Source organism: Tenrec ecaudatus, chromosome 4 (genome assembly GCF_050624435.1).
Source record: "Tenrec ecaudatus isolate mTenEca1 chromosome 4, mTenEca1.hap1, whole genome shotgun sequence".
NCBI classification, from domain to species: domain Eukaryota; kingdom Metazoa; phylum Chordata; class Mammalia; order Afrosoricida; family Tenrecidae; genus Tenrec; species Tenrec ecaudatus.
The window spans coordinates 43,681,804-43,753,892 of record NC_134533.1 but is presented as its reverse complement, the minus strand read 5'-3'; the positions used below and the strand labels follow the sequence as shown (position 1 = coordinate 43,753,892).

The 72,089-nt window shown below is 44.4% G+C and overlaps 1 protein-coding gene across 3 annotated transcripts; it reads right to left on the bottom strand.

Annotated features, from left to right (window-relative positions):
- Positions 1-14,288: 14,288 nt before the first annotated feature.
- BDNF (brain derived neurotrophic factor) lies at positions 14,289-56,163 on the bottom strand. Of its 3 annotated transcripts, none has more exons than XM_075545961.1 (2): positions 55,814-56,163; positions 14,289-17,376 (listed from the first exon to the last, which is right to left on the bottom strand). In XM_075545961.1, the coding sequence occupies exon 2, from the start codon at positions 17,353-17,355 to the stop codon at positions 16,609-16,611; it is 747 nt and encodes a 248-aa protein (XP_075402076.1). In that variant the 5' UTR covers positions 17,356-17,376; positions 55,814-56,163; the 3' UTR covers positions 14,289-16,608. The 3 variants fall into 3 exon arrangements, with proteins under 3 accessions (XP_075402076.1, XP_075402078.1, XP_075402077.1); XM_075545963.1 differs by lacking the exon at positions 55,814-56,163 and adding an exon at positions 54,776-55,061; XM_075545962.1 differs by lacking the exon at positions 55,814-56,163 and adding an exon at positions 54,475-54,625.
- Between the last annotated feature and the right edge of the window lie 15,926 nt (positions 56,164-72,089).

Sequence of the window (72,089 nt, the reverse complement as noted above, 5' to 3'; positions counted from 1 at the left end):
CACAATGGATGGATGGATGGATGGATTGTGGGAAGAATTGTATGAGCCCCCAATAAAATGATTTTTTTAAAAGTGAGGTGGTGGAATATAACCTGTTAATCAGGTCACAGTCTGAAAAGTGCTTCCTGGTGGGTGTGGCCTTCTCATGAAGTGATCCTGGGAAACCTCCCCCGCTTTACCTTCACTTTCCTAAATTTTGGTTCCTGTTGGCCACCCTGAGAGTTTCCGGAGCCCTGCCATTTTTCCACCAACCTGGGATCCATGTGTCTTTGCACCCACCGGCCTGTGATATTTCTGCATTCTACATCTTTCATGAGGCTGTGTGAATATGAAGAGGGACTTATGGACTTCAGCTTGGCTGGGATGTGTTCTTGCTATATAACCACTTCTTGATATAAAGATTTTTCTTATACATACATGAGTGTTACTGGATTTGTTTCTCGATTCAACCTGGCCTAAAACGCCCTCTGAACTTCATATTTTGGTAAGTTCTGCTCTTTTGAACTTACATGGTTGACTCTTCTAACACAGAGTGAGTTCAGTTCCACACTTACAGAGTAAACAAGGACCATGGTCTCAGTGGCCCCACGCATCTCTATCTAACCACTAAGCCTGGTCTCTTTTATGATTTTTGAGTTCTGTTCCACCTTTTCATCCCACTCTATCTAGGACCTTCTAATATGATCTTTTTCAGAGCAATTGGTAGTGGTAGGTGGTCACTGTCTACTTCTGGTCTCAGAGGTATGGAGACTGGTGCTTCATGATCTATTCATCCATTGGACCTAATTTTTTTCCATATGTATTTCAATGTTCATTACTTTTTTTCTTCATATTGGAGGAGACCAGTAGTTACACAATAGATGGCTGCTCATGAGCTTTGAAGACCCTAGTCACGACTCATCAAAGTACAATGTAGAACATTGTCTTTGTGAACCATGTGATGCCAGTTGATGGGGTGTCCCCTTAGACCATGGTCCTGAGCCCCCAACAAATTCATTCTCTAAAAACATTTAGTTGTGTCCAAGAAGCATTCATAACTTTGCCCCGGCATACCCCATTACATTCATAGATAGATTTGCATCACAGTAAATATACAAACACAAATACCCTCTGTCAAATCATTGTCTCTAGCCCACTATCCTTATCCCTATCTATCTATCTATCTATCTATCTATCTATCTATCTATCTATCTATCTATCATCTCTCTACCTGTGTGCGTATATTCCCACTCTCCTTCCCACACCTGTTCAGTCTGCAGGTCTATCCAAGCATAGGCTTACAGATCACCTTGGGTTCAGGAATGGGTACAGAACAGTATTTCCCTCTATTGCCGTTAACTCTTGAAAACCTCTCAGCACTTTTCTCTAACTCACTTTTTTGCCAACCTCCTTTGTATTGTATATTGCTTTCCCTGCACTCAAGTTACCTCTTGTTACCTCTTGTTACCTTTTGCCTACCTCTTGTCTACCTCTTGTTACCTCTTGTCTACCTCTTGTTACCTCTTGTCTACCTCTTGTCTACCTCTTGTTACCTCTTGTCTACCTCTTGTCTACCTCTTGTCTACCTCTTGTCACCTCTTGTTACCTCTTGTCTACCTCTTGTCTACCTCTTGTCTACCTCTTGTCTACCTCTTGTTACCTCTTGTCTACCTCTTGTCTACCTCTTGTTACCTCTTGTTACCTCTTGTCTACCTCTTGTCTACCTCGTTACCTCTTGTTACCTCTTGTTACCTCTTGTTACCTCTTGTCTACCTCTTGTCTACCTCTTGTTACCTCTTGTCTACCTCTTGTTACCTCTTGTTACCTCTTGTCTACCTCTTGTCTACCTCTTGTCTACCTCTTGTCTACCTCTTGTTACCTCTTGTCTACCTCTTGTCTACCTCTTGTCTACCTCTTGTTACCTCTTGTCTACCTCTTGTCTACCTCTTGTTACCTCGTTACCTCTTGTTACCTCTTGTTACCTCTTGTTACCTCTTGTCTACCTCTTGTTACCTCTTGTCTACCTCTTGTTACCTCTTGTCTACCTCTTGTTACCTCTTGTCTACCTCTTGTTACCTCTTGTTACCTCTTGTCTACCTCTTGTCTACCTCGTTACCTCTTGTTACCTCTTGTTACCTCTTGTTACCTCTTGTCTACCTCTTGTCTACCTCTTGTCTACCTCTTGTCTACCTCTTGTCTACCTCTTGTCTACCTCTTGTCTACCTCTTGTCTACCTCTTGTCTACCTCTTGTCTACCTCTTGTTACCTCTTGTTACCTCTTGTCTACCTCTTGTTACCTCGTTACCTCTTGTTACCTCTTGTTACCTCTTGTTACCTCTTGTCTACCTCTTGTCTACCTCTTGTTACCTCTTGTCTACCTCTTTTTACCTCTTGTCTACCTCTTGTTACCTCTTGTCTACCTCTTGTTACCTCTTGTCTACCTCTTGTTACCTCTTGTCTACCTCTTGTTACCTCTTGTCTACCTCTTGTTACCTCTTGTTACCTCTTGTCTACCTCTTGTCTACCTCTTGTTACCTCTTGTCTACCTCTTGTCTACCTCTTGTCTACCTCTTGTCTACCTCTTGTTACCTCTTGTCTACCTCTTGTCTACCTCTTGTCTACCTCGTTACCTCTTGTCTACCTCTTGTTACCTCGTTACCTCTTGTTACCTCTTGTTACCTCTTGTTACCTCTTGTCTACCTCTTGTCTACCTCTTGTTACCTCTTGTCTACCTCTTGTTACCTCTTGTTACCTCTTGTCTACCTCTTGTCTACCTCTTGTCTACCTCTTGTCTACCTCTTGTCTACCTCTTGTCACCTCTTGTCACCTCTTGTCACCTCTTGTTACCTCCAGCTCCTGAGATTCTTTTCCTCCCCTCTCCTCTCACTCCTAGTACATATTTTAGAAGTTCCTTCCAGTATGAAAATCTTTTCTTGACTTTTTATAACAGTGGCCATTTACAAGAGTTGCCCTTGTGGGATTGATTAATTTAGCTCAGCCCACTGTCCTCCAGGTTCATCCATGTTATGAGGTGTTTGCAGACTCACCGTTACTCTTCAACATTGAGTGGTAGTCACGTGTGTGTGTGTGTGTGTGTGTGTGTGCGCGCACACACCAGCGTTTGTTTATCCATTCTTGCACTCAGGGACATTTAGGTTGTTTCCATTTGTGCAGTTTGTATAATGTTACAAAGTGTTTTCAAGTTCCTGATTTCCATTGACCCTTCAGGGAAAATACGCTGCTATCTCGGGAGAGATTGGAAGAGAGCACTCTATTCAAAGTGGAACAACCTCTAGCAGATTGCTGGGATAGTCCAGGAGAGACCTAGTAGGAACCTGAGCAGAGTGGAGGAAATGGGAGGTAAAAATGGAAGGGACAAATTGGGGGGGGGGGGGCAGGTGTTAGCCCACACAAACCAAGATAAAAATGAAAACAAAGAGAAGGTCTGACACCCGCACTTTGGTCTCCTTGACATTGCTTCCATTGCCTCTAGGGGCATGTCCTGGATAAAGGTGAAACCGGATGCTCCCTGGTCGTTTCAGATGTCACCACCCCTGACTTTCCATTGGATAAGGGAAGCCAAAAATAGCTCTGGTCCCACAGGCTGGTGAGTACTGGGACTCAGATTCCTGTTCTGAAAATATGGGGAAGACGCCAGGCACTTGCCCACTTACCAGCTGACCCAAAGCATTAGCACCCTGGTGCCTGCTGACGCACAGCATCTGCCAAATTCGATTAGCCCCATGGCCTGGCTAAGCAGGGCGTGTCCTGGATTGCTGCTAACAGAAGCCCTCCAGGAAGGAGTTTGGGATGGGAAAAAAGGGTTTTTTTCTTACTGAATGTCCATCAGGCCTGGCTACTCTGTACTTTGAAGTGGGGGTGGGGAAGCAATAAGCATATCAGAAGGAAGAAGCAGAAGCAAAAGCCAAGTATTGATCGGCCAGTCACTTCAGAAAACAGAAAGGAAGGAAGGAAGGCAGAAGGAAGAAAGACCCTGCCCAACCATCAGCACAGACTGGTTGTTTCCCTTCTGCTTGTTTGAACGGCAGGACAGTAAGTCAAGCATTGCCGCAGACATGACTTGTGGGAGCAGGTCGCTGGCTCAGGGCAGGCCGTCGGAGGCGGGCGGGTGACGACCTGCCTGCTTTCTCACCCATAGAGCCCTGTGCCCCCCCCCCCTTCTGTCCTGGTTGCCTAGTGCTGTAATAACAGAAACACCACAGGTGGGCGATTTTAAGGGAGAAAGATGTATTCTCCGACGGTTCTGGAGGCCAAAGCCCAAGTCAGGTCTGGCGCTGGGAAACCCGGGATAAGCGTCACGTGGGATCGCTCTTCCCTGTGTATGGCGCCGTGTGTGGTTTCTGCTCTCCTTGAAACTCAGAAGTGACGAGATTTAGGAGCCCCTGCTCTAGTAATGAGACGAGGCTATGGGTGAGCCTGCGAACCCCCACGTCAGCAGTTTGAATCCACCCGCTGCTCCACAGGAGGAAGAGGAGGCATCCTACTGCTACGCAGCTTTCCCGTCCCAGAAAGCCACAGGGCCACTTCCACCCTGTGAGCCGACAGGGTCATTGTGCGTTGGAATCAACTCCAGGCAGTGAGCTTCACTCTTGTGTTTTCTTTTCACTTTGGTATGAAGGAGCCCTGGCGGAGTAGTGGACTCTGGACTGAGCTGCTAAATGCGAAGTCAGAGGTTCAAACCCACCAACCACTCTGAGGGAGGAAGAGGAACCCCCTGCTCCCATCAAGATTGACAGCCTCAGATCGACTCTGCCCTTGCCTCTATGGCTCTAAGTGACTCTGGCGTGACCTCATAAATGTAACAAAAGAAAGACACTATTTCTAGACAGTCACATCTACAGGTCCCAAGGCCAGGACTTATTGACTCCGAATAGCAGTTGTACCCTGACAGCAAAAGGGAATCTGGGAAAGGCCTTAGTAAATGCCGCTGTGTGCGCCCTCTTCCTGGACACGTGGACTGAGCTCATGTGGAGTGGAACGTGCGGACAGATGATTGTTAAAAGTTCCTTGTGCGATTCCAATGTATAGACCACGACTGACAGTTACTGGGCTGGTGGGTAAGATTGAGCATTTGGGGATTAAAATAACAAAACCCCAAAACAACGCACTACCATTGAGTCAAGTCTGACTCAACACTCAGACCCTATCAGACAGTGTGGGACTGCTCCTTGGTGTTTCCAAGTCTGCTTATAATCTTTGCAGGAGCCAATGGCCTCCTCTATTCCTAAGGAGTGGCTGGCTGGGGAGGGCTCGGTTGGCCCTTGGCCCTTGCGGTTAGCAGTTCGATCCCTAGCCCACTACGCGACCAGGGTTCCTTACTTCCGCGTTACGCAACTTCAACTGACGTCCCGATGATCTAGGTGACCCCAGGCAAGTGACTTAAGCTTCTGCGTTGTCAGTTTCCCTGTCTTCAAAATCCAACTTACCTCCTAGTTGACACGCAGTGTTGATAGCATGTAAACCACTAGTGTGCGGTACAAACTGCTGCTGGTGGTGGTAGGTACCATTGAGTCAGGTGGAACCCAGCGTGACCCTCTGCACAACAAAACAACCACTGTCTGGACCTGCGCCCTCCTTACAATTGAATTCCCCTATGCCTGAGTCCACAGTGGCGGCCACTGTCAGTCCATCTTGTAGAGGGTCTTCCTCTCCTTCGTTGTCCCTCTACTTTACAAAGCACGGTGTCCTTCTCCAGGGCCAGGTCCGTAGAGAATAGGTCTGTGATCTCATTGCCTATTGTCAGATTCTTCTCCTTATGTTTAACCATTTCCTAGAATAATAACCCATGGATAGGTAGCACTCTCCAGGTGCGTGCCTGGACATAGTCTTCACTCGTTGCCACCCAGCCTCTTCTTGAACTTTCTGGCACATCTTGTCCTCGGTACCTTGACTCTGCTGTTCAGCTATTATCTATTCTTAGGACCTGCTTATCAGAAACTGCAGGAGCAGGATGACAAGCTCATCCTTTGGGCCAGACGGTGACAACAGAGTGCTGAGACTGAAAGAGCTCAGCTAGGTGTTGCAGGAGGTCGCACCAGGCACGGGAGAGTTGCAAGGAGATCCTTCAAGGCTTACCCTGGTGCACTGCCGTGGAGACAACAGTGCCTGGGAAACCCTCCCTCTTCCCTCCTACCCACCCCAAGCACAAAATACCTTTGACCCCATTGGCCTCGGCATCCTAGGTCTTGCAAATGGTTCCAAGACGCCCTGTCTACGCAAACCTGACAACTCCCAGCAGCCTTTTGCCTCTGGTAAGAAGCTCAAGGGGCGACACCTGCCATATTTCCAGGTATTGGAAACAGCTGGTGCAAAGCTCTGTAAAGCGCCTCAAGATTGGGCAGCACAGAACAGGGGTATTGCCCATTTTTGGAGTGGCTTCCATGCGTTGTGAGCCTCTTTGCATGTTAGCGCTTACAAGAGCCAGGCCAGTATTCTCTTGAAAAGCTGAAACTTACAGCTCCACTGGTACGTTTCTTCTTTGATGGACTCTCTGATCCTCTTAGGTACATTTTCTTTTCCTTTTGCCTCTGCATTTTTCTAAAGCCCTTCACACTGTTTCCTGAAGGAAGTGAAGGCTTCATGGATTCCCTTCCTAGCTCTGTTACTTCCGACAGAGAATGTGACCCCTGGCAACCTAATGGAATTCTCTGTGCCTGTTTCCTCATCAATAAAGTGGAAGAATTGTAGTGCCCCCCTACTGCTGGGGTTGTTGTGAGGATTAGGGAGTCATTATGCATGAAGTGCCTTGAACTGAGTCTGTTATAGTAAGTGCTAACCATCAGTCATGTTGTGTAATGGCTTGGAGGGGACATGGGGCAGGATGGTGAAGTAGGATTTTACTGATTTTCCATCGCTATTTTTAGGAATGTGACTGAAGCGCATTGTTCCCCTGTCCGACGACGTGAATTCATCCATTTCACCCTGGCCTTAGTCATTGCCATTCCTCTGTGATGGACACTTAGGGATAATGGGCTTTATTTCGAATGTGCAGCCGAGAAAAGCTCATCCTTCACCATTTGCCTAAGTGGGTGTGCTGGCCACAGCTTAACTACCAAGGAGCACCGTCGGAGGAGCAACAAGCGTTGCCTCTCAGTGTCTTCTCGAAGGGACGTAGTCCTGGAGGTTAATGACACCCAGAGCAAGTGGGGGCCCTCGGGGAGGCCTGGGTATCAGAGAAGAGCCCTGTCTAGCTCGCTGCACACTGAGAGCCCACATTATCAGTGGTTAACAGAGTAGCTCTTAAGAGTATGGAAGCAAAACAAAGTGTGTATGACTTTTTTAATGGAAAACGAATTTGCTCTGCAACCTTTCACCCAAATTAGTATATATAAATATTTATAAACATAGAAAGGTTGTGAATGTTTTCATGGTTGTCCGTGGAGCCATTTCTTTTCCCGGCACTGTCTGTGCATTCATGTACTCGATTCACTCAGAGTTCTATGATGTAGGTGACACCAATCCTTTGCAGATAATGAAGCTCAAGCACAAGGATTTTAAGTAACTTGCCCAAGGTCATTCAGCTAGTATTTAACAGAGATGGAATTCACATGAACTCTGGACCTATGCCCTTAACTACGATACAATACAATCATCGGAGAAGTTGTATCCCAGGAGAAACAGAGCACTGGAGGTACTAAGTGGGGAAGTTGGGCATGAATTGAAAGCAGAAATGGATTGAACTAGAAAGAACAAAGCTTTTCGAGATCCAGACCCTGAACTCTGGACCAAGGATAAGCCACCAGTGAGTAGTTGGATCAAGAATTGGTCAATCTGGCCGGGCCAGCAAGATTTGTCTCCTAAACTGGGTGCCCCCAGGTCACCCAGAATAACTTGCTCCGCTATAGTAAGTCTAGGTTTACTGTGCTGAAGAAATTTGCTGTGGGGCGTGTGGTTGTCATGATTTATCATGAGGTGCACCTGATTCCAGGTCATTGTCCAAAGAAAGAGAATAGATCCAGAGCACTCAGAAGTCTCAGTGAATCCAGTGAGAGCTTCACATCCTTAAAAGTTATAAAATCAAAAGAAACTAAGATGCAAGTCCCTTATGTCTCTCCAGAATTCTATAAACTATCATTTGATAGGATGCAAACCTAGCACCTTAAAACACGGGCTCCTGTCTCTGAGTCATTGAAACACACTGACTTCTTTGTCGGGTACCATGTAATATAGGATTGAATGAATAAAGCATGGGTAAATGCCCATGTTTCTATGGCTTTGAAAATATGTTCAGAGCCAGGGGAACGTGTGCACTTTTGGGAGTATTTGGGCACCTTCCCCAAGAATAAAACACTCAGAACTTTCTAATAACTGGTTTCCATCTAATAACTGGTAACAGTCGGTCCTTACTGCCATCAAGGCGAGTCCGAGTCACAGCAACCCGACGGGACAGAGTAGAAACACCACTACGGTTTCTAGACCGGTTAACTCTTTTTTTTTCTTTTTTTTTCGGTTAACTCTTTACAGCAGTAGAAACCCTCCTTTCTCCCATTGGGTGGATGTTGGTTTTGAACTGCTGATCTTGCAGTGAGCAGCCCGATGTGTAACCGCTATGTGACCAGGGCCCCTACTTATAGATAAAAGAAAAATCTTCCTTGGGGCATATCCCCCACTCCCCAGCCCTTATTATGACCCAAGGTTGGTCCTGATTTCATTCTTGTGCCAAGTGCCAAATAGTGAGGGCATGAATGCAAAAGAGAAGCAGGAGACGGACAGGGAGGGACACAGAATATTCCCCAGCCTTGGTGTGCGTCAGAAGCTCGCCAATCTCAATCTGCAGATGATGAAATGGAAAGAACCCAACCATAGAATTTTAAGGCTGGCATTGATTTCAAAGACCATCTAGTTTAGCTTCTTTTAAGGACAGATGAGGCAGGGGGGCCTGGTATCTGAGGGATCAGAAATGGATTGGCTCTTGTTAAGGACTGAACTTCCAGGACTCCTAAATACCTTGAAAGCAGGCTTATGAAAAGCCCCATGTCCATGGTGCCTAATACAGGGGCTACATTGGGACACATTCCTCCTCCCAAACAGAATATCTTCAAATAGAATTTGAAGTGCCCAACATGTGCGGGGATGTGCGCAGACAGACACATACATACACACAGAGATGGAGGTGGCAAGGAAAATCGCTTATTCTCATGTCTCCGCTCCCAGAAACCAGCTCCTGTCTGTAATCAGGAAGAGGTTTGCCACGAGGACTGGAGAAGCCCTTTGTATTTACAACCTTGTCCGGTGGAGGGGTGAGTCTAGGACTCCTCAGCTGGATGTTAATAGCTGATTAATTCAGGAAGCTTATTTAATTTGTGACCAATATAGCTCTATTTCACAGAAAGAGGGCTAATGTTGGCAGGTGCAGAACCCAGCTCCCCAGATGGAACAATCTTTTCCTTATTAATTTGCTGCATGTTGCTTCTCATTTCTCACAGCCACTCCAAATGTGTTACAAATGACTACATGTTCTGTGTCTTGAATCCACTATGGCTGGGGTTTTGAAAAGAACAAAAAATGAGAAGGTGGACCATACACCGCAGTGAGCTGTCCCAGGTCTCAGCTTGCTTTGAGATCTCAATGCACACGAAGCAGTGCTCCACCTGAGAGCACCCCTGGGCTCACCTTTTTAGAAAATGGAGATTTAGATGATTTCAGTGATGTCTTCAGGGTCATGGAAAGATGTCGTGTCATGGCTGGGATTAAAACTCAAAACTTACACCTTCGTGGGGCTTCATGGAAGGCTGATTGCTTAGTCCTCTTTGGCGATTCTGACACCTGAGAAGCGACTATCCAAACTGCTGCTGCCCACCCTGAGGGAGGTCCAGGTTGGTCTGCCGGGAGCTCCCCTAGCATGGTGGGCAGCGCGTGGGGCTACTAACCACAAGGTCACCAAGGCTCCACGGGAGAACGATGAGGCTTTCTGCTTCCACACAGAGTTCTCCTCTTGGAAACTTCCAGAAGCAGCTCCACACTGTTCCATGGGGTCCCTGGGTCAGAGGTGACTCAATAGCAGTGCCTTTGAGGTTTTTAAGGGTCAAGTCCCTGATCTTTCCATTCCTTTCAGGAACTTTAATACCACTGCTGCTTTTCAGGGACCACCCTTTGAGGACCACTTAGTGTCCAGGAGGAGGAGAGAATACTGGTATTCTTTCCAAAGAAACACAAGAGACCGTCTGCTTTCATAAAGATCTACAGCCTGGGAAACAGTCTACAAGTTCGCTGAGGTGGAATGGGCTCTACAGCAGCAGGGTTTTGTTTGTGCGAGATTTTGTTAAGGATCCTTTGGGGGGAAATCTCTGCCATGTAGAGTTGGTTTTATTTCTTAGTTTTAATTTTTTCCAAAGTCCCGTTTAGGAATTATTTCTTAAATGGTGGGACCCAATAGAAGACAGAGCCTGACCCAATAAATGTGAATCTGTATGCACTGCAGGACTGGCTCTGGATCCCTGCCTGCTCCCACTACAACGGGCCATACCTATTTCCCCTGGGGGCAGCCGTTCTGGTTTCTAAGGAGCCACGTGGAACAGGGAGCCCACAGAGGCAGCACACTTTCGGTTCTAACTGGAGAACGGACACCTCAAGCTCAGCATTTCAACCAATGCGTTTTGGTCTTTTACACGCTTAAGTCTTACCTTGTCATTAACTACATCTCCACTTTAAATATGTACTGAATATTACAGAGGTCCTGTTTGTTTCAAATACTTGGGGCGGGGTATCAGGGGAGGGGATCCCTGGTGGTGCTGCGCTGCTAACCAACCATAAGGTTGGTGGTTCACATCACCCCTTCCTGGAAGAAAGCCAAGGCAGCCTGCTCCCTTGGAGATGGTCTCAGAACCCTAAGGAACAGTTCCGCGCTGACCTATAGCTCTCGGTGAGCTGGAATGAACTCCATGCCAGTGTGTTTGTATGGACTCCGTGCCAATGATGTTTGTGTGGACTCCGTGCCAGTGTGTGCTTGTGTGGACTCCGTGCCAGTGTGTGGTTGCGTGGACTCCGTGCCAGTGTGTTCTTGTGTGGACTCCATGCCAGTGTGTGGTTGCGTGGACTCCGTGCCAGTGATGTTTGTGTGGACTCCATGCCAGTGTGTGTTTGTGTGGACTCCGTGCCAGTGTGTGTTTGTGTGGACTCCATGCCAGTGATGTTTGTGTGGACTCCGTGCCAGTGTGTTTGTGTGGACTCCGTGCCAGTGTGTGTTTGTGTGGACTCCATGCCAGTGTGTGTTTGTGTGGACTCCATGCCAGTGTGTGGTTGCGTGGACTCCGTGCCAGTGATGTTTGTGTGGACTCCGTGCCAGTGTGTTTGTGTGGACTCCGTGCCAGTGTGTGTTTGTGTGGACTTCATGCCAGTGTGTGGTTGTGTGGACTCCGTGCCAGTGATGTTTGTGTGGACTCCGTGCCAGTGTGTGTTTGTGTGTGGGGTGAAATGTATTTCACAGGATTCCACACTAGTGGTACTACCAAGCACATAGAATTTTGTTACTCATGGAAACAATGCCAGGCTGGGAACTCTGATTTGGTGGGGATTTTTGTATTTTAGTTTGTATTGCCTATTTAGAGAATATGAGATAGAGGTCTATGGGAATCGTAGAGCGTGCACCACATAAGTGGCTTTTCTTCTTAAGAAATAGCATGTGTGACGTCACAGTATTTTTTGGTTAACATTTAAACACACTCTTCAATTTGCTGCATCTAGCCACTTATCAAAAAGCAAGAAGGTGGCCATTTTCTTTCTACAAATAATTTAAACTAGTGGTCAGCATTGAGGAACTAGATGGAGACACTCTAAAGAGTGGGAATAGAGGGGCACTGGGCATTTGTTAATTAGCTGGAATGTATGTCAAATGCTTGCTGACTAGGCATGGCTGTACCTACTCTAGTCTCTGATTTGGGCTCTTTGGTAAATTCACAGAACCACCCACCAATTTGCTCAATGTGACCATTAAGTCATGTCCTATACTTCCCCACCGCCACCCCCAATATCCCCCACCACCCAACCTTAAAAACAACTATTTCAACAGCTAAAAGAATGGCCCAGGTTCTACTAAGCATTGAATCTGCATGTCAAGCTTTCAAGGTTGGATCTGACCCACAGTGGGTTTGCAGGCTTTTGGACGTTACCTCATTTATGTACATGTGTTCTTTCTTGTCCTAAGGTTACCTTTCTTTCTTTGATAATGACCCATGAGCATAAGCAGTCATTTGTACTTCAACTCACAGAGCAGGCGTGGTGCTGTTAGAACCGGGTGGAGGGAAGGATTTTACCTGGTGCTTAGGCCCCAACACTGGTGGTTGAGCTGAGGCAAAGGCTCACAAGCCGAAGCCTTTGGTGCACGCATCCTATCCAGAGACCAGCAAGCTCGTAAGTGAATGAGTGAAAATTCAACACTAACTCATTTTAAGATTTAGTTCAAATTCTCACAACTGTTAGGGTTTGGATATTAATGGCCAACGTATCAATATGTTGAAAGCAAACCTCTGGGTGGTGTTCACTCATCACAATGATCAAACAAGCTTAAGTACAAATGCGTATGGTCCAAACTGGGCATTCCTGTGGACTGCAAGTTGGTTCATTTAGTGGATACCTCTGTGCCTGTTTGCTCATTACTTCTGAGGAAAAATTCAAGCTAGGCTTAACAAACTCCTTTAAGGAGTTTGCAAGTCACGTTTCATTTGCGCTCCTCTTTATCTTTTCAACAGTATTTAGCCTTCCTCACGTATGAAATTGGTTAAACTTGAAGTTTATGGCTAGGCTCCGGAGTGGCAGGCAAGGATTTCTCTTAGAGCACTTTGCAAGTCCATAGAATCGAGCAACTCATCTCCTTCGATATGGCCTTCCATATGTACAACACAAGTCAATGTTTGTTATGACTTTCTTGATCCTTATTTATAAGACAATACAAGAGGGAACCATGTGTGTGTGTTTGAAATCAAAACGATACACCGCACAGATAGAGTTCACCACGTTCTGGGACTCATTGTCAGGGTTCAAATGGGGAGCCTGAAGAGTAGGAACAGATGCTTCTTGCGCTTAATGGTCCTTTCTCTCGTTTAAAATCTTTCCATTTATTTCCCTAAGATTTAGTGATAAGTTTAAACACTGTAACTAAATTACCCAGCGGCTTGGCAGCCATCACAGAGGCAAATCTTTTTAGAAATCCTAGCAATCTGTTAGATCGTGGATGCTGTGATATAGAATCTGCATGCTCCATGTAAAAACACGACCTCCGTGCAACGGATACAAATCCATCATGCACATGGCACCATTTCCAAATGGAGGGCACATGACTTTCGGATTTCGACATTTCCTTCAGTCACCGACTTCCTAAATCTGGGACGACTTATTCTCATTAGCCCTAAGCAAACCTGCTTTCCTTTGATTTTTAGCTGTTATTTTACCATCAAAGAGAGCCAGCCAGGACTGAGTCTATGGATCCCGATGTTGCTAGGATATGTGGATTGGTATCTGATGAAAATATTTAACTGTACAGGAGAAAACTTTCAAGTGTCCCGGAAAATAGACTCCCGTCTTCCACTGTGGAAGACAGGCCCAATCCTGGGGCTTCTCACAGACAGCAGGATTGGCCTCCCCGTGCTTGGAAACAAGCATCCTCTGCGGAGGGCTGTTTAGTTGTGAAAACTAGCCAGGTTGGTCTTAAAACAAGGAACACACGTATTTATAGTAAAACACGTTTTCATGTTTGTTTTACAGTGAAGAGAAAAAAACCCACAACCCCCAGATTTTTATGTACTTTGAAAATATATTTAAAAACATTAAAAATTCTATATTTAAAACATATATTATATGTTAATTAGTACACTTAAATAGAACTTGTATTTACAATAGGCTTCTGATGCGGTTACGTTTTAATGCCAATTTTTTTCAATAACATAATTATATAAATATACTAAAATACAATAAATATTTTTTGTTTGTTTTACATGGTGAATAATATCTTTACCATAGAGAGAGAACAAGGCCACAAACATTTACTTACATTTTCAATGGGAATCACCATAAAAAAGCAACAGGCCTGCTGCCATGCATGAAACACTTCTGCCACAAAGGGACCACAGCAAGACTTCAAAAACAAAAACCAAACAGCGGAACAGAACAACAACAACAAAACAGAAACAAACAGCAACAGAGGGAAATTTCAACACCATAAATATTAGGTCAACATAAGCCACCAAGCATGTGACCGTGATATCCTTTATCTGAGAAGCGTGCCGCACAATTGCTGGATGTCGCCTATGGAACCACCTAACAGATCTGACCCATGTCATCATTTGAAGAGTTGATGGGGACTCTTTCCACCCCCTAGGGATGGGAAGGGGTGGGGCCGGGTGGGGGGACATGTGTAAAATATGTGTACCTCAAAAGGAAGCTGAAAGAAGTTAGCAAACAGCAGATAGTCTTCCAAGCATTCGTTGCATGTTAAACATAATTACAAAGAGTATTTTCAAACGGCATAAAATAAACCTAAACGATTTCGTCCTGAAGATCACTCACTCCTTCTTTTAATGAGACGGACTCGAGTGACAGTGGAAAGGGCAGGCTGAGTTCTACAGAAGGCCTGAACAGGACAAAGAGCTTGCCGGTGTCAACTTCCTCCCCTGGATCCCGGGGGTCATTCTCTTGTTTAGCCCTCACACTGCTAAGATACAGCAGCGAGTTTAGGATTTTCTTCTATTTGTGATCCTGAGCCTGGTCTGACCACTAACATTTTCAAGGCTGGCAACTGGGTTTCGCATGAATTTTCGGTGAGGCCCATTTTGCCCCCAGGACCACGGAGACTCTTCCAGGCTCCCGACTTGACATCTAGGTCAAGATGTGAAAGGGTGGAGGTGGCTGGAGCCTCCACTGCGGAGTAAACTTTGCCAATTCTGCCCCGGCCTCTTCCACTGAGCAGGGCACCTTTGAACCTTGGTGTTCTGGACACCCAGACACCTTCTTAGAGTGTTTCTGGACCAGATTTTCTATGGGTGGGGCTTTCCGCACGAAGCCTTTGTCTATCCCCTTCCCCTCTACCTAATTCTGAAAAGATAAAACCCTGGTTTCCTCAAGTCTAGTTTCAGCAGAAGCGTTCATGTAGCAAACATCTATCTCCGTGCATCTATCTGAGGATCAGAATGCACATTTTGGCTCCTCACCTGCTCTCAGCGAATCCAGCTTTATTCAAAAGAAACTAATCACTGGGAGGTGGGGCGGAGAGTGTCCGCCCGCTTTCACATGGTCCTCCTGGGAGAAGCTCTCGAGCAGAGTTAGGTAAAATAGGCACTTAAAGTGTGAGGGCCAAGCAACTCCGTGTGTCATTCCAGAGGCCTCCCCTTTGGAATGTCTCAAGTATCCTCCCCTACCCTGACCTAGACCTCAGGATGGCCACGCAGAAATTCCTCCCGCACCACCCGGAAACGCTCCGTCTGCGCCACCTGGCCTCTACATCACTGGTCCGTGGCATTTCACTGGCAATGTGGCTTCCTGCTCTGATCCAGGTGTCTGTGGGACCACACAGAACTCCACCTTTTGCTTGCAAGACACTCTTAAGTCTTACCACAGCTGACCTGAAAGTCTACCCACCCTCAAAGCACAAGCAAATTCTCCTTGGGGTTAGTCGTGTTTGCTTTTCTCGTTACTGCCCAAAGAGAAGAAGAAAAGTCACTGTTGCCCATTCTTATGTCAGTGCCACCAGGTGACAAAATTTGTTCATTCAGAGCATCGGTCAGATATTTCTCAGTGTGCAGCTGATCGTTTTCCTTAAGAGAAACCAGTAGCACAAAGGGGATCCGGAGGGAGAGGGAGAGAAAGAACGTGCTCTAAGGACCTCTTTCCGACAGAGGCAGCTTCCCCGCCCAAAGCAGGGCCTGGGAAGTGCACCCTGAGCGCTGTGTTCCTCTGCCTCAATTTCCATTCACTTCTCAGTTATCTGATTGATACTGCGACCTTCTTTACCACCTAAAAGTGAATCTTTGACCCGCTAGAACACAGCCGGAACAAATTCTTTTCCCATCTCGACTCCCTGCGGAAACTGGAAACTAAAAGTCAAAACCAAACAAAACTAAACAAACAAAAGAACACAAAACGAACAAAACTACTGCCCCTCCCATCCCCCCATCCAGTAAAGCGAGGACAACAGCACCAGGACATTGTTTTAATTCCAACGCGATCAGAAGTGAAAAGCAGTGAAACAGAGTGCTAACAAGAACGAAGGTACCTACTGTCTAAAATGTAAACGGAATGTTTTGGTTCAAATTTTTGTTGTTTTTGTTTTTTGTCTGTTTTCTTAAAGAGGACAGTTTATTATCAATTCACCATTAAAGTAGCATGCAATTTATTATTATTTTTTTAAACTTTTTACGTTTTCAATTCTTGGCAACGGCAACAAACCACAACATTATCGAGGAATGTAATGCAGACTTTTAAGTTGTGCGCAAATGACTGTTTCCCTTCTGGTCATGGGCAGGTCCAATAAATAGAGTGTAGAACCACTGTACTGTATAAACTTCATTTATACATGCAGTTCATAAAATTATTTTTTTCTTAACTGAATAATTTACCCTGTTAAGTATATATACAAATAGATAATTTTTGTCTCAATATAATCTATACAACATAAATCCACTATCTGCCCCTTTTAATGGTCAATGTACATACACAGGAAGTGTCTATCCTTATGAACCGCCAGCCAATTCTCTTCTTGCTATCCATGGTAAGGGCCCGCACGTACGACTGGGTAGTGCGGCACTGCGAATTCCAGTGCCTCTTGTCGATGCCCCGGCAGCCCTCCTTTGTGTAACCCAGGGGGTTGCACTTGGTCTCGTAGAAGTACTGCTTCAGTTGGCCTTTCGAGACAGGAACTTTTTCCAGGACCGTGACTGTCCCGCCCGACATGTCCACTGCAGTCTTTTTATCGGCCGCGGTTACCCACTCACTAATACTGTCACACACGCTCAGCTCCCCGCGGCGGGCAGGGTCAGAGTGGCGCCGGACCCTCATCGACATGTTTGCGGCATCCAGGTAATTTTTGTATTCCTCCAGCAGGAAGAGCAGAGGGGGCTCCAAAGGCACTTGACTACTGAGCATCACCCTGGACGTGTACATGTCCGCGTCCTTCGCGTTTTCTTCATTGGGCCGAGCTTTCTGGTCCTCATCCAGCAGCTCCTCGATCACATGTTCGAAAGTGTCAGCCAAGGAAGGCAGGCCTCTGGAGGCGGCCTTCGGCCCATTCATGCTCTCCAGAGTCCCATGGGTCCGCACACCTGGGTAGGAGGCCATGCTGCCGTGTCCTCGGATGTTTGCTTCTTTCATGGGGGCAGCCTTCATGCAACCGAAGTATGAAATAACCATAGTAAGGAAAAGGATGGTCATCACTCTTCTCACCTGGTGGAACTGGGAGGAGAAAGCAGAAACAGGACACAACACTGGTTAGAGCTGGCTCTCACCGGGGGCAACGGGGCCCATCTGATTGTAATCCCAGGCCATCGTGCAGGGTCAAGGTTCTTTATGTATTGGCGATAAACTCCAGGGGCACCAGACACAGCTTAATGTCAGCAGGGAGTAACATGTGCTCTCATATAAGCCAGAGGCGCGCAAGATTTTCCCTACGACCTAGCATAGAAACTTGAGATCAAATGGCTGGTGAGAAAATGTGGCTTCAACGTCTCCTTCCTCCCACTTCAGCAGCTTAGTAGGTTTAATTTTTAATGATCTCTGCTCATGCTGTCACTGGAAACACAAAATCCGAAATGTTACTAAGCAACAACCGCAAGCGTCATAGTAAAAAAAAAATTTTTTTTTTTCTGGTTAGCAACACAGTCCTCCTACAGAACGCGTGACAGGAACAGCAGTGGCCTGAGGGGTCTGAGCGGTCTTCTCGCCTTGTGCTGTGTCCAGGCATGAACAGCACAGCAGGAGAGGCGGCAGGGAGCTTTACCTTGACAGGTGGGGTGGGGTTTGGTGCCCTCCCATGGAGCAAAGCCCATTGCTGGATTCCCGAAGCCAGTCTGTTTTAAAGATAAGGGAACAAAGGGCTCTCTGAAGGACTTACCTTGTCAAGAAGAAAGTTGCTATTAGCACTCGAGCCCTGCCCCCTTCTGGGTCTAAATGCTCTTTCTACTACACCTGGGTGGTCGTCACTGAAAGCGTTTTGCTTGTTTCCAAACAGAAATCATTTTCCACATTGATTTTAATGATGTGTCTGTGCCTGGGGCCGATGTCATGAAAACAATGTGTCTGCTTAAGAAACTGGGGGAGTCAGCATTCAAAAAGCATCGAAGTCAATTTCCAATGCCTCCCATATGTAGACTTCACACTGTATCTCCTCTAACTCTCAGAGGCCCTCACCCCTTGGCTTTTCTGGTTACTAATCAGACCCCTCAAAAGGACGCTCGGCTTCTTTTCATATTGGAAAAAAAGGTCGTGTGTGTGTGTGTGCGCGCGCGCGCGCGAGCAGGCGCCAGCCTCCGTGTGTGTGTGTGTGTGTGTGTGTGTGTGTGTGTGAGAGAGAGAGGGGGGGGGGGGGGAGAGAGTTTTGTATTCATCATGCCTCTTAAAAGCTGAGTGGCATTTTACACATTTTGGAAAAGGCAGCTTCTTCCTGTGCTTTTGAAGTTTCCTGGGAAGTCCCTTAACAGCATACCACACAAAATTAATCTTTTCCTGTTTGCCAGAGGGCTGCTCTACTCGTTATTTGGCTCTATACCTGCAAGAGTGTTCTAGGAAGCCAATTAGACTCGAATAAGCAGCATGAAAATATACCTATCGACGAGCTCAAGGTTACCATCAGATGGCGGAGGACTTGAGACTCACTTTACCCGCAGCCTCCCCCCACCCCCCAGGAGTAAAGAGAGGTGTACTTGATCCCCCCTTCTCTGCTCTGGAGTTGAGACTTTCATAAAGATAGATACCCATGTGCCCTGGTTATTGTCTTCTGAAAATCGTTAGGAAAAAAGCACTGTGGTTCTATCAGTACATGAAAAAGCTACCTACCTCCAGTCAACAGGTCTTATTGCAGAAATGGCCCAAACTGCACGTTTTTCAGGCTTTCTTAAAAGAGATCTCCCACTATGAGATTTTATCACCAGCCCTCAAGACAAGAAACGCTCCTTGCGGATTCTCACTCACTGCCCATTTAGCAAACCCACTGAGAAGTGCCTGATTGCACAACGGTCTGAGATTGGAAAGGGTAAGTGGGTTTGCATAACCATCAGGATCCATTCTGCGAATACTTGGACATTTGTGAATGCCATGGACCCTCAGGAAGGCTTCCCTTCCGGGCAGGCAGTAGTTCTACTCCTGAATGAAATTCCTTTCGCCTAATAATGCTCCCAGTACAAATTAAGGCAACCCCAGGGGTTCCTGGAATTTAGGTCAATGTTAGATCAAAGAATGCAAATTTAGAATACTTTGCTCTAGCCATCTATATCATAATCATGACCTATGTGCTGGGATCAGCTAACTTTTACTACCATATTTTATCCATTTAAATATCATTTTCATGAAACACACCATTTTATCTACCACGAAGAGTAGAGGAAGTCAATTATTCTTTTCTTTTTTAGAACTTTTGTTTTATACTGACTAAAAGAGCTCTTTTAAATTTTGGCACATTTTACCAGATATAAGTCTTCTGCATATACAAAAAAGAAAAATAACCAAGATGAATTGATTAAAACAATGACAACCATGTTGTGACTGCTGCCTCAGCAGCAAGAAGGCTGAGCTGACATTACTTGTAAGTCACATCCCAATTTCAGGGATCTTAAAGCATGTGTGGATGGGTGTGTATGTGGGGGGTGGTGAATCTTGGAATCAGGGAAATATAATAAATTGAATAACTACACACTGCTGCGAGTATGATATGGCGCTCTCTTAGAACACTGAGTAGAAGATTCCAGTATCACTACTATAGTGTTGAGTCTTTTGAGGATACCTTTTTCTACATTAAAGTCATCCTGACTTTACTTGGTGTCGTTCATCCTTTTATTAATCATATATTGATTAGGAAAGTGGAGAAGACCAGTATCATTTTATCCTCAGTTCTATAAGCCAGGGGAATAAATAGCAGCTCAATCAATACTCCTTGGCTTTCAGCGTGAAGCCCAAGCCCAATTAATAATGTTTGGTTAAAATTCAACTGTACTCTGAGTAGCACTTCTTCAACACTGCCGATCAATTATACAGCCTTGAAGCCTAATGGCTCTACACCAAACTTAAAGATTGTTTTGCCAGAACAAGGCTTCCTTCTGATATTTGTTTGTGCCGGTGGTTCTTAATGTTCAGGGAAACGCAAATCACTAGGTAGAAATCTTGGACTCAAGGTTGGGACCCCTTTTTCTTCTGGCCTTCAAATCTACTTGGTCAATAAGTCCCTCTGGATGTTTCCTTCAAAATATGCCCTCTCCCTCAGCTTTCTCTCCGGTGTGGTGCCACCTGGGTTCCGCCTTCACCGTCTCATATTTTGCGATCATAGTATCGCCTGAGGTACTGGACGTCCTTTCTGCTCCATTCAGTCTCCATTCACGTTTTTCACGCTCTTGAACCAAAACTTGAAATGGCTTTGTTGTACTAAAGGAACAGATCGAGTCTTTTTAACCTTAACTCTCTCTAAAATCTAGTCTCACCCTAGGTAGCTAACTTTATCATCTTACTCAATGCTCTATCACCTCTGCTCTGGTCAGGCCGGATTCCTAGAGCCCCATAGAAGTAATTGCCTGGAAGTGACAAGTTCCATTCCTACGGCAGACTCCTTTCTCTCTCCTATCTGGTAAGTCTTACTTATCCTTAGTGCCACACTGAAGCATCAAATTATACGTGCCACCTTCTCTAATTACTTCAGCCTCCAGAGCAGTCCCCTCTTCTAAGATTACACGCTGCACCTCATTCAGTGTCATGCTCATTCATTTCCGTTCCTACTCACTCACCGGTGAGTACGGTTAATGGGATTTGCTAATTAATGGCCAGACGGTAAGATTTTTGAGAGAACGGGTCAGGTCTGACTCCTCATCAGAGATAAGAAAGGATAATAGTATCCCTTGACATCTAATCGATTCCAATTCACAGCAATCCCATAATGGTAATATTTTATAAGCACACACTGATGGTCTTTTTTAACTATGGGAGAAAGAGTTCTGAATAGTTCACCTTTTTAAGGTAAGTTTTTTATGTGCTAAACACCAGTGAAACTGTAGGCATCCTATGAGGAAATCGTGAAAGGGGAAATCGTGAAATAAGGGTTCAGTAAAATTCTCCAGCATAAGGACACTGGTGAGCATGGCACAGGAGTGGGCGGTGGTCCTGTGCTGCATCAAGTAGCGATGCAGCAGAACCGACGTGATGGAACCTAACAACGACTGCAATTCTGACGTCTCAGCCCTTCAAAGGAGACTTTACGTATACTGTTAGTGTCTCTCTCTGTGTGCATATGTACACGCTTATCTGTAACACATGTATCAGTGCTCTATAACTCTCCCCAAAGCTGACACAAACAAACTCCTCCACATCTATCCAATGCGAGGAGGTTTTCTTAGCCCCAGTCTCAGAACAAATACAATTTGGTAAAAGTTTAGTTTAAATATGAAAAATCTCTAAACTTCCCACAAATCTCAAAATTCAACCAGATGACCACCCATGCCAGCATAGTCTCTTGATTTAATAACTTGAATTTGCAAAAAAGCTTATGATATGCGTACGTCTTATATCATTTGGTTATCACAAGAGCTCAGGGAAAATATTATAAGACAAGGCAATTATGGCTCAGACAGAATAAGTAATCCGTCCACTGTCTCCAACAGGCCACTTATCTTCATGCTTCCACCATCAGGACAGGTCCTGGTTTTAGACTATTAATGTAGGAAACAAAGGCCTTGGACCATGTGGTCTAAGAAACAGGTTATAAAATATAGATGCCATGGACTGCAGTTGTATTTCTTAAACCCAACTTTCTAAAGGCATCACCTTTCAGATACTACTTGTTAGTATGACTCGTAACTGCTAAGACCCTTCAACTCCATGGCGTAGTTATTTCTATGAATAGAATTTCCTTTAGTCTTCCTGTAAGAGAAAGTTTGGGAAAACAATATTAAGGATGTTGAAACCACGTTCCCATATTGAGAGCTAAGAAGAGAAACCGAACGACAGTACAGATGCCGCAGACATCTGATTTGAGATAAAGAAATAGAAAACTTTGCTTCCAGTCCCTTTGAGCCTCATTTTTTAAGAGATGGATGAGTGCTATCAATGAAAACAACACAGAAATAAATGGCTATGGGTTGTAGGTAGTCTTATAACCAACAAGGATAATGGCAGTGATGAAAATATTGCCAATTAATATTCTATTCCTAGAATACAAGATGTAAACCTATTGAGAGATCACCTCCGTGAGACCTAGCAAATATTACAAAAACTTGTAGTTTCAATCTAACATCTCTAATCCATACATTAGTCTTACTTTACCTAGTCATTCACCAAACATGGTTTCTACCGTCAAGTCTTACAGTCTAAGAGGGGGGTAAGACATATAGGTAGCAACTAAATTAGAAAGGTAGGAAAAGGCCCATGAGGGTAATCAATCACATTCTATAGAAGAGAAGGATGTGTTCAGTTAGGGAAATCATGTAATGCTTTGGGGGAAAGGTTGCCAAGCTTGGAAAAGAGCTGAACATATGCCGAAAAGACCCCGGTGAAAGGATGGCAGCTTGATTCAAGGAGCTGAGGTAGGAAGGCGCGGTGTAAGGTTTGGGAGAGAAGCGTTCTGGGGTAGGTCCAGTGACAGTGAGATGGAAAGATGACCGGATTACAGAGAGCTCTGAGGGTGATGCTAGCGAGTTTGGACTTGCCTCAGAGGCAGGAAGGAGCCAAGGGGAGCCAAGGGCATTTCTTCCGGAAGACCAGCTACTGCAGTGTGTGGAGGACTTGAAAACTAATGGCTTGGATGAGACAAATGAATTCATTGATATTCTTTTCAGTGGTGATTTACCTTTTAAAAGAAATATTACATATCACTTTACTGGTAAACTAAAGGCCTAGATATATCTTTTAGTATTTATTTTAAGTTTCAAAAAACTTGTGTATATATTTTAAGCTGAAGTGAATCGCAAACAGAAAAGGAGTTAGGGCGAAGTGCACCATGGGTGAATGGTGACCACCAGTGCCTTCTGGGGAGAAAGAGGACAATGAGAGGTGGAGGAAGGGCGGGGCTACAAACTCTCATTCCAATGCCACTCAACTTTGACTCCACTGTTCAGCACTCTTAATTCAAAGATCTCAGAACACTTTGCAAATATTAAATAATAAGGGTCCTGGGAAGTGCAGGTAATTATGATGATTCCCATTTTGTACAGGAAGAAAGAGGACCAGAGTTTTTATTTTGTTTTGTTTTTTAATTTTTTCCCAGAGTTTTTAATCAACTCATTCACTCACTGTTCTTCCCCTGATAGAACAAGGCCAGAGCCCCGGATTCCAAAGGGAAACTAGGCTTAAACTACTATTTTCTTCCATTCCTCTGCATTATTTTGACATCCTTTCTCGGTATTCATATGTTGCTTAACCAATAAACCTGCTTACAATAAATAAACAACTAAGGAAAAACAAGAAAAAAATGCACATTCCTCAAATGAGTTGGTATTTCAGATCCATAAAAACTATGGGAAGAAATATGAGTTTTACAGATGCTCACCTTACCTTGATACCCACTCAATTGAAACTAATAAATATTTTAGCAAACGATATCTGATAGTGCAATGACTTCAAGACTTAGAAGGATGTAGCTTTTAAAACATAATTTTTAACTGTATGTAGGAGTTGCATGGTAGTTACATAATTGTCAGCTTGAGAGAATTAAGAGTGAAGGGGTGGAGTCTAGCCTGTCAATCAGGTCATAACCAATGAGGCCTCTGGGTGGGCATGGCCTTCTCCTGAGGATCCTGGGAACTCCTGTAGTCCACCTTGGAAGTGAAAGACTCTCTCTCTCTGCTCACTCCCTGAGAAACACTGCAGCTAAGACACAGGCAATAACCCTTGAGTCTCAGAGCTGCAGAAGCCGCATGGAGACGCCTGCCAACGCTGAGATGTTTACACCACCACTGGATCCACAAGACTTCCCACCCACTGGCCTGCGATCTTTCTGCATGTGTTCTGTCAGTCTGAAGAGGACTTTATAGATCGGACCAGACATATGGGATAATATTGAAAATTATCAGACTTATGGACTCGATCTGGACTGGGCTGGGATGCTTTATCAATATTCAACTGCTCTTGTATCTGAAGTTCCTTCTTACATATATATCAGTGTCCATGGATTTGTCTACCCAGACTAACACAAGTTGCAAGAGGACAAGCCAGAAAGTAGTGCTGCAATATTAAAAAAACACTATTAAACCAAACTATCAAAATATGAAGCTATTGTTTTACAGCACATCCTGTATCTAGGTCTCTAAACTTCTGAAGGCTGTGTTGCCATCTCTTGGACCCATGAAGAATTTTGGGCTCTTCGATTTTCACTGTGTTAAAATGGCAGATTTGGCATCTCCGAGGGACTCAAGTCATGTTCCTTTTCAATGCCTGCTCTGCAGAGAAAATGAAGTCAGAAGAGGCACCATCAGGCTGTTGGGTGTATGGATAAGGTTTCCCAATGAAAATATCAGAGGACAGTAACCAGGAATACCGATGTGGTGGGAAAGAATTACTCAGTACAATTTTCCTAGACTTTTTCTCACCGATGTAGAAACTTTACACTTCTTCAGAGTGAGCCCGCATGAGAGTCCTTTCTCTTGCAAGAAATGCTATTAAGATGACACCTTGGGAATAAACAATAAACAAACAGGTGTCTTAACCTTCTGAGCCGACCTCTTTGCCTTAACTTTAACTGATCGAGCAGATCCCACTAGAAGCCCCTGCTTTGATTGAACTTTTTATTAAGGCGCCCTAAGCCTTGTAACACAAGTGTACTCCTGAGAGAACCTGTCTGATTATCTTTGAAGTGGCGGTGGCAGTAGACTGCCCAATGCAATGCCACGTTTGATTCCTTCCCTGGACATTGATTGGGGATCTAAGTAAACCAAAGTCCTCTTTTCTCCATGTACCTTCATGTTGCTTCTGGTCCCTGTTGGAAGACTTCTGTTTCCTTGACGTTGAAATAAAATCCATATGGAAGGCTGCTGTCTTTGATCTTCAGCAGCAAGTGCTTCAAGTCCTCCTCACTTTCAGCAAGCAAGGTTATGTCGTGTGCATATAGTGGGCTGTTAATGAGCCTTCTTTTTTCCTATTCTGAAGCTACATTGTTCCGTTTTTGTTTTTAATTAATCATTTTATGGGGGGGGGCTTTTACAAATCTTAGAACAATCCATCATTCAATATACGAAGCACACTTGTACCTGTGTTGCCATCAACATTTCCAAAACAATTTCTTTCTACTTGAGCCCTTGGTATCAGTTCCTCTCTTTTCCCCCTTCCTCCCCTCCCCTCTCATGAATCCTTGATCAATTATATATTGTTATTTTGTGTCTTACACTGTCCGTTGTCTCTCTTCACCCACCTTTCTGATTTTCATTCCCCTGGGGGAGAGGGAGGTTATATATACAACCTTGTGGTGGGTTCCCCTTTCTCCCCCCGCACTTCCCACCCCCACCTTCATGATATCACTATTCCCACTACTTTTCCTCAGGGTTTTTATCTGTCCTGAATTCCTAGAGCCCGATTTCTTAGATTATTTGCTCCGTATACAGATTGCGTAAATATCGTGTAAAAATATGACTCTGGTGCATCCCTTTCCTGATTTTCAGATCAGGGACCTAGCGTTATACATATATGTAAATGCCATAATAAAAATAGCTATTTCCCAGAATCTTTCATTTGACAAATACATTTGCAGAATGTGTACCTTTACCCAAAAAAAAGCACCGTAAGTTTGGTCCTCTATTTCCCCAGCCTACTCTCCAGCACATTCTAACAAAAATCAAGATTTTCCTAATGATGGAAAACCTACCCCTCCCAAGAGTAAAAGTAGACCATGTAAAGCATGGATCGGGTGGATAGTCTTTCCTGAATTGCCACCTAGAGCAAGTTGTACAATACCCTGCACAAACCAGATTCTCCACAAGCACTCACTGACTCATCGTCCTCTGGGCTGGCGATATTCATATGCGCAGTCTCTTAGGGCTGTGCAATTAATCAAGCATAATTCTTAAAGCAAACTTTAATGAGGATACACACGCATTCCTTGCAAAGGGACTGATCTGCACCAAGAGTATCCCAGGGCCTCGCCAACCCCTAGCACACTCTGCCACCAACCACGGGCGTCAAAGTCCTTCCATCGGTTCTGTCCTACTTAGGACACCTACTGATTGATGTGCCGGAGCCAGCCCCGGCTTCTGGAAAACCAGATCAGCACGCCCCATCCATGCCGTGCCCTCCTCTGCCTCCTCTTTCCAGAGCAGCACCACCCAGCCTGCGCGGAGCTCTAGTCTCTCACGCAGAAGTCCCGCAGCAAGCATCTGCAGGGCACTGGACTACCAAACGAATGTTTTCCAAAAGTGTTTTCTTGTTTTATGTTTTTTTAAATCTTTAAGAACCAAATGGCAGTCAACATTCATTAAAAAGCCTAGCTTTTTAAATTAAGATATTGCTTTCTCTACAACTTCAGGAAGGACTTCTTATTGTGACCTGAAGTTCAGATGAAACAATGCTGTAACTACTGTATTACCCAAACCAATTTATTGATCAAGTTCTCATATGTGACAGACAGTGATGCTTATTAAGGAGATTCCATCTATCTGGTTCCATGAGATTTCAGGGGCCCATCTGTAAGACAGCGCCGTAAATGTAAATCAAGCCAGCTGCCATCAACAACCCTGAAGTTCAAGGTCCAATTACCCTAAAGGTTCCATGAAAGCAGACTGCTGCACCTTCCTGCTGAGGTGGCCTCCAACCGCTGACCTTGCAGTTGGCAGCAGAGTGGAATGGTAAGTAGGGGGATGGAAAGGAACCCTAGTGGTGTCGTGGGTTACCCAATGGGCTGCTACTTATAAGGCCAGCAGTTCAAATCCACCAATTTTTCCAAGGGAGACGGAGGGGGTGGCATGTTTCCATAGAAAGTTACAGTCTCCCAAGCCCTAAGGAGCAGTAGTGTAGTTCTGTTCTGTCCTACGGAGTGGGACTGACTCCACGCTGCTGGGTATGGTTTTAGTTTTTAGAAGGATAGAAAACATATGACATTGTAAAACAGGAATTTAAATTGTATCTAAATATACAGACTCTCAAATTTATAGGGAAAAATCCAAATATAAAATTCATTTTATACATCCTCGTCTCACAAGCAGGAGCCCCGGTAGTGGAGTGGGCTGTGTATTGAGATGTCAATCACAAAGTCAGTGGTTCAAATTTGCCAGCCACTTTTCATGAGAGAGATGAGGTGTCTGCTCCAGTCTAAGGCTGACAGCCTTGGAAACCCACAGGGGCTGTTCGACTCTGTCTTATAGGGCTGCTATGAGTCAGAATTGACTTGATGACAATGGGTTTTGTTTTTTAGCCTGAAACCAGTAGCCCTGAAAGTGCAGTAGTTAAGTACTCAGTCACTAAGCCAAAGGTGGGCAGTTTGAAGCCACCAGCTGCTTCAAAGGAGAAAGGTGGCAGTCTGCGTCTGTCAATATTATAGCCTGAGAAAGTACATCTACTTTTTCCTACAGGCTGACAGGAGTTAGAATCCACTCAATGGCACATGACAACAAACCAAAACGTCAGATCATTTACCTGGGCATTACATTTCACATTGCATATATCAAAGCATTTAAAATATGTTAGGAAACGTACTTCAACAGCAGGAGAACCTTGTGGGGTCTTAACTTAGATTTCTCAGAAAACTTAAGTGTGATACAAGGGCCAGCGACATCAGTGTCACCCGAAAGCCTCTAAGAGATTCAGAATCTCTCATTTCTCCTCCCCAATTCAACATCACCTACTGTTAGAACCTGTAGTTTCACAAGAGCCCTCTGCTTCAAGGTGATTCACAGGTACTACATAAGATCTGTATTCTCTTTGGGTCAACTGGTTTTTCTACTGTTGTTTATGCCGTCACAGGTCGGGTATCTCTAAACATGACTGGCTTAGTGAGAATTTATAGAGAACTGCTGACCTACATCCAGACTTTCACTCAATCAGTAGTTTTTATCTAATGGCTCCCAGACAAGCGCACGCATAATTAGCATCCCTGACCTGTAACAAGCCTATCAGAAGAATGCTGGGAATGATACAACCAGCTACAACAGGTGGGGCATTTCCAGGCACCTTGATATTACTTTCAGCCAAATGTCACTGGTCCTTTCGAGTTCTTTTTGTCCTGAAAGGGTGAAACAGAGACAGTGACTAGGTAGAGGATGGATTTATCCACTCGATTTATTTATTTCTAGACTTTTCCAAAAATTAACACAAAAGGCTATATGAATCATGAAATTAAAACTCAACCAACCAACCAAAGAAAAACAAAAACCCAAGCAGTCAAGGAAGCAACAAAAATATCTGCCCTCCCACAAATAAAATAACAGCAGTAGCCCCTAGCAACAGCAACAACAAAACCTTAAAACACAAGGGTAAGTATCAAGAACCAACCACTGCCTCCGGCCCAGAGCTGCCTCTATTTCAACAAGGTGGTGGGCAGGCAAGGCAACATGACTTATCAGTCAGGTTCCAGCTTTCAGAATCACTTGCTTCAAGACTGAAGAAATCCCAGAATACAATTTTCTGGGATGAACAGCATTATGAGTTGATGGGATAGTTCATAAGCAAAACTAGGTGTGTCCACTGAGCGTCATACGAAGGGCTGCAAAGGCCACTTGTTTCTAAACACCAAGTTCACCAGTAGAGATGCCAATGGTTTGCACTGGGAAGCCTGGTATTATTACTATCAAATCATTTATAAGTGGACGGAGCTCAGGTGACACAACCTTAATTTACCAAGCAGTGTCTCAGATGTTTGGTTCCCCGTTGAGCCCCACACAGAAAAGTACAGACGTTAAACTAGCTAACAGGCTGTCCCAATTAAAAACAAGGCACACCTAATAACGGGGGCTACGGTAAAAGTATAGACGATCACTGTCTTCCATGGTCCTGAGTCCAGGAAGAAGCAGACTGTGCCTAAAATAATAATACAGGATGATGCAACTGTCAATCTTGTCCGTAAGAAGAGGGGATGCGAGAACACCCTCAAACAAGAGGATGGAAGGATTCCCTCTTTTAGGGCGAGAAGTTTGGCACTGCGTGAGGATTGGGAACATTCTAGAAAAGTCACAATTAAAAGAAGAAGAAAGTTAATACTAATGCATGCCCTTTTAGTCCCTTTCTTCAGGATTGGCAACTTTCAATCAACAGGTTGCCTCTAGGGGGTTGTTGGACACTAAGAGCTCATGAAATGCTATGGGAGTTCCTACAGCTGGTGGCCAACGCCCATTAGACACCGAGTTACACACTGTTGCCACACAAACACACCCTTAATGGACCCCAGAGTTGTGGTAAAGGCATGTCCTTCCTGGTTTTTCCAGATGGTGCTCCTGAAATTTTCCACCGTCAATGTACTCCTGTGGTTAATTAGTTATCTGAACAATTTCCATGATAGAAAGAATACCTGCACATAATCAGACCCATCTTTGGGCGAAACAGGCAGTCTTCCGCTTCCTTAATTCAGAAAGGGCTAAAATGAGAATGGGGCGAGCAAGGCTCACCTGATGATGGAGCCTCTCTAGCGCAGACCTTGTCCTCTGAAGAAGAGAAACCATGACATTTTAAAAAGCGAGAGGTGAAAACAGGTGGGGAGAAGAAATTGGAAAGAGGAATTGCCTCAAGACATGTAAGAATACCTTTCCCTTGAAAGGGGCCATCAAGAAATCCTGGAAGAAAGATGAAATTAGCAAGAGAAGGCGACTCGTTCTGTTTCTTTCTCACCTTGATGAGACCATTTTCAGGAAACCAGTTTGTTAAATTCCACTGAAGCGCAAAGGCACACACCACAGCCCTTCTGCTGGGTTGTGGAGTCATACAGAAGCGTGTGGGTAGCTGCCACAACATGTGTGGACATGCAAGCCTTTCTGTAGAGACTCAATGTTCTGAGCGTTAACGAGGATTAATCTTGTGCACACATGGAGAAAACTGGTGGTTCAACACATGCAGTTGTCCTTCGGGTTATTTTTGCATTCAACTCTATAATTTCTTTAATTACTTACGGTGAAGCATAGGAAAGCGCTCATTATTTGTAGCTTAATTCAGGAGGAAAAATAATTGAACGTGTTGCCCTGCCCAATTCCCCACCCCAGGCCCCGACTCTTCCAAGTGTCACTGTTTACCTGAGTATCACAGGCAGCCAGCTGCAGGGCACCCTGCATAATGAGCCTGCATTATGGACGCTGTTCATGAAACTGGCCCTGTGCCAGAGCTACTAAAAAAGACAAGGAAAACATGAACATCTCAGATGACAAAAAGCCCAGGCGGCTGGTCAGAACATATCCATCGCACTGAGGCCACTAGATGGTACCTATGAAGAAACACCCAACTCCATGTTGCCATGATTACCAGACCTGGAGGAACATCCGTTTGGCCCCACTCTTCTTCACTGAGCACCCAATTCCTTCAAAAGACATGTAAACTCAAATATCAATCTCTGGAATTAAGGAATGGGATAAAGCTGTATATCTATGTAACAAAGTCAAATCCAATGCCCTAGAATCAACCTAGATTTATCATGACTACATGGTGTCCCTAGAGGGTGGAGGGGATTGGTCTGCAAGGATTCCAAGGCTGTGAACTTGACAGAAGCAGGTCAGTACCTTTTTCTCCTGTGCAGCAGCTGCTGAGCTTGTGTTATGGGGGCTCCACATTTCGACATTGGAAAACAACCCCCATCACAACCGAAAAACACTGCCACCAGGTTGGTTCCAACTCATAGCAATCCCACAGGAGAAAGTATACCTGCTTCAATGGGTGTCCGAAACTAGAAATCTTGACAGTAGTGGACAGCTTCATCTTTCTCCACAGAGCAGCTGAGAAGGTGAAACCCCAACCTAGGGTTAGCAGCCCAACACTTAATCTCCTCTGCTACTAGGGAGCCTTATAATTCGACCTAGGACCTATGAATACGCACAATGCTGGTGGGAGTGTCGGGGGAAGCCTAGAAAATGCTTGGGGTGGGTAAATGATCAAGATAAGCAATATCAAACCTTTCTTTACATCCAAAAGATGACAAGCATGTATTGGCTATGCAACAGATATTAGAATTATTCACCATTTTCAGTTGAGGACACTGAGCTTCAGAGAAGTTCAGTAACTTCCCTAAGAATAGACACCCAGCATATGGTAGAGACAGAATTTGATCCCCAAAGGCAGAGTCTGGTCTCATAGTCAAGGCTAGTTCACAGTGGCTCTTTCCACATGAGGTCAGGTGTGGAAGTGTGTCTCACATTTCAAGGAGGCCTACTTGGCGGAGACATCTTACAGACCCTCTGCACCAAATTCTTACTTTTTAAGTCAAGCCTCATGTGGTCCTTCCTGATCACCACAGTTGACTTACATACAGGCTCCATGCGCACTCTATAGGACACTAATACTTTTTTTTTTACTACCCTCTTCCTAATACTGGATTGCTCCAACGTACTCGCCATACCACACATGCCTGCTGAATAGGACACGGTGTCAACATGATTTATGAATATAATTTGTGCTGTTAGAATAGTTTTCCCCTCAGAAGATCTCTTAGGGCACCAGAACAGAACCACATGCTTTTCAGGCAAATAACCGCAACAACCTAAAACCTGGGCACCAACTTCACCGGACCAAGAACAATTTCAGTCAGAAGTCAGGTGCTATTGTGTCCTTTCCTCCTTAACTCTTGTGGAATAAAGTCTTTCTTTTGAGCACCCAAACTTCATCTTCTCAAGTCTAGAGACTTAGGTCTCTAGCTGCTCCACTTGTGACTCCTCCCTTTTGTTCTATTATTCGAGAATATAGCTGAGGGGCTGAGAGTGAAAATAAAGTTATGGCAAGGCATTCTTTCCCACAGAATCTCAAATTCATTCCAAAAGAGTAACTCAAACAACCAGCGAAAGCCAAAAACACAGAAGAACGCACAGTCCAGCATCGACAAAGCAGAAAGCCTCTCAACAGATGGTGCCAACAAGGACAACCGAGTCAAAAGAGGCAACAGAACAAACAACATGGAGTGCAGTCTTCACAAGGGTTCTCAGTAACCAAACTGGTACCCAGAGGCCTGCGAGACAAATGGCAATGGCAGAGTGGAAGTGGACCCCGCAGCCCACCACTACGAATGGATGCAAACCTCTGCTGACATCTTGTGTTAGGTCCCAAAGGCACAGGAGCCAACCCCTTGCTTCGGGCAATAGCCACGAGAAGAAATCAGACTTTCAGAGCTGCACGGAGCCTGAGAATGAAACTGGAAATGCCTGTTGTGAAAGCTTCGACACAGATTTTAACAAAAGCAAATGTGTGTGTGTCATGCAACTTTGCGCAGTCCGCCCTATGCCCAGGAATTACCTTTTGTACAGGTTAGGTGTGAGCATCAATGTAATCCCCCAAGTGCAGTGATTTCACTGGAGGGGGAGTGACTTTCCTTTTTAAAGTGATCCCGTCAAACCATGTCATGTAAAAAGAATGTCCATTTGCATCCCATACACCTTCTGGCTGGGCTCCACTGATCGCACTGGAGCTAAAGGGCAGCTTTGTGAAACGGGCCCCCACTGTCTTCGGACACAAATGTAAGATTGAGACTCAGTCTCTCTGACCAGCATGGTAAGGCCTTACAGGAGCAAGACCCAAAATGCATGCAATCCACAACGTGGAGACGTTATCTAGGTCATAAATCATCTGTTTTTACACGATGCCCTATTTGCACAACGCAGGAAACTGCCTGGCAAGCTGAAGGGAGAAGTCGGGCACTATTGCATCATAATTCCATGCTTACATTGTGCTCTGGCAGTTTTCATCTACTTTTAAAAGCACTAATCATTTCATTACAAATCTTGGGGTGGGGTGGCACAAAATCACTGCTTAAAAAAGCATCCCCTTGGGAGCGAGAGTTTTAAACTTGGCAAGACTTCCTCTGTGATTTGGGGCATATCTCTTGAATTCCGTCCTGGAAATAATATTAAAAGCTGGGGAAAGGGTGCTGAAAGGTGGGTACACTGTGCTCTGCATGCAATTGTCTGTCTTCATAAGGCAGGCTGTGGTCTTTAGATCCAGCATTGATAGCATGTGAGTAATGAAAGGATGCTCAACTTTCCGTTGCAGAAATTCCACTCGCTGGATGTCACTGTTTCGTAAAAGCCCATGGCCCCGAGGAGCCATCATTTCTACTGGCACGAAGGTCTCCGCCAGCTCCTAAAACTGTGCAGCACTTCCACGGCAATGCAAGCGAAGAGACTCATCCTTCACTTAGCAGTTCACCTCCCGTTTCTCACCTTTTTATCTCATCCCTTCTTTGGCGAGGCTGTGTCAAACCTTGGGGAGGCTGTGTCAAACCTTGGGGAGGCACTATCAAACACTGCTGGTTGGAATGCCAAAGAGCTCAAGCCCTTTGCAGGGTGACGAGGCAGAACCTATCAAGATTATAAATGCATTTCCCAGCTGGCTCAAACATCCTACTTCTGGGACTAAATGAACAAATATATGTGCATGTGAACAAAATGATATATATGTAAGATGATTAATTGCAACAAGTTATGCCAATCACAAAAAAGACCACTGGAAATAACCCAATTTCCAGCTACAGGGAATTAGATAAACTATAGTACATACTTAGAATAGAATCCTTGTAATGGAAAAATGGTTAGATCCCCATGCACTAAGAGAGAAAGCTTTCTGGAATATATTTTAGTAATGAAAACAAGGGACAGAGCAGAGTATCTTGGGAGGAAATAATGTACAGATTCATATTGACTTGTATTTCTATACCACACACTATAATCGAGTCACAGGCAACTGATGGAGATGGTCATATATCTGTAGATGGTGTGCGTTGGAAGGGGAATTGAGTGGGCAAGAACAGGAAGGGTGAGATTTCTCAGTGCCGACCTTTTAAAATATCATTTTGATTTTTTAACCGGGCAAATAAACAAACTATCAATATACATCGTAAAACTAACTTTAATTTAAAACAAAATTTAACCCAGTGCTGTCTTATGCTACCAACCTTAGTACATCAAGTCAAACATTCTCTTACACTGCTCTGATTCAACAAATAACCCCAGAGATTTACTCCAGTTCTTTTGCTGATTTGCTTCCCAGCGGTGACTACAGTTAAGGAATTTGCGACTACCAACAGCTCAGCTTCCAGGACATTTCCTGGAGGAAACAGCATAAAGTGGGATCACTGGGTATCAAAGATAGCCCCAACTGCTGGGCTGAAGACCCAAATTAAGGCCCTTTGTCTAGCCCTTTCTATTGAGTTGACCATATGAAACAGTTAATACTCAACTTTTTTTTTAAACCTGTAAATTAGATAAATGTAGGGTATACTCAGGGTGAATAAATTCATGGATCCTGCTGCCTCACCGAATTCACTGTGCTAGGGTAAGAATGCCCAGCTGCTTGCCTGCCTGCCTGCCTGAGTGCAGCCATTATGCCAAGGGATGATCGTCAATAGAAAAGGCTTTGTAAACTGTAAAGGGAAAGGCTACCAACCATTGTGGTGAAGTACAACACAGCCCTGGGGAGGACTGTGGCCCAAACACAAGAAGTGAGGGGCCCATTCTGCAAAGTCTGAGCCTTTGACATGTGGGGAAGAAAGAGCATCTCCAAAAGGGCCGACTCTAAACATAAACAGAGCACACGAGCAGGCTCACAAAGACTGGAGGAGAGGACATGTGTTTAAATGACTCCATGAGGTCATCTGCGATGGAACAGTCTACAAAGTCTGTAAAGCGTAGTGGGAAACCATTTGAGAGAAAACTGCAAGGACACCGACTTCGGAGTGCATGACCCCAAGGAAGGCTCCTATTCTTCGTGATCAGGACTCCACTTAGCGACAGGGGCGTGCCACGTACAGGGAGGCATCTCACTGAGCTCCAAAAGTCAATGCAAACTTCAAACACTTCTGAAAACGCTCCCTCTGGACCTTTGCCCCCCAATTTAGAGACCGAATGAAAAGCCACTCTCAAAAAGCAACCCCCCCCCAAAAAAAAGCCCCAAGCAAAGCCTCTCATCTCCACATGTAGAATCATCTGGAAAGCAGATCTCCCGTGATTCGGACGGCCAAAGCTGCGCCGCGACGTTAAACGGATCATGACAACCCAGCAGTCGTTTTCATCACCTTCCTGAAGTGAAACATTCCAAAATGCTCACTGAAGGTGCCCCCACTCTCTCCAGACTCCAGGCTAGCAAATAGCCAGATAACTAGACAGCATGACACACAGAGGGCCATTTGGAGGTCAGAAAAAGCAGTAAGAGACACCCTTACCAGTTTGATTAGGGAAGCTCTGTTAGGTGAGGTCTGTCCCAGTTGGGTCTGAGTGGCGCAATGCATTCTGGAACCACCTTATAAGGAAATGATGAGCCCAGGTGTGGGGACATGCCCAAAAGCTGGGAGGCCACGTGGGATTCCACCTCCTTCCTTCCAGTTGGTTCTCTAGGAAGTTTACCATCCTGTTCTTTTTGACCTAGGGCTCTCTTTTGCACAAAAGGCTTAAGCTGCCTCTGATTGGAAATAAAAATGAACACCTGATGCGCAGGCTCGCAAGTGGCTATGATGTGGAGTAGATTTCAGCGGGGCTTGCAGATGAAGATTGGCTAGGAAGAAAGGCCTGGCAGTCTGCTTCAGAAAACCAGCCATGGAAAACAGGTATCTGATCCACCACTGCGCCTGGGGTCTCCCTGAGCTGGGGGACAATTCTACAGCACATAACAACACGCGTTGACAAATGGTCTATTCATTTATTCACACACCAAAGCTTATAGGGACTCGCAGAGTTCGGATGCACTTTACTATAGGAAAATCCATTTTCGAGGCTGCTTCACCTAAAAGAGGAGTAATTGACTAGTTAACTCATAATGGATTCTTCAAATGACCGAATCCCAGCTTAAGTTGTCACAGATTTTGTAGTACAGCAAGGAAATCGGGGGGCTCTGGAGGTGGCCACCCACTCTGAGTTACCTAGCAATTGTTTTCAAGAGAAGTATTTCAGTGTTGCCCCAAATGGCCAGTTTTGCATGGCTCATCACCAGTCACAGGTTTACAAAGTGAAAAAAAAATGTTTTCAGCGCTCATAGGATAATAAACTGAAATGCACCAGGTGTGTGTCACAGAAAAGATACAAGCTCGTGTTTCCTCAGCAGGGCTCTGGGCACGGTTAAAGCTGAAGGTCATACAGCCCTCATAGGAAGGCAGCTCAGCTGCAGGTCATGTTTATTCCATGAGGACAGAAAAGACTCAGATGTTGTTTCCAGCTGCTTTTCTGCCTGGTTCTCCTTCATAGCTACCAAGGTCACCCATCCTTCCATGGTCGGGTTATTCACGGAAGCCTTTCTGTTGGATGTCAATGTATCAAGCGTGCCGTTTGCGGTGGCCCTGCAGCTCAGACTTCAGGTAACAGTTACCTGTGACCATTTCAGTGAACAGACATTCTGGGAGCACACGTACCTGGAACACCAGGTGAGCTGGAATTTCCGCTTGGAGAACTTTACTATTAGAAGGAAGATGGCTGAGTAAGACACAGATACAGGCAATTTCAGCATAATGTAGTGCATGATGTATCTGAGGCATGGGCAAAGCAGCTGCCGAGTAGAGGAGATGAGAAATGGGAAATAGCTGCAAGGGAAGGTTGTGGGCCCCGGTTTCTACTCAATGTAGATGCTACTTTGTTGAGTATCAGACTGTGTACCTGCCCATTGAGAGTTTAATGGTGCAAGATTCAGGAGCAAATAAGCCGGACAACCAAAGACTTACCCAATCAGAGAGCTTTCCCAAATTGATAAGAGCAAGCCAAAACCTTTTTTTTTTTTAAAAAAAGGGCATATTTAATCACGTAGCAAGTATCCAGAGGCCACCGATGCCCAAGGTACTCAATAGTCAACTATGTCATCTGTGGCCAATCTTGTCTTTTCAAAGGGTTTACAGAAAAATTGGACAGTAAAAGCTAAAATACTTGGGGCTCAGCGGGGAGCAAACAAACACCAAACTTACACCAGCAGCATCTTTTACAAGAGACCTTATTGCCATTCTTTTTAAAAAATAACTATCTACTTCGCCTCCTATTATTACATATCTAGAGAAAAGGATGCCTCATCAATCTACCTCGTTCACTCCAGATTGTGAATTGAGAAGTGAATGGAAATAAGTTAGCGAATGGGGTCAAAACACAGAATCAGCTTTCTACCAGCAAAAGTGTATTAGGTGAACTGGTGGTGGAACCAAAAACCCAGGCCCTATGCCACCCACGCCACTGTTGGCAGAGAAGCAAGAACTGAGAGCAAAAGTTGTCAGGGTCTGCAGGAAGTAAGTCCCTCATTTACCAATTACTGCATAACAGCTGGAATGCCCAAAAAGCCTTCTAAAGTTCGGGTATGGTTGCCCACAAAGACGAGAGAATTCCACACAGTGGTTCATTCTTTGGTTTACAAGCCAGGAGTAACATGTAACATCATGCTTCTCTTTTCCCGTCTAGGGAGCAAATTTCCTCCTGGATCCAGAAGGATTGGGGACCATGGCTTCAGGCACACAGAATATACATAGCTTGTTCAAAATCACAGATCAAATGTATATGCCATCCCTTAGTTCTAGGATCAAACTTATCATCGGGAGCACAGTACCATGTGCTGCTTCATTAAGTTTCTAGCTAGGAAATGTTTCTTTAAAATCAAAAGATTATCTCTAAGTTATTCTAGAATACTGAAATAGACTGAATATAAATCCTGGCAGAGAACTGGTCCCAGAAAGGACACTCAATGATTATTTGTATATTTGACTATGAAATTATATGATATTGACCACAGCACCATAGATGACCAAACGTTCAGCTATGTTAGGTTTATTATAGACAGAGCAATTTCTAAATGAAGTAGAATTGAGCAGAGAGGGTTTTTAAAAAGAAAAAAATCATAAGCAAGTTAGATTGAAAACAAAACAAAACAAAAAATTTAAAAACAAAACACCAGAGTTTTGGTCTTAACAACTTTGCTACAAAGTGAAGCAAATTTAGGCACGAAGTATGCCGATGTGCCTTTATATTGTTTGAGCAGTAAGTTATATAAAGTGTTCTTTGGGGACTGGAAAGAGCTAATAATAACAACAGTCGGTGAAATTCATTAAGCATTTACTACTCCAACACTGTACTAAGTACTTTACAGGTATTAAGACGTTTTTTCCTAACACTACCTTGTTAGGAATTCAAGGCCCAGAGGAGTTAAGTAACTCCCTCAAGGTCACAGATGTAAGGGTTGAAGCTGGAATCAAACTCGATCACAGAGCCCACAAATATTGACCCAGATCTTTTGTTCTCATGTGGAAATTTCATGACAGAGAACTATATTCAGCAGGTTTTATATCTCATTCTTATGTAACAAGGCTAAAAATCCATCCTAACCATGCTCTAGCCCAAGTGTTGGGCAATGAAGTCAATGATAACTCCGTCTAAATTAAATGACAGGCTATCCAATTTATTTGGCTTCGCATTCAACTATTCTCAAACTCTACTACATATCGAACACCTGTGGACATTTCTAAATGTAACATAGGTTTAAACTGTATTCCACACTTGATCTTAGCCAAAAGGCTGAGAGGTGATTACACTGTATTCCAAACCAATACGTTTCATGACTTTCACCAGTAAAACGTAGGAATCTGAATGATAGCAAAACAACTCAATTTTGCCCAAGGGCCTCACAGTGTCCTGGGCTAGGACAAGGCTCCATAACCCCTACTGCTTGGGACAGAAATGGTGAGGTCTCCCTGGAGTTTTACGAGAGCGGCCCTGAAGAACAACCAGAGGCTCTGGAGGACTCTGTCTTATTTTAAGAAAGTCACTGCCGGGGGGGGGGGGGGGGGGGGGGGGGGGGGGTTAAAGCCAGAAAAACAAACTGATAGCCCAGGATGTACATTTATACAATATTTTGTTAATAAGACTTTTCATTACTGATAAGTTACTTATTTACTACTTATTTACTACTATTTATTTTCAGTCACTTCACAGCTAGGATGATTTCTAAAAAGTATCCAGTGAGATCAACCTAACACAGAAGCATCCCCTTGCTCCGATTACCCTTTGTGATTACTCTGAGATGCAGGTGAGGACAATGCACAACCCCAGGGCAAAGCACAGGGATGGGCAGGCGGCATGGCATCTCCACGAGGACGTAAGACGTAAGGTTTTCTCTGATTTGGAACTCTTCCTTGTTCATTTTCAATCGAGAACAAGGATTTCCCAGGTGGATTTCACAGAGTGTAAAAGAGGTCTCTCGTAAGGTGCAAAACTAGGGTTAAGGAGAGCCAGGCTCTGATGCACCCATCACTTGTTCAAGTAGAACCAAACTCACTGCCGTGGAGTGCATTCCAACCCTGCAGGGGAGAGTAGGTTGCAGAGACTATAAACGATTACAGGAGCAGAGCGCCTCCTCTTTGTCCTGCGGAGCAGGTGGTAGGCTCAGACCACTGATCTTGCCATCAGCAGCCCAGCACATCACCCACGGGGCCACTAGAGGTCCTTTCAAGTTGAACGGCACTGCCTAGTTGACGTGTTGCAGTTCTGTGTAAGGCACTGTTAGAAAACAAAGCTGCCCTGCATCTTGCTTGCGTTGACATCCAACTTAGACGTTGGTGGACATACATCTTTGTGTTTGATTTTGCCACAAAGGGCTGGGGATGGATCAGGCCCTGGCACTAATCATTTATTGCTTATGCTGACCAGGAGGAGGGCAGGTGAGCAACATGGCTATAGGCTTGGCTTTAAAAGGAAAATCCGTTACCAAGAAGTTGATTCTGATGTAGGTTTCTCAAGGGCTGATTTTTCAGAAGGGGCTCACCAGGGGCCCTGGTGGCGCCGTGGTTACTGACTGGGCTGCTAACCTCAAGGTCAGCAATTCAAAACCACCAGCCATTCAGTGGGAGAGAAACTGGGCTTTTTATTCTGTGGTCTCAGAAACCCCCAAGGGCAGTTCTATCCTGTTCTCTGAGGGCACTACCAATAGGCACTGATTCCACGGCAGAGTTTGGTGTTTCCATTCCTCCGAGGCACCTATGGGTGCCTTGGGAACACCAATATGTCAATTACCTTGAGCATAATTACCATGTGCTCCACCCAGGATCCCCATGGAAACCAAAGTGGAACCCACACCACTTCTAGAGGAACCCACACCACTTTTTCACAAGAATGACAAAAACATTTCATTCTTTGTTGTACCAGGAGGTGAAACATTTCTGAGCTCATGAAGCCAAATTATGCTCTACTCCTATTGGCATATATATGGGATTCATGACCACTACCTACTTATCCCACATATTTCAGTAAACTTACCCCTGACTTTGAAGTGAGGGGAGAACCATTGGATTTTAAAAGTTTCCTTCAAACTTTTAAAATACACTATTAATCATTTTAAGCATGTTAAAGACTAATGTTTAAAATCAAGGTAGGATTTGCTCATTTTTCATTTTCATTTCCTTACATGGCATAAACAAAAAACCAACTTCTTGTAAATGTAAGCATTTTCACAACTTATGTTTCTTTAGGGGGGAAAAAAACCCACAGAGAATATATAAATACTTGTCAAATGAAAGGCACATTCCTAAATACTAAGGGGCCCAAACATACCCTTGTAAGTCAGAGAAAAAAATTCATCGTGAAAATCAGTGGAAAGGAACAGCATCTTTGGTGCAGAAGCTCTCTTTTCTTATGTGGCTTTTCTTTTCACGGAATATCTTCAAATAGCAAAATGTTTAAGGACACTGTCTATCAAGCATTTTCATCCTCTGCATGAGGACACAAAATGATACTTAAAGATCAGGAGAATAAAAAAAGAAGAGATCAACTTCTTAAAGTAAATAAAGTTAGTTCAAAAATGTTACATCCAATAACTGAACATGCAGCATGAGTAGAAAGTTCTAAAATAACTCAGTTTGTTCAACAAACACTCCCTCCTCTTGCCGCACACACCCCTCCCCCACTCTATACCCCCGGAGAGCATAATTATAGCTACGAAGTAGCAACGAAAATAATTTTATGGTTTGGGGTCACCCCAACATGAAGAACCACTGCCCTACAGGCACTGTAAGTGGTTAACTTTTAGCTTTGCTAACAGACAATATTAAAACTCGAGAGCAATATGACAGATCATAAAGGATAAATATTCATAACTATTATCAGTGTGTTAAGCGTCCTGTGGTCGAAACCTGCATTTTAATGACATCTCCATAATACTTAATCTCCAACTGCTTTACAGAAAAGCAAGAGGAGTCCGACGGTGGGGGTGGGGTGGGAGGGGAGCACTTCTGTCCATGTTGTAGATGTTACAGTAGAGAAGGGAAAGGAATGTCACGGGTGTAGAGAAGCCTGCAGAAACCTTGACAGGGCTAGGGAAGGGGTCATTCCTTTGACAGTTTACATTAAAAACCGAGAAACGTTGGAAAACTACTATTGGAAGATTTCATTTTTTTTCCAGAGAGAGAAGGTATTTGTTGAGGAGTGTGCTCAATTCAGCTGTCAAACTCTCTCTTTCAAAAAAAACGTAATGTCAAGAGTTAATTTCTTAAAAACCATGTGCATCGGAATCTGATCCGGATTCCCCCCTCCCCCCACCAGATGTTCTATTCTGTCTGACCCAAAGGAAAATTGCTATTTTTGAAAATCCATGGGGGAAAGTGTAGCACTTTGCAAAGAAATGGGCAAGATGTCTGGGGTTTGCTTCAAGCTGCTGCATATATTTCAGGTAGAAGATTCAAAGGCAAAAATATATGGTTGTCGTCATCAGAATAATATGTGAACTAAAAATAAGAAGCATGCTTATGGTATAATCAATACAACAGAAAAGTACAAACGTACTTTAGAGGTATACCTAAGTCCAAACGCCCATTTAAATATACAGCTTTCCTAAAAGGGTTTCAGCCTCTGCTTAAACATCTATAAGAAATTGACTATATTCCAAAGAAGTCTCTCTTTTTGGGGAGTAGGTTGTAAATTTCTCTAATCAAGTGCCTAGTATGTAGTAAGCATTCAATGTTTGCATAATTAAATTAAACAAAAAGTCTTTCAGATACTATCTCCAAAATGCAAAAACTAAATCCACTGTCACTGAGTGGATTCCAACTCACAGAGTTGGAACTGGGAGAACTGCTCCTTACGGTTTCCAGCACTAAATCTTTACAGGAGCACATGGACATGTTTCTCCCAAGGAGCCAGTTGATGGGTTTGAACTGCCAGTCACGTTTAGCACATCAAACTCAACCAAGCTCACGGACTCACAGCGATCCTAGGGTAGAACCGCCACTGTGGAATTCCAAGACTGTGTGGACCCGTAAGGGATGAGAAAGCTTTGCCTATTTCCTGCAGAGGGGCCGGTAGGTTTGATCCACCAGCCTTGTGATTAGCAGTCCAACTCATAACCCACTATGCCAACAGAGCGCCTTCGTATTCTACATACAACACTTTTATGATATCGCTGTGTCCAGATCTGCTCTCTGTTGCTGTTAGCTGCTGGGGAGTTGGTTCCCACTACAAGTGGCCCTATGTCCAGCAGCAGCCCATACCACTGGTCCTATGCCATCCTCACAGTTGTTCCTATATTTGAGCCCATGATTACAGCCACGGTGTCAATCTATCCTGTCAAAAATCTTCCTCTTTTCTGCTCTCCTCTCTACTTTAAAAAGGAAGCTGTGCGTTCCCAGGGACTGGTCTTCCCTGAGAACATGTCCAAAGTACATGAAACTCAGTCTTACCATCCTTGCTTCTCATGAGCATTCCGGCTGGACTTCTTCCAAGACAGATGTGCTTGCTCTTTGGGCAGACCATACTACTTTCAGTATTCTTTACCAACCCTGTAACTCAAAAGCTCTTCAGTCTTCCTTATTCAACGTCCAACTTTCATATGATAGGAGGCAAATGAAAATACCTGCTGATTGAAAATACAGACCTGCTTTCACACCGCCATCAAGTCAACGCCGGTTCCTAACAACCCTGTCTGACAGGGTAGAACTGCCCTATAGACAGTCGCATCTGTCTCTCATGCAGCTGCTGGTGGTTTAGAACTGATGACCTTGTGGTTAGCAGCCCAACTTGTAACCACTGTACCACTAGACAACATAAAGAAACCTTCCTCAAGCTAATGGTGCTTCAAGCTTTTGACTGCCATCCTCTAAACAAACACATAAACACACAAATGCATACACCTGTGTGCCCACTAAGGTTTTCGAGGCGGGCAGCCTGCCTTCAAGGTTGCCTCTGGGTGGGCTCACGCCAGCCAGTTTTCATGTAGCACAACCATTCGCACCTCCTCAGAACGCCTCTCTGCTGAATAAATATATGAAAGGCACATCACACATATCACCACTCTAACTTGCCCCTCCAGTGCCCCCGTGCCCCCACACCGCTGCACATTGGGCATTAACAATTAGTTGGAACATATTTTTCTCATGAACTCTTCTCCACCCAGCATCTCAAGTAGCGGTTAGAGATGCCATGCGAGAGAAAGGCCTCTTGCTATCACAGCCCAAGTTTGCTTTCCCCCAAATCATCCCATGCATGTATTTCAGCCACTTTTCCCTTCAAATCATTTCAAATGCTTTATCTATCCTGGTCACAATCATCTGAATCTAGTCCAACTTGTCTGATGTGACTAAGCAACCGATTTTAGTCCCTTGAGCTGAAGATAATATTCCAGCTATCACTCGCAGGCAGTTCGAGATTACTACTGAGTCCCATTCCTAAATCCATCTTTATAGCAAAACTGTAAGTCAGAACAGTTAGGTATGGTTCATATCTAAAACCAATTAAAGCCAACTGTTTGTCTTAGTATACAAGGAGGCTTCAGAAAGTTTTCAAAGAAAATTCCCTTGTCTCTTAGTTCCATTTTTCCATGAACCTTTTGAAGCCCCCACTTACAGTATATAGCAGCAGTTCTCAACCGGTGGGGGCCAAATGACCCTTTCACAGGAGTTGCCCAATTCATAACAGGAGCAAAATGACAGTGATGAAGTAGCAACGAAAATAATGTGATGGGTGGGAAGTCACCACCACATGAGGAACGGTATGAAAGGGTCGCGACATTAGGAAGGCTGAGAACCGCTGGTCTATAATGTACATCCAGATACTCCAAAAACATATTTTACATAACAACACAGTAATACTATTTTTTCAAACTTGTCATTGTGAATGGAGTGAAAGTTCAGAGGCAAATTAGCTCTCTCTGCAGTAACCTACAGAGCCATTATTGCCCGTCAGGGATCAGAACGCCCAGCAGGTCACTTCACTTCTTGCACCTCCTGCGTTTGAGTTCGGTTCCTCCTTTCCTAGCCCTTCTGAACTCTGTCCTTGAGTAAAAGCTGCTCTTTTGATCTCAAATGGTTGATTATTCTAAGGTGCACATACCTTACTAGTGTGATTGTTCCCCTATAGACGTCTTATTTTTTTGACTGAAAATTGGGCTTGGAAGTGAATTCATTGCACACTTGCAAAGTGACTAAGGTCCAAAGTCTCAGGTAGTCTCTATCCACCAGTAATAAAAAAGCTTTTGATGTGCATCATAAAATAGTGCTCAATTACAAACAACTATAGGAGTAGGTTGGTGCCCTGGTGGTGCTACGGGATAAACGTTGGACTGCTAACCTCAAGGTCCACGGTTCAAGCCGACTAGCTGCTCGGAGGGAGCCAGGCGCGGGTCTCTGCTCCTGCAAAGATTGCTAGCCGTGGAAGTCCTAGACAGCACTGCTATGGGTCAGACCCAACTCAGAGGGAGTCGGCCGGGGCTGGGGGTACAAATATGGGCCTCACCTTCTTAATGCAATAGGCATTATGGGGTTTGCTCATAGCTATGAATGGCTATAAATTGAATGTTCATAGCCTTAGGCCTGCTTTGCTTAAAAAGTGGGGGGCAAAAGGAAGTATTAACTTGTCAGTTATGTATGTATCTCTTCCTCTTTGGTTAAAGAGCCCTGTTGGTGCCGTAGGTTAGGCACTGGGCTTCTAAGTGCAAGATCAGCAGTTCAAAACCACCAGCAGCTCTGTGGGAGAGAGATGAGGCTTTCTTCTTCCTGTAGAGAGTTACAATACAGTCTCAGAAACCCACGGGCCAGTTCTACCTTGTCCTTAAAAAGTCACTATACGCCAGAATTGAATGGATGGCAGTAAGTTTGGATTTTTTAATTTATTTTTATTAATAAATCTTTTTATTGGGGCTCATACAACTCTTATCACAATCTGTACATACATCAATTGAGCAAAGCACCCTTATACATTCGTTGGACTCGTCATTCTCAAAATTCACCTTCCACTTGGGTTCCTGGAATCAGCTCGGTTTAAGTTTGGATTTTAGAATCTTCCATAGCTTGATTAATATCTCCTAAGCTCAACACTGGGGTCCCCTGTCTGGTACAATCAGTTAGTAGACTCGGCTACTAGCCCAAGGGTTAAAGGTCCAGTTCTACCCCGAGGCACCTCAGAAGAAAGGCCTGGCAATCCATTTCCAAATATCACCCACGGAAAACCCGTTCTAGTCTGAAACACGGAAAACCAGTTCTAGTCTGACACACGTGTGGTACCATGAGTTAGAACTGAGTCACACCACTCATCAGTACTGAACTTTACCCCAAACACACAGTTTTCCTTTCGTTACACTGCTGGTCATTCCTGTCCCTATGGTAACCTACTTATTTTTTAATGGATTTATTTGTATTGTTGGGTCGAGTCATAAGGTTTTACCTTTCAGTATATGTAAATGATGTGGATTCTGTCATTCAGCAGAATGACAGGTCTGCTGGCTTCCTATATCATTATGAGGAGCATCATCTGTACCTTCAGACACATCATCGGCAGGCACGCGGGTGCTGGATTTACTCTCACCGTGTTGCTTAAGAGAGAACTCCTTTGAGAGTCGGGGCTAGGGATGTGGCCTGGGTCTCCCTCCCACAGGAGGACTGAGCAATTTCTCAATCTTCAGATTCTGCCTGATGGAAAAGAAATTTGTTTGTGTGTCCAACAGCCCCCCCCCCCCATTTCAAGAAATCAGTGCACACGCGAGGAGCTGTCTTCAGTGTGGGCACAGTTTCTGCTTTCAAACACGCAGCAAGGCAGGAAGAAAGCATCTAAACACACAGCAGCTGCGGAGGACTGCGCCTCCCCACACCCTGACTGCTTACACTAACCTTCATAGGCAAAACTACCGTACACTGAACAGCTCTCTACCTCGATAGACCTATGTCTGTTTTCTCAGCCATTTTCCGCCCTGGGGGATGGAGCCCCTCCATGCTCCACCCCCTAAAAAACCCCACAAACATTTTCTACGTTTGATTAAGGCCATGATATGCAGATAATACAATGACTTTCTGGTCATCAGGCTAGCATGGAAATTGGCACAAATTCTAAAATCCCTGAAGCGCCGGCATCTAAAATTTTGAAAACGCGTTAAAGAAAATCCATCAGAAAGTTTATGGTTCCTGTCTAACTCAGCTGTAACATTTCCTATGATCCAAACAGTCAAATTTATGAGTGAATCAAATTATGCCAATACATTTTTACTTCAGTCAACTAAATGACATTTACACTACGCAAGGGAAAAAGATAAATATGACTGATGTTATGGTTCCTCTTCCCTACTTTGGTCTCTTACAGGAAAGCGAATTTTGTAGATAATTATAAAGTTTCTTCATTGTCTACATTACCACTCAGCATCGAAAGCAACTATTTATCCATTCATTTGTTTATTTACTGTTTATTCAAAAACACTTTCCAAGTGTCTGCTCCGTTGTCAGCCCTGTTCTGCAAGTAACTGTGGGGGCACGCAAAAATGAATTAAACACCAATTTTGACATTAAAGAATTTTGAAGCAATCTACAATAACTGGTTCCTGGTTCCATTGCTCTTTGTGCTGTCTCTGATATATGCACCTTTATCTATATAAGCCTGAAGGAGCCCTAGTGTCACAGAGATTAAACACTTGACTACTGCCCAAAAAGTCTGGTTCAACCCACCCAGCTCCACGGCAGGCGAAAGATATGGCAGTGTGTTTCCTTAAAGATGGGAGCATTGGAAGGCCGAGGAGGCAGCTTTCATCTGTCCTTTGCGGTGGGTTTTCTGGGGTGGGTTTGGTGGGGGTGTTTATAAGAATGCTCCTTAGAGCCTGGATCTCAAGACTTCGTCTCATGTACTTTGGACAAGTGGTCAGAAGTGACCGGTTCCTGGAGACGAGCATCATGCCTGGTAAAATAGAGGGACAGTGCAGAGGAGCAGGACCCTGAAATAGATGGGTCGACACAGTGGCTGCAACATTGGGCTCAGACGCAGGAACCATTGATAGGACAGCGAAGGATTGGGCGATGCTTCATTCTATGGGGCAGAGGGCTGCTAGGGGTTGGAGCCGACTCAATGAGCTCAAACATACGAATGTTTGTGAGGCTAGCAGAGGACCGGGCAGTGTTTTGTTCTGTTGTACATTAGGCTCACTGAGTCAGAACCAACTCGACAACACCGAACATCATCACCATCAAAGGTTGAGGCAATCCTTCTAACTTCCTTCTCCTGTTTTATGTTTCCCTTTACATTTTTTGTATTTAAGATCCCGCTACATATCTGACCCTTTATTTTCTTCTTGCATCTTCTCAAATCAGTAAAGTTAAATTAGATTACAGATCAAAAACATTCTTAAAGATCCCCCTCTTCAATATATTTGGTCTCATTATGTCACAGAAAGTGCCATGATTTGTCTATGGCAAATGGTAAAGTCGGATCCTTTGTACTATATGCTTCAGTAGATAATGCTGAAAAGAGTAAGTGTGAAAAAGGAGGTCAGCCCTTGGTTCCCAGTAGGCTATTTTATTTGTGGCTACTACAGTACAATGCAAAACAAACATAACTTAGAACTTCGTGTATGCATCTAGTGTTTATATATAAGCATGGTATCTGCTCTGGAGCCCTGTGGCATCAGGGTTACCTGTTGTGCTGCTGACCACAAGATCAACAGTTTGAAACCACCAGCTACTCTAAGGGAGAAAGATGGGGCTTTCTACTTCCATAAAGAGTTACCATCTCAGAAACTCACAGGCGCAGTTCTACTCTGTCCTAGAGTGTTGCTAGGAGTCGACATAGACTCAAGAGCAGTGATTTTGTTTTTTTATGGTATCTGTTTATTTTAAAATCTCATCTACAATCCAATATGCATTCAGCTCTCCCAAGCCATCCTGCACACTCACAGAAAACCCCACCACCATTTACTAAGTCCTGCTTATAGTGACCCTAAAGAACAGAGCACAACTGCCCCCCATAAACCCAAAACCAGACCTACTGGCTTCAACTTCTAATTCATTGTGACGATGTAGGGTTTCTGAGAGGGTAAATCTTTATGGGAGCAGACAGCCCCGTTTTTCTTCCAAGGGAACAGCTAGTGTGTTTGAACTTCAGAACTAGTCCAAATGCTTGCCCAACGGCATCACCAGGGCCCCTTTGAATTAGCCCATATCAACCAAACCCACTGCCCTGAGTCAATCATGACCCACACCAACCCTATAAAACAGAGTAGGTCTAAGGCTGTAAGGTTTATGGTGTAAACCTTTACAGGAGCAGAAAGGGTCCTTTTTCTCGAGAAGAGCCATCTGATGGTTTGCAACTGCTGACTTGGTAGTCAGCGGCCCAAGCAGAACCCACTACCCCACCAGGAGGCCTGGAATGGCCCCATAAGGTGTTGTCAGTGTTTACAGAAGCCACCAGGGGCTGGTAGGGGCAAACCCCTGACAGTTTGGTTAGCCGCCAAATACCTTAATGACTGGGTCAACAAGGCTCCTCCATACACACCTGCTGATTCTGAACAAGGTAGCAAAGAAATCCTTGTAAACTACAACCTCGGGGAAAGGTGCCCTTGCCGTGTGATGGGTGAGCACTGTGCTAAGGAAGAGCAGCAACGTGAAGCCATAGCGAGAAGACACTTGTGGCAGTCTGCTTCTGTGGCAGTTACAGCTCTGGGTTCTACTCCGCCTCACAGGGCCAGTAAACAACAGAACTGACTGACAGCAAATGGGTTTTGCAGGTAACCTCGGAGAAAGGGCTTCAGGCGGCAAGTCAGTCTGGCTGGTAAAGCTGCAGCAAGTGTGCCCCCCCAGATGGCACTTTGACTTTAACTTTTGGGGGGTCCTTAAAGTCCTTGGAATTACACACTTCTTTGAGTTTCCGTGACATCAAGCTTGATTTCATTCACGAGCCTTGTACTGAAATGCTAAGTTGCTGGTCCAGGCTTCTTTGGAACTGGCTGATTTTTAGTTAAGTGGTTTTTAAGTGCAATACGATTTTATACTTCCTGGCTATCATGTCTTTAACTTCAGAAACCCTTCTTTGCTGGCCCTCATCCCCGCCCCCAAAATGCAAAGGCATGTGACAAACACAGAAGGGTCGTCATAAAGTCCCAGTCAGACCAAAGGAGCCAAGATGAAAGCACATTTAAGAGCGACTAGGTTCTGCAAGCTTTCACAATCAGGATATTACTACCATGGCAACCCATGAAAAGTTCTTTCAAGTGAACCTTTGGGAAAAGCTACATAACAGTATGCTCCGGCCTCGCTGAAAATAAACTTTTACTTTATTATGGCTGTCACTGACGTTTGTAAATTTACACTGCTTCCCTAGCCCACCCCCACCAACTCACTGCAGACACACACACACACACACACACACACACACACACGCCTTGCAGCTCCCCTCCCCCAACTTAGCTAAAAAAAACCCACCCTCCAACTCCATCTGGGGCTGAGACCCTCCACACTGAGCTTCTAGAACACTTGGTTTGTTTTGTCTCACCACTCCCACTGTGTTTGTACTGCAAACTTGAATATTTAGATTTCATCGAAAGCTTTCATTCTCTGTATCGGATCTGATACTCAAGATTTTCTGCAGAAATGAGAATATGTTACTGCTTCCCTTCAAGAACACACCCATTGACCACTCGTTCCCCAAATGAGGAGCCCTGGTGGCAGTTGGAAATCACCAGGTGTTCTGCAGAAGAAAAACCACCAGCGACCCTATGGGGCCAAGACAGGGCTTTCTGCTCCCTTAAACAGTTACGATCTCGGAAGCTCACAGAGGCGGTGCTAGCCTGTCCCACAGGGTCGCAATGAGTCAGTATTGACTTGATGGCAGTGAATTTGGCTTGTTTTTTTGCCCCCAAGCGACTTTTAAGACAATATGTTCCTTAGCACCACTGTGTTTGCATCTGTCCTCAATACTGAACCCATAAATCCAATCATCGGACCCATGGCACGTCTAAGGCAGAAGTGGCAATATTCTGTAAAGCCAGAGATGCATTTAAGTACGAAATGATTGGGGATAAAAGAATCCTATTCCTTTAAGTGGCAGTTTAAGGGGATTTTCAGGACACATATGTCTAAGTTTAAAGCTATCAAAGCCTCCCTCGGTTTCCTAGGGTTAAATCCAACATGCAAATGCCATGGGATTTCATGTGCCCCATCATCCATTGCTGAAAGCTACTCCTCACTGACCTGGGTGTGTGGATTCAGAGGCTAACCACCCACAGGTTTGCTCATTCCCTTTTGAAGCACATCTGTGCGTGTGTTTCATCCTAATAAAATTGATCACAACTCAACTTCATGTGACTCTTGTTCAAACTATTTCTTCCTCCACTGAACAGCCAGCATTTTCAACCAAAGAATTCTCCTGAATTCTCTCCCCTGATTCCTCTTTAAAATGCAATTCACAGCTTGAGATCACAGAGCCTGCCAGGGGCTGAACGGTTGCACTAGATGGCTGAGAGTCCTTCAATTAGGCAGCAATTTTGCAATTAGTGGAAACGGAGTGCTCCATAACAATTGTTTGAAAACAAGTCAGGACAAGTTAGCAATTACCCCATTAAAGGGACAGATTTGCTCGCTTTGGGCTAGGCTAGCCCCTCAAGCACACTGAAATCTTCTCCGGGCATGCAGGTGAAAACCCCTGTATTCGTCATTAAAAACCAAACTCAGGCCACCCTAAGTGGGAGTTCTTTTTTCTTTCGTCTCTTTCTTAAGCAGCTTTCTTGAAACACCGTCCACGTGTCATACGATTCACCCACAGAAAGCATACAATTCAAGGGCTCTGAGGACATTCACAGATGGGGGCAGTCATCACCACAATCCATCCTGGAACATTCTCATCACCCCCAAAGGAGGCGTCCTATGTGCCTCCCACTTTAAAAGCTGCTCAGGATATAGCTATCCTCAATGCTCGTGCTCCTGGTTTCATCCAAGTCTAAAATCGCTCTTTGCTTTGCTCTGAGACTAAGCTCCTAAAGCCTTCCAAGGTTAATGGACGACTTTTAACCATTTTGCTTAGTACACTAAGTCTAAGACAGAGACCCAACGTGGCTAGCTGGGTGGCACACAGTTTCACTACCTGGTTATGGAGGGGGTGGGGTGAGTGAGAGTGAGTGAGTGAGTGAGAGTGAGTGAGTATGAGTGAGTGAGTGAGTGAGAATGAGTGAGTAAGTGAGAATGAGTGAGTGAGAATGAATGAGTGAATGAGTGAGTTGAGTAAGCGGGTGAGTGAAAGAGAGAGAGGGAGTGGGTGAGCGAGTGAAAGAGAGAGAGGGGATATTTACAGAAGGCTTTAAAGATGAAGGGGGAAAGGGGGAATGTAAACAAACTCTGCTATACCATTAGGTGGGCGGGCTCAGCTTGCTCATGTGTAGAGCTACAAACCTAAGCTATTTATGTTAGAAAGATTATCAATCACTCTCAATTTGACTATTGAAAAGCTGGAGCGTTTAACAATTCCAGGAAGAAGGAACTGGATTATATTCTAATGGTGCCTCTATTAAAATAAAAAAGGCAGAGACTGGGCCAGAATTTCAGAAATCTGCATGATCCACAGGACTTCCTCCCCTCTCCTCATTTAAAATGCACCTTCAGCAAACACCCAGAGCCACTACTTTAGCCTTTGTAAGAGTCAGGCAATTCGTTCCCACGGCATGAAAATGAATCGCTTGGGGTGATCAGCGCATTCTAGGCAAGTGGTTGTCGTTTTTTTTGCAAGTAAAAGTTACAACCGTTGAAAAGGACATTCTAAAAGAGGTGTTCTAGCTGCTTGACTTTCTAGATATTCATATCTGAATGCAGTACTATCCATTTCAACATGAAAATAGCCTTACACATTACTTTTAAACAACCATGAGTTCCAGGAACTAATAACAGCTTTGAATGGAGTATGAAAGATTCTAAAGGTATGTGAGAAATTACTGCTGTTTTGCTTTAAAAGAAAAAAGAAGTGATGTCTGAGTGTGTCCGCAATGTTCTAAGGCTTCAAAACATGTACGAAAGCCTTGTTTATCTGGAAATAATTTCTTCCGGCTTATATCATTTATAAATAGAGAATATGCTGTAATAACTTAAAATAGCTCTATATACATAGTGCTTCTGGTGTCATACCACTGATTACTGGTCTATATTTGCCGCTATTTATCACATTTTGGAAAATAAAGTTGAAGAAAGACAACTTTATAGCCCTGGAATTCCAGTCATGGTAACCAACGTGCTTTGAATTCCAGTAGATGTTATGGTTATATTTCAACAAGTGTCTCTTTCCTTTCTCTTACCTCTGTTACACCAGAGGTAAACTTACAAAAGGAAAAAAAAAAATCTCTCAAGCAAAGTACTTGAGAATTCGGGAACCAGAGGTGGTTCTGGCTCCAAAGGGTTGCCTTTTCCCAGTGCCAGCACTTTCTACTTTAATTTCCTACCCAACGTCGTGTGATCTAGTCTGTGCAAAAGCCTGGGGCCCCACGTGTCACAATCTCCATGTGAAGTACACATGGAGCCCCTGAGCAGCCTAATTAAATCTATAAGTAGTCCTTAACAAAAAATGTAAAACCAACTTCAAAAGGTAAGAGCAACATGTTGTTTGAACTTGTTAACAAACTCATATAAAACACGTATTTTGGATAAAAATAAAGGGGCCATTTTCCAAAAAGTTGATCCAGTTTGGGGGAGGGGTTTCATTTAATACCATGTGTAACTACTTATCAACATTCTTAGCTATATATTGCTATTCCTTCGCAGAGATCTGTACGAGGCAGATTACTAAATGCTCAGGAAATATATTTTTTAAAAATTTAGATATTATATGTAATATATTATAGATACATATAGCTTCTGGCCCAGAAAATCCTTGCATTCTTGTCAGAAAAATCTTCACTGGGGGCTGCTGGTACTGAGAAGTGAGTTCAAGACGCCTCTGAACGCACTGCCTTCGAGTGGACTCCAGCTCAAAATGCCCAGAGGACCCTGAATTAGATGCAGGTGGCATCTTACCCACTAGATAGCATTCTCAGAGTGGCCTGGCAGAGCACCTGAGGAACACTGGGTTTTGTCACCAAAGTAGCGCCAAGAGTCAATATCCGTCGCGACTCATTTGCCCCAGGGAGCAGGATGCACAAGGATCATTCAACAAGTCCTTCTGACAACTCCCAAGGGGACCCCGCAAAGCCGGTCCTGACTGCTCCCCCACCCCAGAGCTGTGCCTGGCCGCTGGGCCGGCAGAGGGCACCCTCCACCTTCCCCAGCGCGGCTCTCCCCGCCTCTGCGCCCGGACCCGCCCCCGCCCCCCCTCCCCGCATCCCTCCCGGGAGCCCCAGCTCCCCGGCTCTCGGCCCCCAACGCGCAAACACTACATCCCAGCCAGGCGACTCCAGGTCACCCTGCAGCCGAAGGTCTCTCCTCTTGAGGGTATCCTGGTCTGCAACTCTCGCCTACCCCTCCGCGTCCGGAGGCTGGCGACTCAGAGACCCTCAGTACCACGGAACGAAACCCAGCCCGGTCCGGCCCATTCTCACGCCTTTGCTGGGGGAGCCTATTGTTTCAGCCACGGTGTCATTCCGTCAGCTCGCAAGAGCTTCCTCTTTTTTCTCGGACTCCCTCGGTGACTTGCTTCCCAGAGCAGCTTACGCACCCATTTTTGTCCCCGTCCCCCCCCCCCCCGGCTCAGCATCCCCGAGATCTACCAAGTTAGGCCCCCTGGCCCCCTCCCACCCCCCACCCCTCTAAGGCAAAACTTTTAGGTCTCTGGAAGGTGCCCAAGGGCGGGGCGCGGGCTGAAAGAACGGGAGAGCCAGGCCAGCCTCTGAGTCCCACATGCCCAAGTTTTCCAAGCTACTTCAGCCCTGGACTTGTAAGTCCGCTGCAGTCTCAACTCCAGGGAAACAGGTGATCGTCTACGTCTGGGCTCGCGTCCCGGGGTCCAGGGTGCGCGCTGAGGGCGCAGAGGGGTCCCGAACTCGGCGTGGGGACCTCCCAGTTCGAGGGAAGGCGCCCCATGCCCGCCTCGCCGCACTCACCTCCGTCGGAGTTCCCGACACCCAGAGCCCTGACCCCGTGGGCCCCTTCCAGCTCGGGGAGGCTGTAGGGGAGTGGCGGGGCTCCCTTTCGCAGCAGTCTCCCCTTCTCCTCCTCGCCCCCTGCCAGGACGGGCTTCCCGGGGTCGCTCTCCCTCTGCGTCACGGCCGCCCCTGATTCGTGGGGTTGGGGCACGATCCCCTAGGAGCAATTCCAAAGCGCTTCTCCCGGAAGGGAGGACAGAAGGCGTGCTGGCCCGCCAACTTTCGCCCGCCGCAAGCCCCGCACCCGGTTCCCGCCTACCTCGGGGTCCACACAAAGCTCACGGGTCCCCAGCGCTGGGGTCACATCGTCGTCCCGCTCCTGGCCCCTGCGCCCAGCCCCCGTCCCGGTGCCGCTCCCGCCGGTCCCGCAGCCGCTGGAGTCCGAGCGTCTGCTAGCAGCTTCCCGGAGGGGCGGCGGGGGACGCCACGGGCAGGCTCCACGGCCCCGCCCGGGATCCCGCGGCGCCACCGGGTGCGGGACAGCGCGCGCGCGGCTGCGCCCGGGCGCGGCGGCGGCGGCGGGGACCAGAGCTCCGGCCTGCGCCCAGCACTCGGGTCGGACATTATTTAGCTCTTCGGTTGCGCTTCGATTGGTCCAACGGCGCCGCCCCCCTCTCCCCTCCCGGATCCCCCGCGCCCCCGGTACCCTTGCGTGGCGGCCGCTTAAAGGGAACGCCGCGCTTTTTCCCCGGCGCGTCTCTGCCCCCGGGGCCAGCGCCGCGCGCCGCCCTCCCCAGCCGCAGCCCCGCCGGGACCCGCGACGGCGCCCGACGGGCTCGAGCGCGCGCCCAGGGCGGCTCGGCCGGACCCCAGCCGCGCGCCGGCCCCGGGGGGCGACGAGGAGCCCCGGTCCGGGGGAAGCCCGCGCCCCAGGCGGCCACCCGTGCCAATCCGACGCCCTCCCCCCCAGCAGGCCGCCCCCCCAAGTTCCGCCGGAGAGGGCGCGCGTTTCCCGGGCCGCGGGCACCCCTTCCCGCACCTTCCCTCCCCACGGAGCCCGGCAGCCGCGAACACAATGAAATTGCGGGGAGCCCGGGGGCCGCGGGGTCCCCCCGCCGCCGCCGCCACGCCGGCTTCCAGCGAGAGCGCGCGCGGACCTCTCCGAGGGCTGCCTGCTAGGGATCCCGTCGAGACCATCACGGCGTGCTCTATTAATGAGCGCCCCCCGGAGAACGTCCCGCCAAGTTCCTCGTCGCCCAGCCCGGCGGCCGAGGCAATGACCGAGCTCCCCGCAAGCCGCGTGCTGCTAGCCGGCCGGCCGGCCCGAGACCGTGGGCGAGAAAGAACGCGAACCCACCTTCTCAGCCACTACTTGTCAAAAGTACACATCAAGACAGCTGCTGCGGGGAGACTTCGGCCCCAAAACTCTCAGACTTGCTCTCTCCCTCTGGTTCTCCCTCTCTCCACGCTCCCTTCGTTGGAAAAGAAGGGGCGGCGGGGTGGGCTGGGGGGTGAGTCTTGGGTGCCCAGTAGGTAGTCCTTCTGTTCCGCCGCAAAGAAGTTAAATTATTGATCGTGGCAATGGCATGGCGGAGGGAACGCTCGCACCCGCGGGGCGCGGAGCTCCATCTGATCTGGGCTGAGGCGGGGAGATCTCACGCCCGCCCGCCGGGGGCGAGGCAGCGGGCAGCCCTCGGCGCGGTGAATGGGGAAGTGGGGGGAGTCCGCGAGAGGGCTCCGCGGTGTCTTGACGCGCGCTGTCATATGATACCTCCGCTGCCTCGAAATAGACACTCGAGTGCACGAATTACCAGAATCAAAATTCAGCGCATTTAAAATGATACATCTTTTATTAGAAGAGTTCCGTTCCAGGGCATCGCATGCTTTTGCAGATGTTTGCTCTTCCAGCCTTAGCAAACACAACACACGTACGCCAATGCTTTTAATAACGAACCTGGGCGGCGAAAAATATAGATAAATAAATACAAAAGCCTTCGGTCTTCACCGGAGTCGGGGAGGAGCAGCTGGTTTGGTTCACCAGGGTCCTCCCCCGCTCTGCCGCCACCCCCGCCCCCGCCCCTCCACCTAACGGTTAACAGGGAGCAAATGGTCTTTTAGTCAAGGCCCCAAGAGAAAACTTAAATGGCGCGGGTCCAGCGGATCATGTTCAAATAGCCATTTGACCAGCACTGTGGACTTCTACGGTGGACTCCTGCCCTAAGGCTGTCGCTCCTTCCCACTAATTCGACCGGTTCGTAGGGCAGTAAGGCGATCGTAAAATTTTAGAATGGAAACAAGACTTTAGGACAGGGCTCCCTGGCTTAGGGTCCCAGGACCCCCTAGAGGCATAAAAATCTCCTGGCAGTGTGTTAACGTGCAGCCTCTTCGTTCCGAAATTGTGATTTTATTGGGGTGGGGTGAGTTCCAGGAGTTAACGTTTTAAGAAGCCCCTTCAGATACCTACAATCTACTCATACCTTGAGACACACTGTCCCCAAAGGTGCAAGAATGAGTTTCAGAGCAAGTCTCCCATCCCCCACGTCAAATTCTGTAGTCTCTTATTTGTATACAGTTTTTACCACCCCACCCCTGTCATCTCCAGGGGCTGGGACCTAATAACTGCTAAAGCTCCTTGCTCTAAGAAGTTCCCTAAAAATGCCAACATTCATTGTAGGAAAAGGAAAGATGTATAAACAGTTTCCCTTCCTGGATGCTTAGCAAGAATGTGTTGTTGAACTGAATATAAAATGGTATTATATACTCTGCTCAATTTACTTAAGCGTTTACAGCTAACAAAATGATTCCAGTTACAATTCCGAGTATCTAAGGACTAGTGACAGAAGTGATTAGTCTCCTGTTATAAATGAGGAACCGGAGGGCTCGGTGCCATGATGGACTGTGCCCACCAGCACACAGCGAAGTGGCAGAGTTGAGATGTAAATGCTCACTTTCAACACCCCTGCTTCCCACCACTTGCAATAAATGAAGCTGTTTCTGGAAAGTGTTATGGGACGTGTGAGCATTCAGAATGTCTGTGCAAACTGTTGTCAAATTATTCAAATATATTCATATTCTTCAAGTGTCACACATTTTGCTTTGTACCTCTGTCAACCTGATGGGAACACACAACCAATACAAACTACTCTAGAGCACAGATGGTGGAGTTTATGGTGGAATTTTTAATTTCTGTGAAATGTGCTGGCTAGCCCGACAGCAATAAGGAATAGAACACAGTAAAGTGGGGCTGCTGTCCACCTCAAAGAACCTCTGTATTGGTTCCCGGGGGTGTAGGCCAATGCAGAACTATTTATTTTAGTATCTCAATATGATTTAGCAGGTAAGTTTAATTTTTAAAAAACCCACAAATGTACAAGGGTTTACATAGAACAGGAAAAACCTTTGATCTCAGTATCTTTTTAAAATAATAACTATTGTAACTTTTAACTGAGCCTTACTTTGCAACTTTTGATTTGCTTGAAAGTGAAGTGATTCACCTACGTTTTAAATCGCAATTGTGGTTCACTTCTTGTCTGAATAGATCCAGCACACGGATGCCCAGAATCTGAGCTTCTTGTCTCAGTGCACCACAGAGGGAGACGTTAAACTCTTCCACGTGCTAAGCTCATAGTGCCAGCTCAGCATTTTTACTGAAGGAAAGGAGTATGAATCTCTGAGTCTTGTGGATCCATGGCCTCCCTCCCCCCCCCCCATCTTATTTCTGCTCTCCCTTGACGTGATAGGAATGCATGTCTGTATCACTCCTTTCCAGTGTGTGGTGCAGTCTTACTGAGGAGAAGGCAGAGGATTCAGAACTGGTAGAAATGTTTAGAAATAGAAGATCAAATGCCAATGTGGAGACACTTTCTGATGAATCAGACCTAGCAAGCTCTCTGCCCTTTCTAAACTTCCTATTTCTTTATTATATTATCACCCTAACAGTAAGAGACTGGACTTAAAATATTTGTCCTTCTGCCTTAAAGTACATTTTATGCTGAAAATCAGTGAGGCCAAGATGAAGTAGAAGGTGCAGAAGGGCTTTGCATGGGATTCTGTTTAGTTTTGTTTTATTTTGCTTAAAAAGCATTCAAAGATAGTCTGAAAAGGTTTAAGGTACCGCTTTTCACAAAATTATTTCTCTATGGTTACCCAGGGTAATGCTGCGGAGATGAAGCACGCATTTCTGATTCTTAATAAGTACGTACTTGTTTCTGATAAAATAGCCAAGTATCCATGTTTTGGTAGAATTTAATGATTTGAACATTTTCTCTATTATCAAAAGCCCATTTCACTTTTGTAGGACTTAAAATTCATTTTGAATTAATTTAAAGGGAAATGGGAGTGTGTGTGGAGGGGGAGGGGCTAATGGCCTAAAAGCTCCACATGAAGTGCTCCAGAGAGGAAGCAGTCAGGAAGAAATGTGAATTCCCATCTATTCCTGTCAGGAAATATAAACTAATCCTCATTACTCAAGTGGGAGCAGAGGCTGCAAGCTCAGATCTGACATTGACATAATTTTTTCTATTAATAATTTTAATTGGCTGGAGTTAGTACTACAACCAACTGAAAGCATTTTGTTTAATTATGTTTACTTAAGTGCCTTAGTTCCTCTTGCCTTCAGTCTTCTTTGCAGAAAAAGAAATATTTGGTTGTCTAGAGTCCTATTTGCTTGTTCTTAAAAAGGGCTGGAAACTGAAGTAGGTAATCAGCATTGGCAAATAATAAGTAAAATAGGTCTTCCCTGCTGAGCAGAGTGGTAAAGATGTTTTCCAGTTTCAGCTGGAGATTGCAAAGCCCCATCCAGTGAAGTACTGTGTCACTAACAATCCTCCAAATTCCTAAGTAGGGCCTTTCCTGATAAAATCCTTACGGGAGGAATGATTCCTTCTGTAGTCGATGGGATTTGAACAAGAAGTGTATTCCACCCTTGTAAAGTTTTCATGAACCATACTATACCTTCATATCATACTCAAAGGGGTCTACCTTGGTCAACACCTGTTAGAGGAATCATGTAAGCCAACAGTCTTTAGTGGTGGACCACAGTCAGGAAATGGTAGCGTGGCCGAGAACAAGGAGAAGAGAATAAGAGAGTCCAAAACTTACCACATCTGGGAATAATATTTAACTGGATCAAGAAAAATGGAACAGAGACTATTTTGAAATGACAGAGACTAATCCCCAAACAGACGAGAATCATCCAATTGTAACCCTCTCAGATTTTCCCTAAGAACATTTAAAAATTAAGAGTAGAGAATAAATTGGTTTACATATCATAATATTTCTACAAGCATGGCCAAGAGGAGTAGGAGATAGCAGACACTGGGTGAAATTTAGCGGAAAAATGCTAACTGACTGTGATATCTTTTGGTACTATTGCGAGAAGAGCCATCAGATCTATCAAATTTAAAGGCAGGGGTTTCAGGATATTGAATCAAATATATAAGCAGATGGCTCGCTGGCTCTTTTTCTCTCAGCTCAGCTATTTAGGTTGTCTGATGGCTGAAATGAAAGGATTCCTGTTGGTAATTTCTATGTTCCAAGTAAAAATGCATAGAAAAGTAGAAAAATATCTGTAAATGGACACTTAATTTAGACTAGAATGATAACTGACCTTCCCAAAGTCATATTTTAAAAACACCTTCAGAATTCAGAGTGTTTTTTCCCCTCGATGATGATACATACATTAACATAGTGCACTTCCCAAACCACCATTTCATTTTGACCTTCACCTCATAGAGGAGTTGATTCCACTGATGAAAACTTGTTAAGTACCTCGTAAGTGTTAGATGTTGCCCTATGGATTATGATACAGGTATTTAATAAAAGCACACTTCAGCACTCCTAGCACTCATATTCAAGGAAATGAAATTCTCCTGTCACTCTGCATCACTTGTGAATTTGTCAAGGTAGGAAATTATGTTTTGATTTATTTTCCCTTATAAGTTTGATGTATAGAAAGATCAATATAGGATCAACATGCTCTTAATGGTCAGGTGACAGTGATATACAATTCCCAAAGTTGGAGTGGCATTGTGATCAATGCCTTAATTACTCTTAATTGGCAGTGTTTTACAAAAATCCCAAACCAAACTTACTACCATAGAGTTGATTCTGCCTCATAGGACCCCTATGGGGCAGAGATTTGACCCGCTAACCTTGCAGTTCACCCTTCAACACTTGACCCACTATGCCACTGAGGATCCTTCGGTGCTTTATTCACTGCCATTGCGTCAGGTCTGACTCATAGTGACCTTATAGGATAGGGTAGAACGGCCCTGTGGGTTCCCAAGACAGTAATTCTTCAGGAGTAGAAAGCCTCATCTTTCTCCCAAGGAGAAGCTGGTGGTTTCAAACTTCTGACCTTAAAGTTAGCCAGCCAAAACATAACCAACGAAGTGCTTTACAGAGGTGGACAAATAATGAAGGACATTAGATATGATTCAAGCAAATAATCTTTCTAAAAATGATTAGGTACACTATAGAAAGCACTCTAGGAGTGATCTTAAAGAACATCGATGCACTGTGGGATAAGGATTGTGGTGCTAACTGTGAGGTTGGTGGTTCAAACTCACTCTAGCTAGGGGAGAACGATGAGGCTGTCCGCTCTTGTAAAGGTTTACAGGCTAGAAAACCCTATGGAGTAGTTCTACTGTCCTCTGGAATTGATGTGAGTTGGAATCTACTTGATGGTAGTGAGTTTTAGGAAGAATCAGAAGACATTCCCCCAGACCACTCACTACTCATAGGACTATTATTGCAGACCAGGGAAGTAGATTAGGCATGTATCCTTTTTTCAGAGGATCTTTTTAGAATCCAGCAATACTATGCCTTGGAAGTTCTGGCTTGTAATACATTTTTGTTCTTGTTGCAATTTATATCGTTTAATTTCATCCATCCTTAGTGAAGATGGAGAACAGCTGCCTACTAAACCTCCTTGCGTTATTAAGTCACCACTCAGACTTTTCTCATAGTGAGAGATCAGATCTCACAATCTTTCTTCATAAACTCCATCTTCCATCCCATTAATCATTTCCCTTGGTCTACTCTGGACCTCCTCCAAGGTCTCCATATTCTTCTCAGAATGTAGAGTCCCAAACTAGACATGTGTGTGAAATTATCCAGAGCTCAGGAAATACGGGAGTCATGAATTATCTGAACACAGCTGTTCGGGAAACTCAAGAGAAGATTCAGTCAGATGGACAAATCCTTCCATTGAAACTTAGAAATAGAAGTAGTTGCTTAAAACAAAGATGAGCTGCCCTGTCAATGCTGTATCTTCTACCCTTAGATTTCAGATAAAGCATTTTTTTTTAGATAAAGCATTTTCAAAAGAAACAAGTCTTGACTAGAATATGCATTGTTGTTGTTAGGTGCCGAGTCAATTCTGACCCACAGCAACTCTATGCACAACCGAACGATATGGTCCCGCAAAGTTTCACAATTGTTCCTTTGCCCGAGCCCATTGCTGCAGCCAGAGTATCAAGGCATCCCATTGAGCCCATTGCTGCAGCCAGAGTATCAAGGCATCCCATTGAGCCCATTGCTGCAGCCACAGTATCAAGGCATCCCATTCAGCCCATTGCTGCAGCCACAGTATCAAGGCATCCCATTGAGCCCATTGCTGCAGCCACAGTATCAAGGCATCCCATTGAGCCCATTGCTGCAGCCACAGTATCAAGGCATCCCATTGAGCCCATTGCTACAGCCAGAGTATCAAGGCATCCCATTGAGCCCATTGCTGCAGCCACAGTATCAAGGCATCCCATTGAGCCCATTGCTGCAGCCAGAGTATCAAGGCATCCCATTGAGCCCATTGCTGCAGCCACAGTATCAAGGCATCCCATTGAGCCCATTGCTGCAGCCAGAGTATCAAGGCATCCCATTGAGCCCATTGCTGCAGCCACAGTATCAAGGCATCCCATTGAGGGCCTTCTTTTCCACTATTCCTCCACTTTGCCAAGCATGGTGACGCCCAGGGACTGCTCTCTCCTGACAATATTTCCAAAGTATCTAAGGTGCAGTCTTGCCATCCTTGCCTCTAAGAAGCACTCTAGTCGTATTCTTCCAAGATAGATTGGTTTGCCCTTTCAGCAGTCCATGGTACTTTATTATTTTTTCTCCTCAACTGTATTTTTTAAGAACAAGTGATTTTTTTTTCTGGGCTCTATTTAACATCACATGGTGTAAGCCTTAAGCTGCTAAGTTGAGATAGTGTTTTCATATTTGGGGTGTTCATATTTTGATGTAATAAACCAATTATATATTATATTAAACCATTATATTTTGAACTAATTTCTCTTACATTAGAAGCTATGGAACTCTATATTATTTTCCAAGCTTGCATCTTCTCCCAAATTATATAATTTTCTTTATCTTGTCTTCACACAGAAACTAATCCCCCGCAAAAAGCAAATAAAAAATCAACCGAGTGCCATACAAACAAGTCATACTAACCAACGATGCCAAGAATCTGAATCGCTCATTCTTTAGGTACATCTCCATTACAACCTCACAATCCAATATGACCAAATATATTGAGCCTTCTCGTTCTCTCTCAGGTGATAGTTCAATGGTTATGGACTCGGCTGCTTACCAAAAGGTCAGCCGTTCGAACCCACCAGCTTCTTGGCAGAAGGCAAGACCTGGCCACCTGTCCCTCTGTGTGGGGCAGCCTGACTGTCATAGAAGGCCGTTGTGAGTGAGAATTGACTTGACAGCATGCACCAACAATTCTCTCTAGCCAGCTAAAAACATCAGTCATCCACAGAATGCCATTCCCACAAGAGCACATCCTTCAATACAGTTGTCCCAAGGGGGGAAAAAAAAACTAGGTCAGAACTGGAATGAAATTGACACCCTAAGAAAAGCTAGGTAGGAGAGAACATTTATTTCCCATTCATAATATAATACCATTCTGAGAAAATGCCGAGGGATCCCGTGACCAAAAGGGAACTCCTAAGAGTATTTGCTGTAAATCTCAAAACATTTCTGAAACCTTAGCCTGCCAGGTTAAGTCTCCAAGAAGTGATGAGTCCAGTTGGACCTAAGAAAGGGCAATGTTGATGGACAGGGAAATAAAATCTTTCATAAAAGTTGAGAACAGAGAATGAGACAGAATAAGGTATGGATCTGCAAGAGCAGAACCATCTCCTTCAATCCCCAGAGTCCGTAATTGCCTACTGACTGACCTGAGTAGAACTGCCCTGTGGGTTTCTGAGATTGTGAATCTTGCTGGGAGTCAAGCCTCATCTTCCTCTTGCAGAGCATGCTGGTGGTTCGGAACTGCCAACCTTGTGGTGAGCAGCCCAGCGTGAGGAAGACATATTTTTTTGTTTCTGGCAGTAGTGACGACTTGGAGGGAATGTAGCAGGGAGGAACTACAGGGCAAGGTAACTCATTTAGGAAATCAGATGTTGATGACACGATACAAATGAAATATATTTCTGGATGCAAATGTAGATCACACTTAGCCTTTTACTAGTCAGCCACCATGTTGGATTAGAAAAACAAGGACTCAACACTTGCTTCATCACCAAATTCCATGCCCCTCCCAAATGCAGTAAAATGTTTAGCATTGAAAGTGTTTTATTTCATAAACATAGTTTCCTAAAGGCTATGCATCGCCTACTTCTTATGTCTCTAGTAAGTACTGACTTGAATTACCATGCCCACATGATGAGCATATTCTTACTGGGATTAGAGCTAGATTGCAGGTGTAGATCATCTTAGAAGTACTTTGCAGTCAAATGCCCATTGCCATTCATTTTTTCTGTACACAAAAAACTAATTGGAGTAAAAGGAAGTTGAAGGTCATGAGAGACAATCTTGCTAACCTACTCTCCTTGATGCCAAGTTGTCTTTAAAAATTCACATTCCAAATTATTCTTAATTATTTGTTTGCATTATTGAAGTTTCCAATATTATATTTTTTATAAATGTAGGTTTAGAAACCTGTGTGATTTACTTACATGATTTCCCCCTGCATACCTAGGAAGTGGCTATGAGATATATAAGTTCCCCTTCATGAAACTGCTGCGTTCAGCACAGTTTAGGAACAATATGTAAAGGTCTGAATCCACCACAAAAGCTCGTGTCATAGAAAGAATAAAGAAACTGCCCTAAATTGGTAAATTATGTGTTAGAAAGTATACAGTTAAATTAATCAATATTAACATGTATAACTTTTTAAATAAGCATAATATTAGGGTTAAAAATAATTTTAAGGGTAATAAATCAGCCTCCCCCACCCCACGCGCCCAGGGTGAAGATGGGGAATGGAGAAGCATTTTATCCTTAAAAACCAAATAAAGATACCATGAATTTCAGGGGGAAACAAAATCTAGAACTAAATGTAATAACTCTGAAAATAAAGTCGTGATATGGGACTCAATGAAATTTGAGGTTTCAATTAATCTTGTCTTAGCTAGTATCTTAATCTTAAAGTAACTGTGGGTAGTTAAGAATGATGAATTATAATTTGTTTTGCTTGACATTTTGAATTAATAACATCTTATTGCCATGCTACTAACATTTTCAAAACATGTTTATATATTTAGTAACTAAGTTATTACATGCCTAACAATTTTTTTAAAAAAAGTAATTCAAATTTTGCTCTGACTATCCATTGTTGGAAAATGGAAAAACTATTATTGCTATGTGACAACGTTTTAAGGTCCAGCTTGTTTGGGTGGGAAGCTGAAGGCTATAGTCAAGAGAAGTCGGGTCTTGAGAGGTTTAAAGCCTAGCATCTTCTGACCAGGTGACCTGGGCAAATCACTTGGTGTTTGCAGCTTGTCCACAGAGATACTAAGTTCCAGCCAAAGGTCTGTTTGTTGCATGCACTGAATACTCTCCACTACTGTGTGTCTCAGTTGCCCCATCAATGACACGAAAGTGGTGAGTTATAAGCTGTGGTTGCCAAACCTGCAGGGCATCAGAACTCAGGACATTTAACTCAGAAAAACACAAATGATTTCCTTGATTTCAATGCACTAGCGGAACTAGGGAACCAGATCATCTTTAACGTAATTCTTTCCCATCTACATTTGGACTCCTTTTAGGAACTGTATATCCTTTGGCAAACTAATAATGGAAATCATGAAATTACTTCCCCAAACTTGAGCCTTGAGCCAAGGTAAGGTTGAATAGACTTCTATCTTTTATATACCAGGAACCCTGGTAGCATAGTGGGTTACCTATTTGGCTGCTAACTGTAAGGTCAGCAGTTCAAACCCACCAGTCACTCCTCAGAAGAAAGATGAGGCTTTCTGCTCCCCAAAAGACTTATAATAAGCAAAGGAGCAATTCTACTTTGTCTTATGGAATTGCTATGAGTTGGCATAAACTTGATGGCAGCGTCAAGTTGGAGTTTACTTTTTGGTCTAGCCTGTACATATGGGGACACTATTGGTTCAACGATGGACTTCACACCTTCCATGAGGGAGAACCCAGGTTGAGCCACAGCTGGGGATGATTTTGGAGCAGGCAGCTTTTCTTCAGACAACCAAGACGATGACAAGTGGGAACAAGAATCTTTCCCATTATTCTGACAAGATAAACTGATGATCTCTTTAAGATCATCCTGCTCTTCTGGACTGGCTCTGGAGCCCTGAGACACGAGAGCATATTTGATACATGTGTCTTTCACCCAGTCCTCACCCTACTGTGAGTTCGGCCTTCCCTGCAAACAGCAGAGAGGAGATGGGGTGGGGTGTCCCTCAGGGGCCTTTGCACCATTGATCCTTCACTTTGACAGCTCTGCAAATCATTGACTTGGGCTTTCTAAGATTTATTGGTGGGCATCCCATCTTTAGTTTAAAACCTTCCAGGAGGAAGATGCATGAGATTTATCAGAGAATAAGTCTGTGACTTTTTTTTTCCTATTCTATCTCCAAGCATAGGCTTTATAACCAGTATCCTGGGACCTGACCCCAAAGACCTAGACACCAGTTTCTGGCACTCTCGGAAATAAGATGCTATTTCTAGAGAAGTTCCAAGTTTGGAGTAGAGGCTTTGGATGAAAAACACTACATTGAACATAGCCAAAAACAAAACAAAAAAACCCGCTGTCATTGAGTCCATTCCAACTCATGGTGGCCTCAGAGGAGAGAAAACTGTCTCATAAAGTCACCAAGGCTGTAATTTTTAAGAGAAGCAGACTGTATTGGATGATGGGCCGGGAGCTGAGCGCTTTAACCACTGAGATACCAGGATCCTTGAAATGCACAAGGAAAGCCAATAAACATTTTAGTCCCCAGCAGGGAATGTAAGCCTTGCAATTATGTTTTGGGCTGTGCTTGGTCATCTTCTTCTGCTCCATATCTGTAAACAACATGTTAGCTTTGGAGGTTTGTCATCCCCTGTGCGTCTCTGCAGAGGGCGTCCCCCATTGTAGCATCTGCAGAGCATAGTCAGCCACAGTTTGAAAAGGCAAACTTATGAAATGACTTCTAAACACACCAAATCCTAATCTAAACAATTTATAATGTTTCTTACTCAACAACTCTCAGAAGTTAACTAACTTGGAACTGCCCTAAACAAATTAAGAAAGGAGTTAGACATCATACTTTGGGTTAATAAACTAGAGTAAGTGGAAGGAAGAACTGTAGGTGAAGAATTCCAGATTCTAATCTTTCTCTGCAATGATTATGCATGTGTGTGGGGGGGTGTTATATGTATGTATGTATTCCTGGACAATTCTCTTCATTGGTGGTGTTTTAAGCACAGTGAAAATTATAATCATGACAGCTCAGTTTGCATAGGAGTTTACAGTTCAGTTTATTGATAGAAAGGAAGCTTTGGAATTAGATCTGCGTTTGAATTCAGCGTAGCCACTTACTGACTGCTAATTTAGCACACATTTCATTAATCTTTCTATGCCTTAATTTATCTTTAAAAACAGAAAGGGTAATAACTCCTCCTACCTAGAAAAGTTGCTGAGAGAAGTTCATGAACTTTGGAAACGCACAACATTCACTCTGCTGAGCACAGTAAAGTTAGAGTCTATTGTTAATTTAGTTGCTCCTCACAAAATATTTTACATATGATTCCTCTCTTCATTTTAGGGCTGTAAAAATTGGCTTCATAAAATAGATACTGCTTAGATTTGAAACTCTTTCGTAAGTTATCCATGGTTCACAATAATTGCAGGGGAATAAAAGGACTCAATGCCACTACTTTTGAGATTCTCATTCTGCTAAAGATATCTTAAGAAAAGAGTGTATACGAGCCTTCTGAAAATGGAAGATCCAAATGAAATATGGGTGGTTGCCATCAGATGGAAGGCAGGGGTGGGGACAGGGAGAATTTGAGAGATCAGAAAACTTCGGGTTTGAATTTTAGCTTTTCTACTGAAAATTAGCTGTGTCCTTTTGGGTAAGTTAAACTTAAGTCTAGTTTCTTTATTTATACAATATTATTTATCTCAGAGAGTTCTGAGGATTGCATGATATGCATCAAATGCAAAACAAAGAAGTTAACACTGGCTAAGTACACAGCGAAAATTACCCTTCCTTATCAAATTTGCATATAGAGCAACAATAATGTATGGTAGTGTAGTAATACCATGAAAGAAGAGTTGCAATAGTCTATGAAGGTTAATGAGGTCACATCAGATATCTGTGGCAAAAGATTGAGTTCATGCTTCATCTTAACTTTTGTCTATATTTCAGCAGAGCAACAGATTTCTAGTGAAGAATCCCTGGTAATGTAGTTGCTATGAGTTGGGCTGTTCACTGCATGGTCTGCAGTTCGAAACCACCAGCTGCTCTTTGGGAGAAAGATTGGACTTTCTCCTCCCGAGAAGAGTTACAGCCTCAGAACCCCCCAGGGGCAATTCTACTCTGTCCTTTCGGGTCTCCATGGTATTGAGTTTGGGGTTCTGGAGGTGGTACGAAGGATATATGATATTTCAGAATAGTGGCAAGCTCAGCTAATAGAAACATGCCTCTTATTTATATTTCTGTACTGAATTTTCTTGACTTTTCTTCTCTCTTCTCCACTCATGCTCAATTCCAAAGGCTGGATGTTTACGGAGTCTTGTCCAATGGCATAGTGGTTGTGCATAGGGCTACCATCCAAAAGGCCAGCAGTTTGGAAACTCATGGGGCAGTTCTACCCTGTTCTATAGGGTAACTATGAGTTGACATCAACTTGATGGCAGTGAGGATTTTGTTTTTTCCCCCCACAGTAGTATTATTACTAAAGCTAATAGGTAATTGATGTGTTTCCTTGAATCTGCATAAAAATTACTCCCAACTCATTCTAACACTGATGAGTACGAATTTATGCATATTATGAATGAATTTCTAGGTATATAACACCTACTCTGGAAACTCTTAGAGGGCTTTCTTCTGCTGTTTAGGGCAATTAGTTGAATCTTTTCTTGAGTGTATTTAACATTCATTCAGATGTTAAAAGTTTGGCAAAGTACCTTCTGTCCTCAACGGTGGTCCAGAAAATGCCCACAGCTGGTCAAAATGCCTCATACAGAAATGCTGCACTTGTCTTTGCATTGAACCGTTGAACTCAGAGGTCACATGTTGCTAAACTTGGCTTTGAGAAACTAGACTTTTAAGTTGTAGTTTTTAAAAAAACTAATACTTTGAAATATATTTTGCCATTTGCCTAAAATAGAATTTGGGAATGATGTCTGTCATTCTTCGTGCTTCAGAAGTTATTTTTAAATATGGCATCTTTATAAAAGTCAATAGCTGCCTCATCAAAGGGCAATCATGTCCAGTGTGGGTGGCTGTGCCAATTGTTTTTGAACTACTGCAGCAATCTAGCCAATCCCAGGGAATAGCTTGCAGCCTTTCTACACCCACATTTTTTCTTAATTATCTCCACCAGGCTGAGTTAGCTAAGGGCAGATCTATAGCATTTCCTGGATGTCAAAATGCCCACACACCTGCCGCAATCCTTGGACCACCAGCTCCTTTTTATGTTTCTCCTGGTTGGTCCATCTAATTATCTATTATTATATGTATATAATGCATTATTTGTGAGGCACAGACAATTTCTGGATCAAATATCTTGATTTTAAAAGAAAATAACATTAAAAATGAACTCATTGCATAAAGAAAATCAGCATCGGATAGTGGGTCTCTTATCACCCCTCTTTTAAAAATTACCTGCTGAAGTTTGAGATCATTACTCAAGTTGAATCTTTCCAAGTCTTTGTATCTCATAAAATGATAGATTCAACACCCTCGATTTCTACTATGCTGGGTTCAAATAAGTTGCTTTGATTTTTCAAAATGGGCTTTCAAACAATCAAGTTAAAAACTGGTGCCTCTCCAAATTGAGGCTCATAAAATGGTAATGGGCTACAGGCCTTACTTTCCACCAAGAAACGGTTACCGATCATGGAGGAGCCCAGTTGACTTCGTGGTTAAGAGTTGGGTTGCTAATCACAAGAAATAGTTACCGATTATATCTTTTATATCTCTCCGACCTACAGAGAGAAGAAATGGAACTTTGAGTTTATCCTGAGAAGACCCTTCTTGTTTTGTGTTAGCTAATAGAAATGGAAAGTTATTGATTGACTTTTTTTTAGCTACTAACTGCTAGTTGAGAGCAAAACATGAAACTAGGCTTTTAAACTGGTTCACTGTCCCTTCTTTAAAAAGACAAACATTGGGTTCATCCCCTGCAAGGGATCACAGCAAATAAGGGGCCTATCTCTGTAACATTTGACCTCGCTTATTGATTACTCTCCGGAGCCCAATACAGTTCACGGTATATAGTAGGCTGTCAATTGATATTTGTAGAATAAAATTATGAATGCTGGAGTTTCTATAGAAAGTACACCTCTTGGACAAAGTGGGAAATAGCCAGTGAAGCTCATGATCCCCATAAGTATCAGAGTATCTCCCAAGATAAGCAAGTGACCAGATATCCAACACTGAGATGAAATTCCATAGGGTTAAAAGAAAACAAGGCATCATGAATTCATGCATCAGATAATGGCTCAGCTATGTGACCTCTGAGATCCCTTCCAGTCCTCAGCCCATGAGTCACAAGTCAAAGTAATGTACTTCTTGCTTTGCGCTCTTCCTGTTCTCTGTGTTTGTTTCAGGGCTTCAAACTGGTTCACTCTGGCTCAACTCCCTCCTGAGACTTTTGCCTTGCCTGCCCAGATACACCTTTTCGTTATCTGTAAAAGGTGACTGATTATTACTGACACCATCGGAACAAGCCTGTTCAATAGCTCCCAAAGCAGTGCGTGCAGATGAAGCACTGTTCCTGGTGAGTGGAATGCAGAGTCTGCTCTCCCTGTCATCCAGTCACTTCTGATTCCACATAGGACTTCTTCAGACTGTTGCAAAAAGAGAAAGGAAAGGACATCTGAATTTTTGAAAACTCAGAATAAACACCCTCAAATGTTCCAAAGGAAGATGGAGGCAGGGATGAGGAACATTTTTTACCTGGTTTATGGTGTATGAGGTATTATTGTATACGGAACATGTATGCCTTTCTTTGGCATCTTGGGAGATACTTGTTAAAGTTGTAGCTTTCATTGATAAAGAAGGAAGATGTCATCGTTTTTGAAATATGGTAGCTCTTAGGCCACAAAAAGGAGAGCATTTTCATTTGAATTGCTTAAGAATTTAATCTCTCTCCCCTTAATTATAGCCCCCTCCTGCTTTTTATAAATTCTTACTAAACTTTTACGTTCTTTACTTGGAGGGTGGCATATAAAGTTCTTTACCTGGATTGTGACCCTGCCTGTGAAATTCTCACTAGAAAGCGCCCGCGCGCGCGCGCGCGCGCGCGCACACACACACACACACACACACACACACACACACACACACACACACACCCAGTAATAGATCACTAGCCAAGAAAGATAATTTGAGTTATTTCTGAGGTAACAGTTGTAAAATTAAAATAGGCAACTCATTTAATTATCCATAGAGTGAAAAGAGAGCTACAAAAATAGATATATTCTGGCAAGTCAGTGCTTTGCAGAACAAATTTAGTTTTAAGCACATTTTTAAAATCAGATGGTATCAGTTCCAATTCTAATGCGTTTAAATAGTCAGATCAGTTTGTCCTAATTAAAAGCAAAGATTAGCTTTACATGTCTTTACTAGAAGTATATTTAATAAAAATATGTTCATTTAGACCTCAGTTTAGCTGACAGATTGTAAGCAATATGATCAAGTGAATGGTATTTGAACAAGTTGGAGTCTTGCCCCAAGATCACAGAATTAAAAACAAAAACTCTTTGTGTATCATGCTTTAACGCTGATTTTCCTCTATTCTGTGTGTGTGTGTGTGTGTGTGTGTGTGAGAGAGAGAGAGAGAGAGAGAGAGAGAGAGAGAGAGAGAGAGAGAGAGAGAGAGAGAGAGAGTAATTATTATGTTTCATGGTCATCCGGGCCCTTGCCTTCTCTCTCTCACTGCCTGATTTTGAATATTGTTTCTCATTGACGCCTACCCTAGAGGACAGGCCAAGAAGGAAAGAAGCTAAATCCACCAGTTTCTCTTCTTATTGCGATTTTTTATAGGGAAAGAGTCTCACAAAATGAATGAGTCAGCTTATGAATGTGACGCTGGCTCTTTTTAGGGCCTTCTTTCCAATTCTCCATAGCCAATCGACAAATAGTTTGTAAGCTAGCAAATCCCTT

What these genes read in the sequence shown, in the direction of transcription:
- BDNF (XM_075545961.1), bottom strand. Translation starts at nt 17,355, where the DNA reads ATGACCATCCTTTTCCTTACTATGGTTATTTCATACTTCGGTTGCATG.